This window comes from Staurois parvus, unplaced genomic scaffold, assembly GCF_062004578.1.
Source record: "Staurois parvus isolate SC_StPar_1 unplaced genomic scaffold, SC_StPar_1.0 ptg001733l, whole genome shotgun sequence".
NCBI lineage: Eukaryota > Metazoa > Chordata > Amphibia > Anura > Ranidae > Staurois > Staurois parvus.
The window spans coordinates 551978-624066 of record NW_028319529.1 but is presented as its reverse complement, the minus strand read 5'-3'; the positions used below and the strand labels follow the sequence as shown (position 1 = coordinate 624066).

General features: G+C 42.2%; 1 protein-coding gene across 1 annotated transcript; it reads left to right on the top strand.

Moving 5' to 3' along the window:
• Positions 1-16727: 16727 nt before the first annotated feature.
• On the top strand, positions 16728-69562 carry LOC149434565 (vomeronasal type-2 receptor 26-like). The gene is made up of 5 exons (XM_089663636.1): positions 16728-16861; positions 17226-17514; positions 51290-51511; positions 59361-59484; positions 68655-69562. Exons 1-5 carry the CDS (start codon positions 16728-16730, stop codon positions 69560-69562), a joined length of 1677 nt encoding a protein of 558 aa, XP_089519762.1.
• The last annotated feature ends 2527 nt before the right edge of the window (positions 69563-72089 follow it).

Below are 72089 nucleotides of genomic sequence, written 5' to 3'. Positions count from 1 at the left end.
AGGAATAGTTTTAGAGGTGGAGGCCACTGACATTTTTTCCCTACTCATCTTTTCTGACTGTTTTTCACTAGTTTTGCATTTGGTTAGGGTCAATGTCACTACTGGTAGCATGAGGCCGTACCTGGACCCTACAGAGGTCGCACAGGCAGTCCAACTCCTCCAGGATGGCACATCAATATGTACCATTGCCAAAAAGTTTGCTTTGTCTCCCAATACAGTCTCAAGATCATGGAGGAGATTCCAGGAGACAGGCAGTTAGGAGAGCTGGACAGGGCCGTAGAAGGTCCTTAACCCATCAACAGGATCAGTATCTGCTCCTTTGTGCAAGAAGGAACAGGATGAGCACTGCCAGAGCCCTACAAAATGACCTCCAGCAGGCCATTGCTGTGAATGTATCTAACCAAACAATCAGAAACAGACTTCATGAGGGTGGCCTGAGGGCCCGACATCCTCTAGTGGGCCCTGTGCTCACTGCCCGACACCATAGTGCTCAATTGGCATTTGCTAATGAACACCAGAATTGGCAGGTCCACCACTGCCGCCCTGTGCTTTTCACAGATGAGAGCAGGTTCACCATGAGCACATGTGACAGATGTGAAAGGGTCTGGAGAAGCCGTGGGTCAGTGATGATCTTGGGAGGCATATCCATGGAGGGACACACAGACCTCTACAGGCTAGACAATGGCACCCTGACTGCCATTAGGTATCGGGATGAAATCTTTGGACCCATTGTCAGACCCTACGCTGGTGCAGTGGGTCTTGGGTTACTCCTGGTGCACGACAATACCTGGCCTCATGTGGTGAGAATAGGCAGGCAGTTCCTGGAGGATGAATGAATTGATACCACTGAATGGCCCCCAAGCTCGCCTGACCTAAATCCAGTAGAACACCTCTGGGATATCATGTTTCAGTCCATCTGCTGCTGCTAGGCTGCGCCTCAGACTGTCCAGGAGCTCAGTGATGCCCTGGTCCAGTTAATGGAGGAAATACCCCAGGACACCATCCATTGTCTCAAGAGCATGCCCCAACATTGTCAGGCATGCATACAAGCACGTGGGGGACATACAAACTACTGAGGACCATTCTGAGTTGCTGCAATGAAATTTCAGCAAAATGGACTCGCCTGCTGCATCACTTTGATTTTCAGGGTGTCCTTGAATTCAGTACTCTGTAGGCTGACAATTTTCATTTCCATCAAACGATGGGCATCCTTACATTCCTAACACATTACCCCATCCATGTCAGTATAGATATCCAGCAGAAGATATTTCTCCATTGAAATCTGAAGTGTTCCTTTAATTTTTTGAGCAGTGTATATTTATATATATATATATGTATATATGATTTTGTTTTTGAACAAATGACATTTTGAGATGTAGAGCCAATGAGGTCAGCTCCTCTATGCCTCTAATTACAGATTTGCCTTAAGTCTTATTGACCAATGTTGTGTCGCCGTACCTTCCAGATACAAATGCTGAAGAAAATATTCAATTCATTGATTTTCATCCCTCTATTCATAACTAGTAAAGACAATTATGTAAAGAAGCCAGCATGTAGCCTGGAAATGGTCCAGAAGAAGCCTGAATACTATTCCAGAGATGGAGATGCCATCATAGGAGGAATCTTACAAGTATCTCTATCTCCAACTCCCCTTTATCCCGTGACATTCCACTCTCATGAAGTCCCAGAGGACAAATGTTTGACGTAAGTAAATTATGTTGATGGAAAGTAACAACTTTTCCCACCTGACACATACCTTCCTCAGACATAAAAAGTAGCAAAAGAACATTTCCAATACGTTAACAGATCATTCCTTTCATATTGAGGGAATGAAAACCTCTGTGACCAGACTAAATGCTTCAGTTTCAGAGACCAGTGACAACTTTTAAACTGTGTGGCCAAAGGATTGCGAGATTGATTTTCAGGGTAGTTGAGGTTTTAATTTGTCTGGTTGTTTTTTCTAAATCTAGTTACACAGTTAATAAAGTTTTAAAAAAAGACCAATAGGGATAACAACAATTGTGTGGTTCTAAGTGTAGACTTTTATTAAAAATTAAAGTATAATTACCAACATGAACTCACTTGAATTAAGTAAGAAGTTGGCACATCAATCCTGTAGGCATCTGCAGAGCTTGTCAGGGAAGCTGCAGGTATAGCAGAGTAGTGCCTGGAAGCTGCTTTGTGGTATACGTAGAGTTCACCAGGAAAGCATTGCCAGGCAATGCAGAGTTTGTTGCAGAAAGTGGTTGGGTATGTGGACGCCAGTGGAACCAGCATAGAACTTACCCCAGACCAGAAACCAGAAGCTCGATGATGTCAGGTGCATAAGCGAAGTAGAAGGAATGACGTCAATCATTGAAGGTGTTGTTATGCATTTCAGGGCTTTAGAAGCCTCTTTCTCAAACCTGGAGGAACGGGTGAACCACAAAAATGTATAAGAGAGGGGCATGGATGGATATCTTCATAAATATTCATAGGGACATGGCATATTGGCTATAGAAATAAACTTGGCAAAAAGGTACACAGCAATACATACTGATGAAAAGGAACAAGGCTGAATTAACCACTTGCCCTCCAGAGGATTTACCCCCCTTTCCAGCCAGGTCATTTTTTGTGATATAGCGCTGTTACTTTAACTGACAATTGCACGGTCATGCAATGCTGCACCCAAATGAAATTTACATACTTTTTTTCCCCACAAAAAGACCGCCAATTATGGAAAAAAAACTATATTTTTGACATTTTGCTATGAAACATATTCAGTAAAAAATAAAAAAAATTAAATGTCGGCATAACTTTAGTCCAAAATGTATTCTGCTCCATGTCTTTGCTAAAAAAATCCCAATACATGTAATTTAATTGGTTTACATGAAAGTTATAGCGTTTACAAATGGTGGTATATATACTGGATTTTTTTTTCTTTTACTAGTAATGGCGGCGATCAGCGACTTATTGTGGGACTTAGGGTTAACTGTGTGCTGTTTTACTATGCTTTCTGTGTGCGTTTCACTGTAAGCACACTGCTTTGTATGGCTCTGCTATGCAGAGCCATACAAAGCTGTGTGCAGGAGCTGACAGAGGAGAAATTTGTATTGTTTACATACAGGTCTCTCCCCCCATTGGTAATACTCAGAGATTGTTGAGTGCCGGCTGGGAATCACTGGCCAGGACTGGGTGATTGACAGCCAAGGTCAAGAATGGCCGCGTGTGCACCCCCTACCCGGAACTGCAAAATCGTTTATATATATGTGAATTTGCGCACCGGTGCCACCCTGTAGCAATATTTCTGCTATAGGGTGGTGCTGAAGAGGTTAATGAACCAGATAAATTAATGAAGATACACATAAAAATAAAATTGAAAGTAACATTACGGAATAAGAATAATTATTTTCACCTTGACATAGGGTGGAATAAATAGGTTTTGACATAACAAAAGAAATAAGTGCTGATGAAGGATAAATAAATTGGCCTAACTACTACAAAAATGATGTGTTGGGATCTGTTAAAGGAGAAATAAATGTAAAATAAATGAGTTGGAGAATTGTGTAAACATTGAAGAAAATAAATATAATAAAGTAATAAAGATTACTGGGTCCAAATCACAGTGTTCATCCCAATTTTATCATAAAGCTCAGTTGGAGACAGAGTATGCAGAGTAAAAATCCCAAAAGTCTCTTGTTCTCAGAGCTAATTGAACCTTTCAGCTTTGGAACAGGTATTGAGGATGTTATCTATAATCCACACCTGCAGCCCTCTCGTAGATCGTTCACATACTTTTTAACTGCTTCCGCAGAAATACTGCTACAGGGCGGCACGGGTGTGCAACACCATATATATTTACGTGATTTTGCAGTTCCGGGTAGGAGGCCTCAGCTGTCAATCACCAGGTCCCGGCCGGTGTTTTCTCGCTGGCACCTGGTGATCGCCGTGTATCTCCGACGGGGGAGAGGCCTGTGTATGAACAATACAGATCTCTCCTCTGTCAGCTCCTGCACACTGCTTTGTATGGCTCTGCAAAGCAGAGCCATACAAAGCAGTGTGGTTAAAGTGTAAAGCACTCACACAACGCACAGTTAACCCTTTGATCGCCCACATGTTAACCCCTTCCTGGCCAGTGCCATTAGTACAGTGTCAGTTCTTTTTATTAGCACTGATCACTCTATTGGTGTCACTGGGGATGTCAGTGACATCAAATCAGTTCCAAAAACCAGTGTCAGAATGCCCCCTGCAGTCCTGCTATAAGTCACTGATCGCCGCCATTACTAGTAAAAAAAATAAATTCCAGTATCTATATCGCCATTTGTAAACGCTATTATTTTAACGTAAACCAATTAATTTACAAGTATTGGGAATTTTTTTTAGCAAAGACATGAAGCAGAATACATTTTGGCCTAAAATTTGATATATTTTTTATTTTTTTACTAGACATTTTTTACTGGACATAACCCATTACTGCTCAGTGTCATTAGTACAGTGTCAGTGCCTGTTATTAGCACTGATCACTGTATTAGTGTCACTGGGGATGTCAGTGGCAGTTAGTCAGTTCCCCCCAGTGTCAGAATGCCTGCCGCAGTCCCGCTATAAGTCACCGATTGCCGCCATTACTAGTATAAAAAAAATCCAGTTTATATACCGCCATTTGTAAACCAATTATTGTACACTTATTGGGATTTTTTTAAGCAAAGACATGGAGCAGAATACATTTTGGCCTAAAATTATGACAAAATTAGATTTTTTAAATTTTTTTACTGGACTTATTTAATAGCAAAAAGTCTAAAATATTGTTTTTTTTTCTCAAAATTGTCATTTTTTTGTTTATAGCGCAAAAAATAAAAAATGCACAGGCGATCAAATGCCACTGAAAGAAAGCTCTATTTGTGGGAAAAAGAGGACGAAAATTTAATTTGGGTGCAGCATTGCATGACCGCGGAATTGTCAGTCAAACACAAAAAATGGCCTGGTCAGGAAGGGGGGGGGTGAATGTTCTGGAGGGCAATTGGTTAAAACACCTTGGTACACTGTACATCTATGTTCCCCTAATCTCACTCTCAATGTACTAATGGTCCTTCCAATGTACAATAAGGGGCATGGGCATAATAAAGAATAGATTACCCATTTGGTAGAACTGTATAAAAAGTGGAGATGGGGTAAGTTTTGTCATTTTTTTTAAAGGACTTTAGACCATCTGGAAGAAACTTGCAGTAGAAAACCATCTGATGGGCAAAGGGGTTGTGGTTATAGATGTAGTTAGTCTCCCACATCAGGGGCGGACTGACAACTCATGGGGCCCCCGGGCAGTAGGGGATCATGGGGCGCCTGTGTCCTTGCCCAAACTCAAAAAAGCCTATGAAAAAGGTACCAGGGGCATCTCATGGGGCCCCCTACTGACTCCGGGCCCTCGGGCACTGCCTGAGTTTCCAAATGGTCAGTCCACCCCTGCTCCCACAAATCTCCGCATGGCGCAGTTGATGTAGCTCGGGGCAAACTTGCTCCTCATAGCTGTGCTTATGACCATGAAGTAGAACTGATTATCAAACAGAATATAGCTATGTTCCAGGCAGTATATCATAGCTTCCAGGATGAACTGGGCTTGTTTATAATTCAGGGCTGATTGAGTGAACAGAACATGTTCAACTGCCTGGAGGCCTATAGTGTGGGGAATAAAGGAATATAAGGAACTTACAACTAACGACAACCAACACTAGGATGATTCCCAATAGTTTTTGGAGTATTAATGAGATGGGTGGAGTCACGGATGTAAGAGGGCAATTCCTTAACCACTTCAAGTCTGGATGCTTTCACCCCCTTCCAGTCCAGGCCAATTTTCTGCTTTCAGTGCTATCACACTTTTAATGACAATTGCGCGGTCATGCAACACTGTATACATATGACATATTTAGCATTTTTTGAGACAGATAAAACTTTATTTTGGTGGTATTTATTCACCACTGGGATTTTTATTTTTTTGCTATATAAATGAAAAAGTCCAAAAAATTTTTAAAGAAAGTGTTTTCTTATAAAATTTTGCAAATAAATAATCTTTCTTCATAAATCTTGGCCAAAATGTATATATCTTTTCAGTAAAAAAAAAACCCAAATTAGTTTATAACCAAAAATTATAATTTTCAACACTTTTTAATTTTTTTTTTATATATATTAATATTTATGTTTTTTAACATACTGTCACCCTAGCAGTACAGTGTTACCACAGTGACACTATACTACTTGTGTGGCGTGATGAAGATTTTTTTTTCTCTTTTTTACACTGATTGATTTTACACCCATAAGGGCTGTAAAAGCAATCATCCTACTCTCTGGCTGCATTCCTGCAGCCATTGAGAAATACTGTGAGAGCTGTGATTGGTCACAGCTTGTCACATGGTACAAGACTGTTGTGAATGGCCTTGTAACATGTGATCTCTGTGATCAGTCACAGATTTCACAAGTAGTAAGCAGGGGCGGACTGACCATTTGGAAACTTGGCACTGCCCGAGGGCCCAGGGTCAGTAGGGGGCCCCATGAGATGCCCCTGGTACCTTTTTCATAGGCTTTTTTGAGTTTAGGCAAGGACACAGGGGCCCCATGATCCCCTATTGACCGAGGACCCCATGAGTTTTCAGTCCGCCCCTGGTAGTAAGCAATGATGTCAAGATCCTGTACAGTGATCCTCCGGACACAGTGGGCACTGATGCCTCAAGGAAAAAGGCAGCTTGTTTCTTATTGAGTACCCTATCAATTAGTGCCTCATTGATGAGGGACCTTAATTAATCCACTTCTATGGCCCTGTACACATGCGCTGAATATCGGTTGGAGTTGGCTGATTCAACAGAAATCAGCCGACATTCGGCCCATGTGTACACCATTTTATAAATATGAATCGGTGTCCAAAAAATATTCTATAATAACCTGTGAAAAAAATCACTAAGGAAAGTCTCACTTTCACTCTTGAAAGTATAAATCAATAATACTAATAAACCTTCTTAGTGTCCATACAATTGTTGCGTGAAAAACCCCAAAATTAAAGTACATAAATCTGTCTTCCAATATAAAACTCGCCGTATAAATCCAGTGGGTGCTGTGTACCTCAGTTCAACCATAGAAAAAAAAGTTATAATCCTACACCCATAGTTAATCCAGAGGAAGTAAAAAATAAAAAAACAGCAAAGCATGATCCAATTTGCTCCTGCGGGGAAAAAAATTCCTTCCCGATCCCCCAAGAGTCAATCTGGATTAACTTTACCTATAAATCCCCCCTTATGTATTATACATGGAGATCATATCCCCCTTATGTATTATACATGGTGATCATACCCCCCTTATGTATTATACATGGTGATCATATCCCCCTTATGTATTATACATGGAGATCATATCCCCCCTTATGTATTATACATGGTGATCATACCCCCCTTATGTATTATACATGGTGATCATATCCCCCTTATGTATTATACATGGAGATCATATCCCCCCTTATGTATTATACATGGAGATCATATCCCCCCCTTATGTATTATACATGGAGATCATATCCCCCCTTATGTATTATACATGGAGATCATATCCCCCCTTATGTATTATACATGGTGATCATATCCCCCCTTATGTATTATACATGGAGATCATATCTCCCCTATGTATTATACATGGAGATCATATCCCCCCTTATGTATTATACATGGAGATCATATCCCCCCTATGTATTATACATGGAGATCATATCCCCCCTTATGTATTATACATGGAGATCATATCCTCCCTTATGTATTATACATGGAGATCATATCCCCCCTATGTATTATACATGGAGATCATATCCCCCCTTATGTATTATACATGGTGATCATATCCCCCCTTATGTATTATACATGGAGATCATATCCCCCCTTATGTATTATACATGGAGATCATATCCCCCTTATGTATTATACATGGTGATCATATCCCCCTTATGTATTATACATGGAGATCATATCCCCCCTTATGTATTATACATGGAGATCATATCCCCCCTTATGTATTATACATGGAGATCATATCCCCCTTATGTATTATACATGGAGATCATATCCCCCTTATGTATTATACATGGAGATCATATCCCCCCCTATGTATTATACATGGAGATCATATCCCCCCTTATGTATTATACATGGAGATCATATCCCCCTTATGTATTATACATGGAGATCATATCCCCCTTATGTATTATACATGGAGATCATATCCCCCCTTATGTATTATATATGGAGATCATATCCCCCCTTATGTATTATACATGGAGATCATATCCCCCCTTATGTATTATACATGGTGATCATATCCCCCCTTATGTATTATACATGGAGATCATATCCCCCTTATGTATTATACATGGAGATCATATCCCCCCTTATGTATTATACATGGAGATCATATCCCCCCTTATGTATTATACATGGAGATCATATCCCCCCTTATGTATTATACATGGAGATCATATCCCCCCTATGTATTATACATGGAGATCATATCCCCCTTATGTATTATACATGGAGATCATATCCCCCCTTATGTATTATACATGGAGATCATATCCCCCCTTATGTATTATACATGGAGATCATATCCCCCCTTATGTATTATACATGGAGATCATATCCCCCCTTATGTATTATACATGGAGATCATATCCCCCCTTATGTATTAAACATGGAGATCATATCCTCCCTTATGTATTATACATGGAGATCATATCCCCCCTTATGTATAATACATGGAGATCATATCCCCCCTTATGTATTATACATGGAGATCATATCCCCCCTTATGTATTATACATGGAGATCATATCCCCCCTTATGTATTATACATGGAGATCATATCCCCCCTTATGTATTATACATGGAGATCATATCCCCCTTATGTATTATACATGGAGATCATATCCCCCCTTATGTATTATACATGGAGATCATATCCCCCCTTATGTATTATACATGGAGATCATATCCCCCTTATATATTATACATGGTGATCATATCCCCCCTTATGTATTATACATGGAGATCATATCCCCCCTTATGTATTATACATGGAGATCATATCCCCCCTTATGTATTATACATGGAGATCATATCCCCCCTTATGTATTATACATGGAGATCATATCCCCCCTTATGTATTATACATGGAGATCATATCCCCCTTATGTATTATACATGGAGATCATATCCCCCCCTTATGTATTATACATGGAGATCATATCCCCCCTTATGTATTATACATGGAGATCATATCCCCCTTATATATTATACATGGTGATCATATCCCCCCTTATGTATTATACATGGAGATCATATCCCCCCTTATGTATTATACATGGAGATCATATCCCCCCTTATGTATTATACATGGAGATCATGTCCCCCCTTATGTATTATACATGGTGATCATATCCTCCCTTATGTATTATACATGGAGATCATATCCCCCCTTATGTATTATACATGGAGATCATATCCCCCCTTATGTATTATACATGGAGATCATATCCCCCCTTATGTATTATACATGGAGATCATATCCCCCCTTATGTATTATACATGGAGATCATATCCCCCCTTATGTATTATACATGGAGATCATGTCCCCCCTTATGTATTATACATGGAGATCATATCCCCCCTTATGTATTATACATGGAGATCATATCCCCCCTTATGTATTATACATAGTGATCATATCCATCTTCCCAACTATAGAAGTTAAACTAACAGGTCTATAATTACTTGGTAAAGATTTTTACCCCTTTTTAAATATTGGCACCACATTGGCCTTACGCCAATCCAGTGGTACAATATCAGTCATTAAGGAGTCCCTAAAAATTAGAAACAATGGCTTTGAAATGACAGAGCTCAATTCTTTAAGGACCCGTGGGTGTATGCCATCTGGTCCATTTGCTTTATTCACCTTTATTCTGTCTAAATATTTGGATCATATCAATTGTGAGCCAATGTGAATCATCTGGAGCTGTGTCAATACCATGCCCATTATGGACAAGAGCTTCCCCATGCTCCTTTGTATACACAGAGCTGAAGAAGGGATTTAATAAATACGCCTTCTCTTTGTCCCCAGTTACCCACTCTAGATTATTTTGTAAAGGGCCTACATGCTCGGACCGGACCTTTTTAATATTAATATAGTTGAAGGATTTTTTTAATTTGGTCCTGCTATCTTTTGCAATCTGTCGTTCATTTTCAGTTTTTGCAGCCTTTATTTCATTTTTGCATATTCTGTTATATTCTTTGTAATGTTTAAAAGATGATAGCGTTCCTTTATTTTTATATTTAATAAAAGCTCTTTTCTTATTATCTATAGCTTTTTTAACTTTGGCTGTAAGCCACAAAGATTTGATTTTTAGCCTTTTAAACTTGTTGCCCGTGGGAATTTATTTTGCAATGTGTTCACACACAGTCTTTTTGAAGAACTCCCATTTCTGTGTTGTGTTTATCGATGCCAATATTCCCTCTCAGTCTAAGTCTTGGAGAGCAGCTCTCAGCTTTGGAAAATTAGCTCTCTTAAAATTTAGCGTTTTTATTTTTCCCGTATGTGCTCGCTGTTTACAGCTAACAATAAATGAAATCATGTTATGGTCACTGCTACCCAGATGTTCTTTTATATGGACATTCGTAATAACCTCATCCCTTTAAAACCAGACGCATATTAATTACACAGGTTCTGAGGCTAATTTAATGCAGCATTAAGTGAGTTTAATTACCACCTTACCAGCCACAGAACCTGTGTAATTAATATGTGTTTGGTTTTAAATGGTTGAAGTGGCAACACTAGTATAGGAAGAACATGGTCTCTGAAGACTTCAAGATCAGTACATTAATTTTCTCATGCTTGTTCTTCAAGTATCTCCAGGGTACAAATGTCTTCTGGATCAAAAAGGACAACAGCTTCAGACGTGTAAATTGTATTGTTATTACCCTTGTTTTGGCTGGCTTAAAACTTTTTACCTGTTAGAATTCTAACATGAACATGTTTAGCCCTGTTGTCAGGGCAAAATGAAGGCCTTTATGTAATTGAGTGGTCACTTCAGGAGAAAGAGTATGTGTAGACAAGTTAAATATTTTTACTGTGCTGACTTTTTTTTTTTTTTTTTAGAAAAAAGGACCAATGTCCATCAAGGCTGGTGGTGAACTGAACATACCTGGGTTTGGTTTGAGAAGGGTTTGGTGAATATTACTAATGCTAAAACCCTACCTCATTGAAGTCTGTAAGAGCTGAATGTAATAAGACAGTTCTGGACATTTTCTGGTCTAATGGGCAAGGGATTTTCAAAAACAACATGGATTTCTGGGCAGTACCTGTCACGTACCTGATGGGAGACTGAATTGACGAGGTCGGCCTCACTTGTGTCACTAGCCCTGACCCGCTGAGGTTGGAACAGAGGGAGTCTAGGGACCAGGGGGACAAGAGCGCCAGTGGTTGTTGTTTGCAGCTCTTGCAGATGATGACCTTGGAAGGCAGATGATCCTCTGATTTAGGCACCGTAATAACAGACAGAGCAGGTTCTGTGGATTGCCAGACGTGCAGCAGAACAAGGTAGGTATCAAGGAAAAGAGACTGGAGCAGGGTCATTGAATAGTCAGGGTCATCAACAGTCGGGCAGCGCGGTACAGAATCAGAAGGAAAAGCCAAAGTCAGGAGCAGAGCCGAAGTCAGGAACCAGTAGCAGGAGAGTAATCGAAGTCAGGTCAGGAACAAGCTGGGTTGGTAACGGAGGAATCGTACAGGAACAAGCAGGACACGGGAGAGCTGAATACCAGTCAGCACTGAACCTGAGCAGATGCACTCCTTAAATGGGCCGTCTGGTGCCAATCTTCGCCGTGCGTGTGTGCGATTGTGCGTTCCTGTGTGCATGTGCACATCCGGAAATTCTTCTGCGGAAATTCCTATACGCATGCACGTTCCCGATCACAATTCTTCTTGCCGGAAATCCCTTACAGTACCCTGGTGAACATAGTCTAAAACTAAAACATTTTTTTTTTTAAATTCAATTTGGCAGGTAGCAGAAATTTTAGTAATGTTTAAAAATTAAGGCATGTTTTTTCATTTTGCATAGAGTAAGGGAGGGTTTAGTTTTTTTCTTTTTCCATCTGTCCTATAGAAGAGATTTCCCTTCACTTTGTGTCCCATAGTCAAAACAGAAAGTGAGAGCATATCCTTCCAAAGTGAGGGAATCCCAGGGTGTCACCAGGGTAACCAAAACGAGTGCCCTCATTTGAAGATTTTCCCTCTATTAGTATCCTGATGTCAACACAAAATTTGTGATTTTCTTTAACTTTTAATGATAACAGTAAACAGGACAAAAAGAAATAGTGATTCTCCCCCCATCAGGGGCACAGACAGCTTTAAAAATCCCTCTAATCCCTCTCCATCTATCCAAAACTAAAAAAAAAAAAGTTTGCCTTTAGTTATACTTTAAAATAAAACATTATAAATAAAAACCTCTGTGAAATAACTTGCCTAGGGATGTCCTGACCTTGCCTGTGAAGCTCTTTTTTTTAGTTTCTGTGTTTTGTTGGTTACTGGTGGAACACTTTCATGAGTGCCTTCCGTGATATCTGCAGTTAATCACCTCCCTCTGCTAATACAAACCAATATACTCAAAGTGTTTACCTTCGCTGTACTATTGATGAGCTGCCCATCTCACACTGCTAGTCCCATCTTGATCCATCGATACCTTTCATAAACTTCCCAGTGAATAAAGATTGCTCCATTGTACCTACAATTTGTATATTATTTTCACGCTTACCATTAGGGGCTGCATCCCCATTACTTCTGAATGTCTTACAAGCACCCTTTAAAACAACACTGTTATTATCACCTGTTATAGTTTCCTACCAGTCATCTTTTTATTTGTAACTGTTACTCTACATTTGTTACCTCTTAATAAAATATTTAAGCAAAGAAAATATACAGTGCAAACATTGAACCTTTGAGGTAGCCATTCAGAGTATAACTTGTTTATCACCAATCTCCAATAATGGGGGATCTGTGTCAAACAATTTAATCCAATTATATCCATAGTCACTCCTTTGTCCAAGGTTTTACTTACGTCTCTAAGTGATGTGTTCTTGGTGGCAAAGGTTGATATTTTCACTAAGGCCCTGAAATCTTTTTTTTTCCAAAAAAATTTCTTTTTGTAAAGGAAGGTAGAACAAATACCATACATGACCAAAAGTCACACAATGGGGAACGGATTGTCGGTTATGTGTTAGAGAAGACACTAGTAACTTGTGATGAGGCAGAACTTGGTTTACTTGTGCGGCTTAAGTTGCAAACATACATTTCAGCAAAATGTAACAGCAGACATCTTGGTTAATGAAGAGAGAGAAGCGAACCAACAAGTTTTCAGATATGCACAACTGGTAACCTTAGTGTACAGTGCTATTTACTGGTCAAGTGATATTAACACACAATACTGTATATAGTACATGCTGTTGTATTCCCAACACGGATATCTCAGTAACATAACATAGATAAGCAGTAGGAACATATAAATGTACTTTAAAGGTTGTAAGCGAAGGCTCACCTCTGCGGAGGAGAATTCTGAATGTGGGTTAGAGGTATAGGTGTCTCAAGATGTAGAGGTGAAAAAAAGAGGGGGGGCAGTTTAATCGTCTAATGATAGGTGGGGGGGATTTTCCAAGGGTGCATGGGTGGGAGTTTCATCTTACAGATCTATTGGGGCAAAGAGACCGTGGGGGTGAGCCATGGTAAGTCCCTAAAAGAAAGCCAATTCCATGATTAAAGCAGTCATAATAGACCATAAAGACATAGTCTGGGAAGCGTACACTTTTAGAGAAACAGAATGGAAAAAAGAAAGAGAAAAAAAAAAGAGGGGGGGGGGAGGGCCTTGAAATCTTATACCTCTGGAGAATGGAGATCTAATGAGGACAAAACACGTAGCTAGGAAATTAAGGTTAAAGAATAATTCTAGGTATGGCTAATTTTACATAGTTACATTGGTCCATCTTGGACCAATATAAATATTCATATGCATGGCTGGGACAATGTGTGGGCAGGAGGGGTGGCTGCCCTGGGCACTGTGGTACCATGTGAGGTGGGGGAGGCACCACAAGTAGATAGGTGGAGGGTATTTGTGTTTGAAGAGGGAATTATTGGTATTATTGTTCTAAGAGTGGTGATTTGGGGGTTTTGTGTTGGGAAGGGGGATTTGCAGCATGGGGGAAAAATGTGTACTGAGAGGGGGAATTTTAGGGGTAGAGGATTTGTGCTAGAGAGGTGTTTTATTTTTTGGGGGGGTGCATTCCAGCCGGGGGGATTAGGGCAATAGGGGGCAAAGATTTGTGCTGGGAGTAAGAGGAATTTTTGCTTACAGGGTACACATGTAGAATAGTGCTCAATTATTTATTTTTTGGGTGGGGGGGTATTTTTGCTGACACATAATGCTCATAATGCACAGTTTGGCATGATCACCCTGGGTTCACCAGCACTGTTCATATACCATAGCTGTGGGATCCCTCTAGAGGATGGAATCATTAAAGTTGACAAGGCTGCTCCAGTGATTTCCACTAGCTTACAAGTCCCATGCCAAATGGCTGCTATGATGCATTCTGAACACAGGTGGTAGGTTGCTTGACATGGGTGCCATTCAGAGTTTGCTTTGCATTTTCTCAAAGAATGCAAAGAGTTCTTTGTTCGGAAGAGGTATAGAGTTGGGGCAGTGACATCAACTGTAATCAGAGTATGTTTTGCATTTATTAAGAAATTGTAAAGCATTCCCTGAATGGCACCCATGCCAAGTGGCTGACGTCCTTTGTTCACAGTTCAACAAGACAGCCACTCAGAGCAGGACCCAGAAGCTAGTGGAGATCACTAGAATAGGGGTGCCTACTACAGGGATTTCCAGGATCTGGCAGGATCCCACAAGTATGAAGTATGGTATATACTGTACATATTTGTAACTATGTAAAAATATCCATACCTTTAATTCTTCTATAAAAGTAAATTTTCTGTCCTAATTACTTCTCTTCCCTGGAAAATTCTATAGCACTTGTACCTAGCATGTACTATGCTGACAGCTTCCACTACCTGCCTAGTTTAAATACTAGGTACTTAAACTGGTTTGGGTGTGTTTTATGATGCAATCACGTAAGCAGGTGCCTACAGGGGTATTGTATGCCTTTTCTAGTTAGCTGGTCTGCCCTGGCTGGGAAAAGGGTTAACTTTTGGAACCTCAGTTCCTGGGATTTTTCTAGGGCAGGCCTTTCATCTTATGATATACATAAATCGGGGAAGGTCCAGTTCAAAGGAGGCAGATGCTCTAGGAAAGGTTGGAGAGAGATCACTTGCTAGTTTGGAGCTTTGCTGAGAGAGCCAGCATGTAGCCCCACAAGACGACGGGAAGTCTGGAGGATACTACAAGTTTTGGATATTGCCCTTTATGGACTCACACCTGTCAAAAGTATGATTGAGCAGTCACCTCCGCTAGTTAGCTTAGGGTATTGGACTGTGTTGTTCCTGGTATTTATTGTACCATGAAGACATTCAGTGAAGTTTTTTAAATCGTTCTAAAGCCTAGTCCTAAGATACTCTAAAGGCGTGCATGATGGTTCTTGGCGTATGAAGGAACAGAACCAGTAAAAGCACATACAGGGATGGAATAAGTCCATTATAAAGGCTAACTTAGCAGGAGGAGTGTAACAGCAGTTGCAATGGGTAACTAAGGACTAGTGTAATGTGTTTCGCAGTCTGTCATGAAGCATGATACAAGTAGCAAGGGGTTCAGTGTTCTGACGTCCCCCAAGTTCCCAAACATTCAGGATCGAACCAACGTTATGGAGATCCACAGCCCGGCTGCATGGTATGGGAGTTAACAGGGTTCACGCACGAGTTCCATGCTAGTGCATGGCGGAACCCCATTCTCTCACTGGGAGTGAGGTGACAAAAGCATGTTGGCTGGGTAGAGATGGAATAGGCTCAGCAGTGTCCCTCTTAAATGCAACAACTCATAGACAAGCTGTCTAGTGCCATGGGATGGCAGGATTCACAGATGGACACTGTACTCTTAACTATTTCACATGGTGTACAGCTCATCTCTAATACCCACCTGGTCCTGGGCATCGACGAACATGCACACAGGCCAAAGGTACCCCCATATGCATTGGCAAGGTGACCCCACCCACAATCAGTCGCATGTACAGTTGATACTGCTAGATGCCACAACAAGAGGTTGTTGGGAGGCCTCATCAAAATGTTGCCACAGAGCCCTATGATCTGTAGTTATGTCCTGGAGAAAAGTAAAAAAAGTTTCCCTTCTGTAGAGGCAAGCTGGAAGGAGGAGAGCAGACAGGGAGTTGGAAACAGGAAATGCACTTCTGTTTTTATATTGTACACAAAAAAAGATGTAAGATACTTAACATTTTTGTATTGTGCTTATATTTTTGTATACATTTCACCAAGTTATTTTCCCATTAAAGCAAACCTTAACTTCCAGAAGAGATTTCCATTCTAACACCCCCTCCCTATCCATAAATCTGGGATTTTATAATTTTTTTAAACATATTTTTTGTCCTGCCCCCACCAGTATTCTCGTCTAGGCCAGAATGATGTGTCACTGGTCTTGCAACCTTCTGGGATACTTACATCACATCTTCAAAGAAGCTAAAGGATTGTCAAACAGAGTGGCTGGGGGCAGGCCAGAGGGCAAGATGGGGGGCAGCCCCACACATCATTGGAGCTGGCTGCCTACCCCTAGAGGAGGAAGCCCGCTGAAGAGGACCAAGATAGTGGCATTGAACCTCCTGAATAGCACCCGAACAGTGGACAATGCTGGATTCGTTATGTGGGTGAGTATGTGTATTGCAGAGAACTCTAGAATACAGGTAAGATGTGGTGGGGAGGGGGGTTGCAGTTTGGCACCACTTTAAACAATTTATTGTTTTTTCTTTGGCTTATCTATTTTCTTTCCTCAAATTTGGACTATTGTATTTTTTGTTTGGAATCTATGATTAGGTACAAAGAATAAAAAGATTATCTTCGAAGGCCATGACATTTTTTAAAACCTTTTTGTTTTTGTCAACATATTTTTCTGTTTGGAGACATTGAACAGCTTGCATAAAAAAATAACATTGTTTGTGCAATATTTAATGTGTATTGTCAGGTGCATTTATTTTTCATGCAAAATAATATTAACTGTCTCTCTTCAGTGAGCTCATCTATCTGAAACATCTTTTAGTCTTCATCTTTGCCATAGAGGAAATAAATAACAGAACAGACTTGTTGCCCAACATCACGTTTGGTTTCCAGATTTTTGATGCATGCAATAGAGAATATAAAGCTATACAAAGTGTGCTGAATGTAATATCCAGGTTGGAGGACCCAGTTCCAAACTATGATTGTCATAAGAAGAGCAAAGTGGTTGGGTTCATAGGTCACAAGATGACTTCTCCATCTTTGGCATCAGCAGCACTGACTGGGGTCTATGGATATCCTCAGGTAATATGAATGTTTACTTAGTTTAAACAGACCCTATCACCAACTTCACAATTTTATGTAAAAGCACAAATTAAGTATTTTTCAACAAAAGTGGTTGAAAGGTCTGAGGTATAAAACATATCAGGAGAGACTTCAGAAACTTAATATGTATAGGGAAAGGGAAGATATGACTGAAACCTTTAAATACATTACCAATGTGAATAACGTTCAGGAGGGCAGCGACCAGGGATGATGGTGGATGTGTAGCTCCTGAGCTCTGCTCATCCCCGACCTTCCTGGCTCTCCCGTCACACTCCACAGCTTCCACTACGCTTCGGGTGAGTCACATCAGCTCACATCAGCTCCGCACCCGGCCCGCACCCGCTCCTGCGGTTTCTTTCCAGGCCGCAATACCCGGCCTTGAGTGCCACTAAGAGTCTGAGGAGCGATCCCAGACCTCCGGCGGCCACGGAGGGTACTGCAGCTCACTTCCCATCAGAGCAGCCAACAGCTCTAGCTTTTAACCATCCCCAGATGGAAGAATCTGAGCACCAGGTCATGACAGGAGGGACAATAGTCCACCCTTTACCAGGGAATCATCCACACTCTACCTCGGCGTCCCAGCAGGCTTCATCTTCTCTCACAATCTCTGTGCTGGACGATAAATTGCAAGTATTTTTATGCAACATTACCGCTTCTATATCCACTATAGTTGGAATATTGGCTTTGGACCTCAAAGAGGAAATAGCCCAGATCGGAGACTGCATGGATCAATTAGAGAATAAGTTTGCAATACGTTCATGTTTTGGAGGAAGACCCCATATCTGAAGCACTCCATGTCCCAAATGCAGCTCCAACAAGAAGACTTGGAAAACAGGGAACGTCGCCAAAATATCTGTATTTGCAGTATGTCCGAATCAATTGCTGACTCAACTACACCGCTTCCATGGTTCCAGAAGCGGATTGGTGAATAGATATGGCTCACGGCTCTCTGGGCCCGAAACCTGCTGAAGGCACCAGACCACGCAACGTCATAGTCAGCTTCCATTTTTTTCAAAGCAAAATAGCCTTATTATCTTCAGTCCGCCACAAATCTTCTTTGGAATTTAAAGGGGACAGACTCCAGCTCTTCTGTGACCTTTCTCCAATTACCCTGGCCAAATGGTGGGCACTGAAGCCGATCACCACACACCTTCAGCAACACCATGTCCCCTATCACTGGGTGTTTCCCTTCAAGCTGGTCATTTCCAAAGACAACACCCAAGTTGTTTTTTGTGATCTTCATGAGGCAGACTCTTTCCTAAAGCAGCTGGGACCATCGTTGTCAGATCATGCGTCTTCATTGCCGCCTACCCCATCTCACCCTTCCACAACCACCAACAAGATCTGGACACCAGTTTGTGGGGGTCGGAAGCGACTTTCTCATACCCCACAATGCCCACGTCCTCCTCGATCAAGCGATCCGCCTACCTGATTTTCTTCAGGGGTGATTTCCTGTGGTAATTCCAGTACTGATCCTTCCCCCTTGATCTCTACATTGTTTCTACATTGTTTCTTTGGCCGGCCAAGTCCTTGTTGGGTGCACTTTTTTCTTTTGTTTTTTGGCTGGGTTTGACGACTTTCCTGATGTGTCGGATGTCGTGTTGCCCCCAATTTCATCTAGCCATTGGCCTAGACGACTTGGGTCTAATTATTGTTCCCAAGTATATATCTCTAAGGATATCTATGTCTCCCACTGCAATTTCTATTTTTTGTGTTATCTTAATGTTATCTGTTTTGTTTCATCGATGGTATTTCATTTATTTTCCCTGCTGGTACACATGCTATATCCATTATTATTTTATGATGGCCTTAAGGTTTTTGTCATATAATGTCAAGGGCCTTAATGCCATCCAAAAATGGTGGATGGCTTTGAGGGAATTTCGATCCTCAGGAGCAGACATTATTTTTGTCCAGGAGATCCATTTCAAATCAAATGGCTCTTTTTGTTTTGCCTCAAGATTTTTTACCCAAGCCTACTCGGCTTTTGATCCCTCCGGATGGCTGGAGTGGCAATTCTGATTCTGGTTAGGACACACTGCTCCCTTCGGGTCGTTTCCTCCAAGGTCGACCAACGAGGTTGTTTCATTATTTTGGAATGTATGCTTGGTGACACTCCCCTTGTTCTGTTGAATTTATACGCCCCGAATACGGGTCAATTGCAATTTATTTCCGAAACACTTAAACACTTGCCAACTTAGGTTCCTCTTCCACTCCACATGTGATTATTGGGGGTGATTTTAATTTAATTCTTTCCCCTCATAAAGACAGAAAAGTTCTCTTCGAGTCCACACCCTCGAAGCGGCAATGCTCCTCTTCAAAATATTTCACAGATTGATAAGGGAGCATTGTCTCTTTGATGCCTGCCGGATTAGACACCCTCTCCATAAAGTTTACTTTCTACTCCACTCCCCATCGTAGTTTCTCCTGCCTGGATCATTTCTTCATCTCTGCCCCATTGCTTCCTCTCCTGGTTGCCTCTGAAATCAACCCTATTACATGGTCCGATCACGCCTCTTTAGCTTTGAACCTTTTCTTCCCTACCGTTATGCCGAAAACATGTCACTGGCACCTTTCATGCACGAATCATCTTCGGGACGAACTTTCTCGAGGACTTGATATGTATTTCAGTCACAATGTTGGCTCTGTAGACCGTGTGGGAAGCCATAAAGTGGTATTTCGGGACTCTGTATTTCTATGGGCTCCCATTTAAAAAAAATCCTCAGCGAGTGCCAAGGCTTCTCTTATTCGCCAACTGTCCTTGGCTGAATGACGTCTATTGGCAAAACCGTCCATTTCTGAGCTCCATTCGCGACCGAATCAAGGTCCTCGATTCCTGTAAGTCTGCACAATCCCTCCTTTGGGTCAAACAGAAATTCTACGAATTTTCTAATAAACCTCACTGTATGCTAGTTAATCGTCTTAAAGCACAATCCCCCTCAATGATGCCAGATCATCTAATCCAACCGAATGGGAACCCTACCTATGACCCCCATGTCATGGTCTTTCTTTTTGGCTCATATTATGAGAATCTCTATAACTGTTTGACCCCAGACCTTCATCTGCCCCTTACAAAATTATCTTTTGACAGTTTTGTTGATCCCCTATCGCCTCCCGAGGCTATCGCCCTCGGACATTGCAGCCCTTAATGCGGACATCTCATCTGAGGAATTATTCGACACAGTTAAACATCTCCCCTCCTGCAAAACTCCAGGACCAGACGGATTGCCCTATTCTTACTATACGTTCTTCACTGGTATCCTGGCCCCTTATCGCCTCTCTCTTTATTGAGATCTTTTCAAAGGTGTCACACCTCAGGCTGAGTTCTCCCGCGTGTATATTTCGGTTATCCCCAAACCTGACAAAGACCACTCTATTGTAGATAACTATCGCCCCACTGCTCTATTGATCTCCGATTACAAGATCTTCACTAAGATCTTGGCCAACAGGCTGTCCAGATTCATCTTCAAGCTCATACACAGGGTTCAGGTAGGTTTTGTGCCTGCCAGACATGCTGCAGACAATACCAGGAGGTCTATTGATCTGGTTGTCCTGGTTAACCGATCTTCCATCCCTGCTATATTATTGAGTTTAGATGCTCAAAAAGCTTTCGACCGCTTAAGTTGGCCCTACATGTTTATGGTCTTGGAGAAGTTTGGCTTCCAGGGCCCATTTGTGGCAGCATTGAAGGTTCTTTATTCTTCTCCCTCCTCGCAGGTCAGATTAGCCTCCTTTCTTTCGTCCCCCTTCCAGATGTCAAATGGTACGCGTCAGGGCTGTCCACTTTCTCCTTTATTGTTCATTCTCTGTTTGGAACCACTAACTATTGCCATCAGGTCTAACCCAGATATACGTGGGATAGCCCCATAGCCCTGAGTACAAACTATCCCTGTTTGCAGATGACATCCTCCTCATACTCTCGAACCTTCACACCTCCCTATCCGTTTTATATAAGACCTTGAGACAATTCGGGGCCCTGTCAGGTTACAAAGTTAATACATCCAAAACTGAGGCACCCCCACTACACATTCCACCCGTTGTTCTATCTTCTCTTCAAGAGTCCTTTTCTTACCGCTGGTGCACCCACTCTTTAAAATATTTTTTTCTACCATGTTACCCTCATTGATCCTGGGGAAGCCTACTCCCTTTGAACGTCTATGTATACAGGGTCCACACCAAAGGGGTATTATTTCTAACACATATAGACTCCTTATGGACGCTTCCCCCCTATCTAATGATACTCATCTTTACATGTGCAAGTGGTCCAAGTTTTTACAATGTGATATTGATCTGATAATGTGGAAGAAAATTTGGGAAAACGCACCTAGATCTTCTGTTTGTGTGGTCTTTAACCACTTCCAGTCTGGACACTTTTACCCCCTTCCTGTCCAGGCCAATTTTCAGCTTTCAGTGCTATCGCACTTTGAATCACAATTGCGCGGTCATGCAACACTGTACCCATATGAATTTTTTAGCATTTTTTTGAGACAGATAAAGCTTTATTTTGGTGGTATTTATTCACCACTGAGATTTTTATTTTTTTTGCTATGTAAATTTAAATGTCAAAAAGTTTTGAAAAAAAGTGTTTTTCTTATAAAATTGTGCAAATAAATAGTATTTCATCATAAATCTATTCAGTTATATTTTTAGTAAAAAAAAAATAACCCAAATTAATTTATAAACAAAAATTATAATTTTTAAACTTTTTTTTTACATTTTTTGTATATTTTTTTTATATTATTTATTAATTAATTTATTTTTACATACTGTCACCCTAGCAGTACAGTGTCACCATGGTGACACTGTACTACTTGTGGGGGGTGATGAAGATTTTTTTTTTTTACACTGATCGCTTTTACACCCATAAAGGATGTAAAAGCAATCGTTTCTCCTTCTCTCTAGCTGCATTCTTGCAGCCATTGAGAACTACTGAGTGAGCTGTGATTGGTCCCAGCTTGTCACATGGTACAAGGCTGTTGTGAATAGCCTTGTACCATGTGACCTCTGTGATCATTCAAAGATTTCATATGTAGCAAGCAAGGATGTTACAAGTGACATCTTGCTTACTACTCTGAATGTGATCACTGATTGGCCAATCAGTGAGCACATGATCGGGACTTCGTACAGAGGTCCCGTCCGACGATCGGTGTTCCACTGTGCACGGAGGACACAGCGGGCACCGGATCGCGGTGCAGCGCGCTCCCAGGGAGTGCGCACAAGCAGGGTACGGGTAGGTCGTTTATAAACGGCCACTCGACCCTGCACTGCCACCATCCGGCCGTTTATATACAAGGCCGGACGGGAGATGGTTAAAGAAAATATATACAAGATTATGAAGTTGTGGTACAAAACGCCTGAAGTTGTCCACGCCTATAACCCGAATGCTTCTTCTGCCAGCTGGCGCTGTGGTAAGGACTTTGGCTCTCTCTACCATATTTTTTGGACATGCAGATCCATTACTCCTTTCTGGGAAGAGGTTCTGTCCTTGTTACAATTGCTATTGTATACCTCTCTCCCCTTTGAACCTTTATATTTTTTACTAAGCCTACCATTCCCGGACCTACCCAAATCGTCCAGGAAACTTTCCGTGCATGTTCTGACCGTGGCCAGGAGGAGCATGCGTATGTGTTGGCTATCCTCTATACCCCCTTCAATGCCAATTTTGTATAAAATTATTGCTGATATAAGATAGATGGAATATTTATATATCACCCTACATACTTGTTCGATTGCTGTGTTTGAGGCAGTATGGAACTCATGGGATACTTTTATTTCTTCTTTACCTGCCCAAAATGTACGGTCTTAATAACCTCTACACTGTTATTTTGTGACATTATATGTCCTGTACCTATGCAGTTCTCTACCATCGATGTACCTTTTTTCTTCAAATGTGATGTTTGTATATTTACGTGAAAACCAATAAAAATTGTTAATAACAAAAAAAGGTTCAAAGGGCAGTATTTTCAATATGAATCTAAGATCAAGAACACGGGAACATGACCTCAAACTAACAGAAGAAAGTTCAAAACCAATCTTAGAAAGTGAGAATCATAGGTATGCTTCTGGTGCCGCTGGAGGCTGACAGCAGACAATAATCACCCCGCCGGCAGAGAAAGGAAGATGGGAGCAGCATCCCAAGTAACTCTAGGAACTTGACAGTATAGATGAGGACGAACACCGCTGAAACCGATCCACAGGAGTCAGAGAGAAACAGGATGTAGTGGGATGGCTTCAGCCGTCACTCTGGCCATGCCCATAGGGGGCTTGGTCACAGACTTGCTGATTGGCTTCCGCAGTGCACAATCACATGGTCAGGGGCGGACTGACAACTCATGGGGCCCCCGGGCAATAGGGGATCATGGGGCCCCTGTGTCCTAGCCCATACCCAAAAAAGCCTATGAAAAAGCCAATGAAAGGTACCGAGGGCATTTAATGGGGCCCCATACTGACCCCGGGCCCTCAGGCAGTGCCCGAGTGCTCAAATGGTCAGTCCGCCCCTGGCCATGCCCGAAATCTGGAAGTGGGCAGCGACGTAAGGGTACATCACTTTGCCTACAGCGACCATCCGTCCTTAGTAAACTGCAGGCAGGTACCGCATAGTGGTTAAATTGTCAGTTTAATGGTATCTTTCTGCCCCTTTGTTTTGTGTGTAAACAAACAGCCCAGATTCCACTCATCTATACCAAACCCTCAAGGGAGGCTCCAGACAGTTTTTGAGGGGTGTTGTGAGGGTGCTGAAAGTATAAGTGGAGGTACTAATGTCTCTTTTGGGCATGGCCAAAAAAGTGGGTGTGACCAAGGGGGGACATGCCCAAAAAGTGAGGCTTTTTTCATGGTCTTTCCCATTGTATAGACAAAATGGGGCCTTGGTGCACACTAAAAGAGTGTTAGAGTAAAATAAACCCAGATGAGACTAGCAGTGATATCCCTATCCTTCCACAGCAAGTGTCAAGGTCAGCAATAATCCCAGCAAGTGTAAAGGCTAGAACAGCATAAATAACCACTAACAGGGAACAAAAATCAACACCCAGCCTGGCAAAATAATTAGCCTCAAGAACAGAATAATAATCAACCCCAGCCAGGGGCGGACTGACCATTTGGAAACTCGGGTCAGTAGGGGGCCCCATGAGATGCCCCTGGTGCCTTTTTCATAGGCTTTTTTAAATTTGGGCAAGGACACTGGCCCCATGATCTCCTATTGCCCGGGGGCCCCATGAGTTGTCAGTCTGCTCCTGACCCCAGCACAGCACAATACTTAACTATCAGCATGGCAAAATAATATTGCACTGCACAACAGTTAGCCTCCAATAATGCACAATAATTAACCCCTTAGCATGGCACAACAATTAACTCAAAGCAATGCACGATAATAAATCCCAGCATGGCACAATTCCTAGCACTGAAATAAACCCCAGGGTTGTATATTATTAACCCCCAGAGCTATACAATAACTAACCCTCAACATTGAATAATACCAGGGGTATACCAGTCAGTGTGTCTCCATCAGCATGTAGTGGGGCAGTATACATTGGGGGCAGTGAGTAGTATGCAGTGGGGGCAGTAATGCAGTATGCAGTAAGGGCAGTATGCTGTGGGGGTAGTGAATAGTATGCAGTGGGGACAGTAAAGCAGTATGCAGCAGGGTCAGTGAGTAGTAGGCAGGGGGGGGCAGTAATGCAGTATGCAGTAAGGGCAGTGATGCAGTATGCTGTGAGGGCAGTATGCAGTGGGGGTAGTGAGTAGTATGCAGTTGGGGCAGCAAAGCAGTATGCAGTGGGGGCAGTGATGCAGTATGCAGTGAGGGCAGTGAAAAGTATGTAGTGGGGGAAGCGAGCAGTATTTAGAGGGGCAGTATGCAGTGGGGCAGTGAGAAGTATGCAGTGGAGGCAGTGAGAGAGTGGGGCAGTATGCAGTGAGGGAAATGCACAGTATGAAGTGGGGCAGTATGTAGTGGAGGCAATGAGTAATATGCAGTGGCGGCAGTGATGCAGTGAGGACAGTATGCAGTGAGGACAGAGGAAGCAGTGGAGCTGTGTGCATTGGTGGCAGTATGCAGATAGGGCATTATGCAGTAAAGGCAGTGGGGCATTATGCATTGAGGACAGCATGCAGTGGAGGCAGTCGGGTAGAAAGCTGTGCGGGCAATATGAAGTGGAGGCAGTGGGGGCAGTATGCAGTAAGGGGAGTATGCCGTGGAGGCAGTGGGGCTGTGTGCATTGGTGGCAGTATGCAGCAAACACAGTGGGGCATTATGCATTGAGGACAGCATGCAGTGGAGGCAGTGGGGTAGAAAGCTGTGCGGGCAATATGAAGTGGAGGCAGTGGGGGCAGTATGCAGTAAGGGGAGTATGCCGTGGAGGCAGTGGGGCTGTGTGCATTGGTGGCAGTATGCAGTAAACACAGTGGGGCATTATGCATTGAGGACAGCATGCAGTGGAGGCAGTGGGGTAGAAAGCTGTGCGGACAATATGAAGTGGAGGCAGTGGGGGCAGTATGCAGTGCACTGCAGTGTCTGCCTTGTGTGGTGGTCGGTGGAGAAAGACAAAGCGTCCTCCTGGGGCTGTGACAGGAAACCCCTGGTATTTAAGTACAAAAATATTGAAGAAAATTTTGTGACATACTGCAAATATGGTGTGTAAATTTTGGGGTGCTATGAGGATGCTTAAGGATTTTTAGGGGGTTGGTTCAGCATCCCACAAGCATCCACCTGGCGCCGCCCCTGCAAACCCTTATTGTCAGGAATCAGCAGGAGGGATGTCCGGATGTACATGGCTACACTCAGGATACTGGGACCAGACTGTATATGCTTTAAGTGAGATTTATTTCCAGTGAAGCAATCTCAATCCAAATACCAACACACAACAAACATAAATATATAAGTGAACCAAAATCCAGAGACAGAATACCTGACTAATAATTAACAATTACAAACCCTAACTAACAACTATTTATATACTATATATACAGAATGGGGAACAAGGGCATCTGGGAAAACTGGAGGTGCAGATAGGAAGCATGATCCAAAACTGAGAACAGGAACATGAGATAGCAGGTACAAAGAACTGGCATATAGGGTACAGTGGACAGAGAAGGAGAAGGAACAGGATAATAGCTAGCAGTATTTGGCAGCAAGCAAAACACTGGATTTAGAAGGACTAATAGACAAGGACCTAAATACCCTCCCAACAGCCAGAATCAGGATAGGACACAGAAGAACCAAACTAGTCAACATCAAAAAAAGGAAAGAATTGCAAACAGATAACATTTTGATTTACTGTAGGTCATCATAAACCTCATTAACTAGTTGCCGACCGCAGATAGCCGAATGACGGCTGCACTGCGGCCGGCCAGTTCTGAGTGGACGTCATATGACGTCCTCCCAGAACGCGCTCTCCTGCGCGCCCCAGGGGGCGCGCACCCGGCGATCTCCGTGATCGCTGTGTCCTACGGACACAGCTGATCACGTGATGTGGTAAAAGGCCAATCACAGCGGCCTTTTACCACGTGATCAGCGGTGTCCAATGACACGCTGATCAGAGGGAAATGCAAGTGCCGGTTCTCGACTGCACTTTCCTCACGCTGTCAGAGGAAAGTTCTGCCCGAGAACCGGCAGTTGTCAGAGCGGGGATCGGCACCGATCATCAGGGCACTGATGATCAGTGCCCTAATGATCGGTGCCCAGCAGTGCCACCCGCAAGTTCCGCCCACCTGTGCCCAGCAGATCACCCAACTGTGCCCAGCAGTGCACCCACCTGTGCCACTCTGCAGTGTCACACACCTGTGCCCAGAAGTGCCACCTACCTGTGCCCAGCAGTGCCACCCACCTGTGCCCACCCACCTGTGCCCACCAGTGCCACCCACCTGTGCCCACCTACCAGTGCTGCCCACCAGTGCCACCCACCAGTGCAGCCCAGCAGTGCTGCCAGTCAGTGCCACCAGTCAGTGCCCAGGGGCTGTGCCAGTCAGTGCCTCCAGTCAGTGCCCAGCAGTGATGCCAGTCAGTGCCGTCTATCAGTACCCATCATCAGTGTCACCTATCAGTGCCGCCTATCAGTGCTGCATATTAGTGCCGCCTATCCGTGACACCTCATTAGTACTGCCTATCAGTGCCCTTTAGTGCTGCCTATCAGTGCCCATCAGTGCCGCCTATCAGTGCCCATCAGTGCTGCCTCATCAACGCACATCAGTGAAGGAGAAAAAATACCTGTTTGAAAAATTTTATAATAGAAACAAAGAAACATTTTTTTTTTCAAATTTTTTGCAATTTTTTTATTTATAGCGCAAAAAGTAAAGCGCCCAGTGGCGATTAAATACCACCAAAAGAAAGCTCTATTTGTGAGAAAAAAATGATCAAAATTTCATATGGGTACAATGTTGCATGACCGCGCAATTGTCAATCAAAGTGCGGCAGCGCTGAAAGCTGAAAATTGGCCTGGTAAAGAAGGGGGTATAAGTGCCCGGTAGGCAAGTGGTTAACAGGTCAATACACACCCCAGTCTGGTACTCTGGTGTTAACAACAATCATAAAACATCCAGTTTCTAGACCTAATGCCTGGTACACACCATCAGTTTTTTTTTTTGTTCAACCTGGCGGGCTGAACAAACAACAATTTTGAAGAGCTCGGAAGGATGTGGCTGTACTAAGGATCCGATGTTAGCACAGCGATCTCCCCGTTGAACTATTGTGTTCTGACAGGGGCCCTAAAACGCCAGGATAGTACAAACACCCCCCAAAAATGACCCCTATTTGGAAAGTTGATTCTCCAAGGTATTTGACAAGAGACATGGCAAGTATTTTTTGCTCCATAAGATGCACCTGACCATAAGACGCACCTAGATTTTAGAGGAGGAAAACAAGAAAAAAAAATTTGGAACCAATGGACTGCAGACATAGTACAGGAGATGACCAGAGACTGCAGACATAGTACAGGAGATGACCAGAGACTGCGGACATAGTACAGGAGATGACCAGAGACTGCGGACATAGTACAGGAGATGACCGGAGACTGCGGACACAGTACAGGAGATGACCAGAGACTGCAGACATAGTACAGGAGATGACCAGAGACTGCAGACATAGTACAGGAGATGACCAGAGACTGCGGACATAGTACAGGAGATGACCAGAGACTGCGGACATAGCACAGGAGATGACCGGAGACTGCGGACACAGTACAGGAGATGACCAGAGACTGCGGACACAGTACAGGAGATGACCAGAGACTGCAGACATAGTACAGGAGATGACCAGAGACTGCAGACATAGTACAGGGGATGACCAGAGACTGTGGACATAGTACAGGAGATGACCAGAGACTGCAGACACAGTACAGGAGATGACCAGAGACTGCGAACACAGTACAGGAGAGGACCAGAGACTGCGAACACAGTACAGGAGATGACCAGAGACTGCGGACATAGTACAGGAGATGACCAGAGACTGCTGACATAGTACAGGAGATGAACAGAGACTGTGGACATAGTACAGATGACCAGAGACTGCGGACACAGTACAGGGGATGACCAGAGACTGCAGACATAGTACAGGAAATGACCAGAGACTGCTGACATAGTACAGGAGATGACCAGAGACTGTGGACATAGTACAGGAGATGACCAGAGACTGCAGACACAGTACAGGAGATGACCAGAGACTGCAGACAGTACAGGAGATGACCAGAGACTCTGGACATAGTACAGCAGATGATCAGAGACTGCGGACATAGTACAGGAGATGACCAGAGACTGCGGACACAGTACAGGAGATGACCAGAGACTGCAGACACAGTACAGGAAATGACCAGAGACTGCGGACACAGTACAGGAGATGACCAGAGACTGCAGACATAGTACAGGGGATGACCTGAGATTGCAGACGCAGTACAGGAGATGACCAGAGACTGCGGACATAGTACAGGTGATGACCAGAGATTGCGGACACAGTACAGGAGATGACCAGAGACTGCGGACATAGTACAGGAGATGACCAGAGACTGCGAACATAGTACAGGAGATGATCAGAGACTGCGGACATAGTACAGGAGATGACCAGAGACTGCAGACACAGTACAGGGGATGACCAGAGACTGCGGACAGTACAGGTGATGACCAGAGACTGTGGACACAGTACAGGAGATGACCAGAGACTGCGGACATAGTACAGGAGATGATCAGAGACTGCAGACATAGTACAGGAGATGATCAGAGACTGCGGACACAGTACAGGGGATGACCAGAGACTGTGGACACAGTACAGGTGCTGACCAGAGACTGTGGACACAGTACAGGTGCTGACCAGAGACTGCGGACATAGCACAGGAGATGACCAGAGACTGTGGACATAGTACAGGAGATGACCAGAGACTGTAGACACAGTACAGGACATGACCAGAGACTGCGGACATAGCACAGGAGATGACCAGAGACTGTGGACATAGTACAGGGGATGACCAGAGACTGCGGACACAGTACAGGTGCTGACCAGAGACTGCGGACATAGCACAGGAGATGACCAGAGACTGCGGACATAGTACAGGGGATGACCAGAGACTGCGGACATAGTACAGGAGATGACCAGAGACTGCGGACATAGCACAGGAGATGACCAGAGACTGCGGACATAGCACAGGAGATGACCAGAGACTGCGGACATAGCACAGGAGATGACCAGAGACTGCGGATATAATACAGGAGATGACCAGAGACTGCAGATATAGTACAGGAGAGGATCAGAGACTGTGGTCAGGACACCGCTGGACCGAGGAACAGGTAGGATGGAGGAACGGGTTCTTCTGCACAGTAGAGCTGAGTGGACAGCCCCTTATTCTAACGAAGTGGCGGGAATACCGGGCCGGCCGCTCCATATTTGCTCCATAAGACGCACAGTCATTTCCCCCCATATTTTTTTGGGGGAAAGTGAGTCTTATGGAGCGCAAAATACGGTATGTCGTAGATCTAATTTGCTACCATAAGTTTTTGGAAAAACAAAGAAAGAAGGTGAAAATGTATTTTTAATTTAATTTTTTCATTTTTCAGAACCTTATGACAAAAAAATTAGATCTGCAAAATACTTACCATGGCTCTCATCAAATACCTTGGAGTGTCTACTAAAAGGGTAATTTGTGGGGTGTTTATTCTGTCCTGGCATTTTATGACCTTCAAAACTGTGATTAGCTTTTTCAAAACATCGTGACAAAATAATAAGATCTGCAAAATACTCGCCATGCCTCTTGTCAAACACCTTGAGGTGTCTACTTTCCAAAAAGGGGTCATTTTGGGGGTGTTTGTACTGTCCTGGCATTTTAGGGCCTCAGAAAATGTGATAGGTAGTCAGGAAATCATATGAGTAATTAGTGCCCCTTGAAACCCTGAAGGTGCTCATTATATTTTGGGCCCTTGTCTGTGCCTAGTATGGTAAAAAGTCTTGCACATGTGGTTTCCCCACACTCAGGAAAAGTAGCAGAATGTGTTTTGGGTGTAATTCCACATATACCCATGGCATGTGTGAGAAATATATCATTTCAACTGTTACTAAACCCAGGATTTTGCATTCATTCTATCTGAACTCCCACAGTACACATAACATGGAATTGCAATTATTTTAGTAAATACAAACTGCTATATACCTTTTCTCATCAGCAGTATAGAGCAGTCTTGTGACTTCTATCTGTGTCCAGCCCACCACTAGCTAAAGCTTGTACGAGGAGTTTTCTTTCTGCTCTAGGAGGATGGAAATCCCATGACCTCTGTCTGGAGAGTGCTGATTGACCCTGTGCTGATCACATGCACTCTCCTAAGGAAAAAACCTCTCTAGCAATACACACCAAATTGAGCATGTGCATGTGACCACAGGTTCAGTCTGTATCAGGTGGTCATTTCAACAAGAGGAGGGGCAGAGAAGACAGGATCAAACAGCCTTTTTACACAATGCAGAGGATTAACCTCTTAGGTTCCACAGTGAGTATAACAAGCATGCTTTTCTGCATATACAGACTGATTTTACTGTTGTGGGCTTTGTAACACTTTAAATGACAGCTTTGGGTAAAAAAAAAAAAAACATTTCTTTATTTACGTTTGCAATCATCCAAAAACTTTTGGCAAAAAATAAAATTTTTCATGGACTCAACATGTCTCTCAGCCAGGGGTGGACTGACCATTTGGAAATTCAGGCACTGTCCGAGGGCCCGGGGTCAGTAGGGGGCCCCATGAGATACCCCGGTACCTTTTTCATAGGCTTTTTTGAGTTTGGGCAAGGACACAAGGGTCCCATGATCCCCTATTGCCCGGGGGCCCCATGAGTTGTCAGTCCGCCCCTGCTCTCAGAAAATACATTGGAGTGTCAACAGTTCAAAAAGGGGTAATTTCAGGGAGTATTTGAACTGTCCTGGCATTAAGGTCTCTAAAAACATTACATGTATGGCTAGCATTAGACATTTCTGCCATACTCCTAATGTTGGGTATTCAGGTAATGTTTATCTTTTTGTTTAGCCTGTGGGCTTAAAAAAAAAGAATCTAACAGATCCTCCATTCACACTGATCAAAGTGGATGAAGAAAAAAGTAAAAAAAAGTATTGTATATGCTGAGCATAGGAGCTACCAGCCTCAGACCACCCCATGTTTCTAATGCTGGGCATAAACTTTGTTTGGATTAACTGCGTATGGAGAACTCTCCCCCTGCAGCGCTGCAGTCACTAATGTACAGTATGTATTCTGTATGTATTCTGAGAGCAGTGCCTCGCTGCTGTGGAAATACATAGATCAGTGCTGCAGCTGATTGGCGTTCATGCAAAGCAAACAACATCAGTTAACAATAACACACAGTAACAATATAACATTAGCTCAAAAATTAAAGTTTTTAACCTCCCCAGCGGACTGATTATGTCAGTATTTCTGTGCTCAAAGCGGTACATTTTTTTGCATGGAAATATGTTGTTTTTTTATTGTAGGCTGTAATTTTTAGGAATAACTCACTGAAATCTGTCCGAACAAGAGTCTAGTAAACATCCCGGGTATGATAAAATTTGAAACACGAAATCATAAATTATAATATAATAAATAATCATAAAAAATAATAATATAATAATAAATTTAATTCAATAATGTAATCAAACCAAAAACACTGAAATTTGAAAGATAGCGCCAAGTTCGAACATCGCTGAGCAAAGTCGCAAAATCGTTTTCAGTGTCTGATGACGAATTTCCCCCACGAATCATTATCACTCAATTCTGCAAGTGGTTCTGATTTACTATCGCTGTTCTCTAGCCGATCTAAAACCGCTTTTGACCTAAAGGGACGCTTTTTGAACGCCATGGACATTTCTCAGTTTCCAGGTAGAAAGAACAGTAAAAATGCAGGCAGGGCGCTGGACAAAGCACTCGGGACAAAATGTATGTGAAATGGTTTGATACAGTAATGTTTTACTATGTGATTTTAGTTTATTTAGTGAATGTCACTTTTTAAATTTTTGAATTTCCCGCCAGTTCTGTCCCCCATACATCTCGTATGTACTGATGTTGCATGGAATGGAACACGGAAAACAGATGCCGGCATCGGCCGGAGGAGATAGTCGGGGACGCTGCAGGGGGGACATCACGGGAGCGCAGGACAAGGTAAGTGCTGGATAGAATCCCTGAGCAACGCTGCAGGGTAATCCCAAGTGTAGCTCGGTGTTACCGCTTTTGGTACTGAAAGTTAACCCTGAGCTACACTCGGGAATACCGCCTGGGGGGTTAAACATTTTAATTTTTTTGTAATTTTTATGAACAATAACCTTTGCAGCGTTTGATTTTAAGGTGTCTTAAAATATGAGTACCTAACATCTTTAGAGACCCTTCTTGTGCGGAATTGTGTGGACCCCTATACTATGCCATGCTGTTCCCTAGACTAATAATCCACTATGGTACGGTAGCGACTAAACCAGTCCTTGATGCAGAGGCCAAGTTGGTCAGGACAAGAGGGACAAAAAAAAAACAGGTGGCACACCTTATTCCTCATTTACCACAGAGACAACATCTTTTTTGTTGTGACCTTTGTGTTGGGGTAGGTTGGAAGACATCTGGAAAATGCCCATCAAGCAGCCAACAAACTGCATCTGGATTTGAGCTTTGTGCCACATAGCCTTCTGGATACAAAAGGGCTGAGGCAATTGCTTCCTGAAATTTTAGGAAGTATCTAGTTCCTCCAGTAGCTTTGTAAATAGCAAGCACATTGCTTAGAGCCTATTGAAAAAAATCTATAGACATTTTTTTGTACCAGTGTCTAGCTAAATATGGAGGATTAATATGGCTTCATCATTTGGTCATTGAAGTCTACACCTCCCATATTTAGAATATAGCTGTGGACGCAGAAAGGCTTTTCAATGACACCAGACTCCGTGAATAAACTATAAAGCAGTGTGTATAACCCATGTGGTCCTTTCACAGAACCAGGGGTGGACTGACCATTTGGAAACTCGGGCACTGCCCGAGGGCCCGGGGTCAACAGGGGGCCCCATGAGATGCCCTTGGTACCTTTGTCATAAGCTTTTTTGAGTTTGGGCAAGGACACAGGGGCCCCATGATCCCCTATTGCCCGGGGGCCCCATGAGTTGTAAGTCCGCCCCTGCACAGAACCTATACATTTTGACATATTACTTGATTGCAAGCATGCCAGTAAAGTGTACAAGGGACTGGCCTATGCAGATGTTTCACTGTGGCATATACACATCTGCAAATTTCTGGGACCTGTAATTTATGAGGGCTGAATTTCGTGGAGCCAATCATAAATTCATAAAACACATTATTATCTCATATCTTTTGTTGGCCATTGCAGCATAGAACACGGCCCTATGATGAATCAGGTCTATGGACCAATATGACCGCAATTCAGTCTTTTTTGTAATGCCCATGTTAAATTTGGAAACCGTAATAGGTTTTGACTGGCCTGGTATGAATTTGGTTGGCGGCAATATACTGTTGGGCATAAAATGTTACTGGTCCACAATCAAGGTCTTCAGTGAAAAACAGCTTAATAAAGTCAAGGGGTGTTGTAGGATGTTTCCACCTGAACCCTGGGCTGTGAATAGGGGGATAATGGGTGCTGCTGAATCTGGACGAAGCCAATAAGAGTTTGCAAGCACCTCTGGAAGGCTACTATGGCCTCTATAGCACTGTGGTCAAATTTTTGGTGGCTGCAGTTGCATTACGCTACTGGAGCTAGCCACCTAACCAGCTTGTAGTGCACTGGTGGTGCTTGCCACTTCACCATGAGATACTGCAGTGCTGGTGTTTAAAAGTACCGGATGTACTACACTGCTGGTACTTGCCAGATCACCAAAAAGTAGTGCAGCGCTAGTACTTGTGTCCTGCAATACACAGACATGATTATGTATTTCTAGCACTTCAACAACATGGGGTCGGGTACTCCTGATTTTAGCAGGGACCTCTTCACCATCATCTGAGTTAGCTGTCTGGGTGCTGCTGCTTTCTTACAGTTCATATTCTGAGCCTGATTCTGGCAGTGAGGCCTGCCCTTCACTCTCATATATCATGCTCAGATGTCATGCAATGCCTCCTCACTAGTATACCTTTTTTTGGACCTTTTGGGCACTAACTTTACAGGTGTCTTGTGGCCACTATGGGAACAAGAACTCCTGGCTAGCAATCAGGAACAACTTGTGCACTAGAAATAAGGTTAACTGCTAGTGCTAGAAGAGATCAGGCCTGATCTTGCTAACACTGCAGTTTTGCGGACAATGTATCAAAGGTGGCAGTGATCAGAAAAATTATACTGACACTGCACTTGTTGGGGGGTGGGGGCTTAACAGAAGTGCTGGCAGTCATCAAGGCTGATCCTGCATTTTTGGGGACACTATACTATTGGGGACACTAGTATAGTTCTGAATGTGACCAGAATACAGACCTGGACAGACACTACACTAGTAATGGTAGTGATCAGCAACCTATAGTGTGATTGTAATAGTGTGGTGGGGGATCAGAAACTGGCACTAGCTGACTTTGATGCTATCCAACATCATTAGTAACACTAACATAGTGATCAGTGTATTAACCTCCCTGGCGGTATTCCCGAGTGTAGCTCAGGGTAAAGATTCAGTACCACAAGCGGTAACCCCAAGCTTACCATGCGGCGTTGCTCGGGGATTCACTGCAGCTCTTACCTTGTCCTTCGCTCCCACAATGCGTCCCCTGAAGCGCCCCCGGCCATCTCCTCCGGCCGATGCCGGCATCCGATTTCCGTGTTCCGGGATCCCTCGATCACTTACCTTGTCCTGCGTTCCCGCGATGTCCCTCCTGCAGTGTCCCCGGCACTGTCCTCCAGCGGATGCCAGAATCTGTCATCTGGGTTCTGTCCCCTGTGAGTGTCGGGACGTACGGGAGATGGAACGGCGGAAATTTGAAAATGACAAAAAGTGACATTCACTAAATACACTAAAATCACATAGTAAAACATTACTGTACCAAACCATTTCACATACATTTTGTCCCGAGTGCTTTGTCCTGCGCCCTGCCTGCATTTTTACTGTTCTTTCTGCCTGGAAACAGAGAAACGTCCATGGCGTTCAAAAAGCGTCCCTTTAGGTCAAAAGCGGTTTTAGACCGGCTAGAGAACAGCGATAGTAAATCAGAACCACTTGCAGAATTGAGTGATAATGATTTGTGGGGAAATTTGTCATCAGACACTGAAAACGATTCTGCGACTTTGCTCAGCAATGTGCGAACTTGGCGCTATATTTCAAATTTCAGTGTTTTTGGTTTGATTATATTATTGAATTAAATGTAATATTATTATATTATTATTTTTTATGATTATTTATTAAATTATAATTTATGATTTCGTGTTTCAAATTTTAACATACCCGGGATGTTTACTAGACTCTTGTTCGGACAGATTTCAGTGAGTTATTCCTAAAAATTACAGGCCTACAATAAAAAAATACATATTTCCATGCAAAAAAATGTACCGCTTTGAGCACAGAAATATGGACTTAATCAGACCGCTAGGGAGGTTAATGACACTGGCTGGGTGACAGGTGTGACCAGGAGGGCAATCATGTGTGCTAATTTTACTCACAGACCTTGCTGTATTTTCTTCCTGACCTCAGTTCTGAACACTATGTGAGATCAGGGAGAAAAAAAGCCAGATCGGTGTGCTGTGTTTACAAACACAGATCTCTGTGCTGTGGTTGGCCCGCAGCCATCAGCAGGTTCACAGCCAAAATCATTGGCTGTGAGCCTGCTGACGAACCTGTGCTGTGTCCAACCATAACATGAGCAGCAGGGGGAGCACGCACCTGTAAACATAAAAGTTCCATTACTTGTAGCTGGTTGGCAAGTGGTGAAATACATTTTATTATTGTTTTATTCTATTTTTTTACCTTTTTATTTTATTTTTTTTAATTTTACTTTATTACTATCACATGGGGTTAACAAGCTTTTGGACAAGTGGCATTTACCCATTGTGGACACAGTAGGTACAGTTGTGTTCAAAATAGTAGCAGTCAGACATCACTAACCTGATCAATCACTGTTTTTGGTATAAATTATATTTCTACATGGCAAATAATTTACTAGCGGGTGTAGTAGAGTAATAGAAATCCAACAGACCCAACAGTCATGACATGCATGCTGCTGATTCTGTGTAATTGAATCACTAATTGAAAGGGGCATGTTCAAAATAATAGCAGTGTGGAGTTCTATTAGTGAGGTCATTCATTCTTTGAAAAACAGGTGGCAATTATTGCCCTTATTTAAGGAAGGAAGGCAGCAAATGTTGTCCATGCTGGTTACAGTGCATTTCTCTCTGAAATTCTGAGGAAAATGGGTCGTTCCAGACATTGTTCAGAAGAACAGCATACCTTGATTAAAAAGTTGATTGGAGAGGGGAAAACATATAAAGAAGTGCAGAAAATGATAGGCTGCTCAGCTAAAATGATTGCAAATTCTTTAAAATAGCAACCAAAACCTGAAAGACGTGGAAGAAAGCGAAAAACTACCATTCGAATGGATAGAAGAATAGCTAAAATGGCAAGGACTCAGCCAACAATCAGCTCCAGGAACATGAAAGAAGGTGTAAAGTTCCCTGTGAGGACTGTTACAATTAGAAGATGCCTATGTGAAGCCAAGCTATCTGCAAGAAGCCCCCGCAAAGTCCCACTGTTGAAAAAAAGACATGTGCTGAAGAGGTTACAATTTGCCAAAGAGCACATTGACTGGCCTAAAGAGAAATGGTGAACATTTTGAGGACTGATGAAAGTAAGATTGTTCTTTTTGGGTCTAGTGGCCAGAGACAGTTTGTCAGACGACCCCCAAACACTGAATTCAAGCCACAGTACACTGTGAAGACAGTGAAGCATGGTGGTGCAAGCATCATGATATGGGGATGTTTCTCATACTACGGTGTTGGGCCTATTTATCGCATACCAGGGATCATGGATCAGTTTGAATACATCAGAATACTTGAAGAGGTCATGCTGCCTTATGCTGAAGAGGAAATGCCCTTGAAATGGGTGTTCCAACAAGACAACGACCCCAAACACACCAGTAAACCTGCAACATCTTGGTTCCAGACCAACAAGATTGACGTTATGGAGTGGCCAGCCCAATCCCCGGATCTTAATCCAATAGAAAACTTGTGGGGTGACATCAAAAATGCCGTTTCTGAGGCAAAACCAAGAAGTAGAGAAGAACTGTGGAATGTAGTCCAATCATCCTGGGCTGGAATACCTGATCACAGGGGCCAGAAGTTGGGTGACTCCATGCAACACAGATGTACAGCAGTTCTCAGAAACAGTGCGACTACAACCAAATATTCATTAAGTGATTCAAAGGAAAGCAAAATCTTCAAACATTTTTCAGTTTATATAGTGAATGTTTGAGTTTGTAAAGAAGAATACAAACACTGCTATTTTTTTGAACCGTCTAATATTCACTTTTCTTCAATTTTTTTAGAGGAACAACACAAATTTGATATATTTTTCTTCATGTTTTGATTTGGAATAGAATGTGTAGTGTTCCCAATACATTTGTGTGGATGGAAATAAAAGCTATTAGAAGGATTTTGAGCTTTATTCACTTTTTTCAACACACTGCTATTATTTTGAACACAACTGTATCTATTAGACCTCAATATATCTCCTTCCCTTCAAAGTATCCAACTGAGCTGAGATCTACTTGGTTAGATGTTCCTCTGGATGTACCAGTCATCAAATAGAAGCTCTGAAACCAAAATTGACTAAATCCTCATTGCTGCTGGTTTCATACAATGCAGAGGAAATTGAAGAAAGGATGTACCTCAGTTTCCTCCCTTTCTCCATCCTGGAGTGTCTGGTGGAAGTCGCAGATTCCTGGTAAGAGCGGGAGAGCACAGGAACCATGCTGGGGGTGGAGGCTCAAGTTGAAGGGACACCATGCCACCCACACAGTGAAAGTGACTATAGTGCTACGGGATGCTCTTTACTTTCAAGAGAGGAGCTTGCTGAAGACACACAGGACAAGCTGATAGCTGCGAATGCAGTCCTCAGCTTGTGCTTAATCCTTAGATCTTTAACCCGCTGTCAGCTAAAAACAAGTCACAGAAGTGTACAACATTCTGCACTCCTGTGATTCAAGGCTTTGGCTATACTCCTTCTTTAATTCTATATTGTAGCAAGTTTGCTAATGTAATTATGTTTAGCACTTTAAAACATTGAGTGATACAATAAGTTCCTTGACTACTCATATATCCATCATTCTGATGTGTGACTGTATTACAGATCAGCTACGGAGCTATGGATCCAGTCTTTAATAACAAGTTCCAGTTTCCTTCATTTTACCGCACGGTCCCTGATGAGAGAGATCACTTTAAAGCCATCATCGTTTTACTGAAACATTTTGGCTGGAATTGGGTGGGCATAGTGTCTTCAGAAGATCATGAAAGTGAAAGAGTCAATGCAGAGCTGAAAAGTCTACTGATACAAAATGAGATTTGTGTTGAGTTTGCTGTCACTGTAAATGAGAATGTTACTTCTAATCATTACTTAAAAACATTTCGTAGCATTTTCAAAGCTACCAGCAGTGTTATAATAGTGTATTGTAATGCAGAAAGCTCATTTCTTTTCCAAGTCATTCATTATAGTTCAGAGGAAAGGAAAATTTTCATACTGTTTGGAACTTTTCAGATATATAATGACTTAAATACTGCTTTTATTTTTAATGGTTCTTTGATCATCCATTTACACAACGGGAACATTCCAGGATTGAAGGATTTCCTACTTGATGTGAACCCTGAGAATTATCCTGACAACTCATTGTTACTGAAAGTTTGGAGACAAAACTTTTTCTGTGTGCCTGAATCTCTTCTGAATTTCTCAGAATTTTCAATATTTCCTTGTATAGAGACTCATAGTTTTCAATCAGTGGATCCGTCTTATTATGATGTGGAAAGTTTCCGCTTCTCTTTCAGTGTGTACTCTGCGGTTTATGCTCTGGCACATGGCCTGCATGATATGTATTTACACATGGAAAAGGAGACCTTTCAGTCAAAAACTCTAAACTGGCAGCTCTGGCAGGTACAGAAGATATGTTTTGACACCATAAGGTTGGATATCACACTACAATCACCTTGCTAAGTTTCATTTTTTTCCATCCATCATTTGCCATGTCTATGTATATTTCATATACCCTCAAGATCTTATTTTCTACGACACCAGAAGACAGTTATCAAGTTAAATCCTAAGAATAAAATGTTTCATATTTAAAAAAATAAATATTGTTTTAGGGGGAAAAAGTAGATGTTTACACAAGGTTCTTCACTATGGAAGCTTGGCAGCTGTCAGTTTGGAAAATTCTCCTTTAATGAAGCTGGACCACTGCCACCCTATAACTGTCTTTTCTAAATGAGGAGTCTTACAGATGTTGTTAGGAATTACCTAACTAGTGGGCATGGTGGACTGACATCCCCCCCAACAGTGTCTGCATTTTTTGGGATCAATGTCACAGCACATCTTTATATAAAACTTGTCTCCAGTTGCATCTGGGAAGTTCCAGGAGGGTAGTACCACCACATGTCATGGGTGTACATCTATGGAAAACTCAAGGGTAGAAAAACAGTAGATAGCACAAACTATCAAGACTGAAGCCTTTGTAAACTAAACTCATCATAGCCGGGGAAATGGTTGAGAGTTTAACTTCCCTAGCGTTCTGATTATGTCCATATTTCTGTGCTCAAAGCGGTACATTTTTTTGCATGGAAATATGTATTTTTTTTATTACAGGCCTGTAATTTTTTAGGAATAACTCACTGAAATCTGTCCGAACAAGAGTCTAGTAAACATCATGAGTATGATAAAATTTGAAACACAAAATCCTAAATTATAATTTAATAAATAATCATAATAAATAATAATAATAAATTGAATTCAATAATATAATCAAACCAACAACACTGAAATTTTAAATATAGCGCCAAAGTCTGAGCAAAGTCGCAGAATTGTTTTCAGTGTCTGATGATGAATTTCCCCCACGAATCATTATCACTCAATTCTGCAAGTGGTTCTGATTTACTATCGCTGTTCTCTAGCTGGTCTAAAACCGCTTTTGACCTAAAGGGACGCTTTTTGGACACCATGGACATTTCTCAGTTTCCAGGCAGAAAGAACAGCAAAAATGCAGGCAGGGCGCCGGACAAAGAACTCGGGACAAAATGTATGTGAAATGGTTTGATACAGGAATGTTTTACTATGTGATTTTAGTGTATTTAGTGAATGTCACTTTTTGTCATTTTCAAATTTCCCGCCGTTCCGTCCTCGTACATCCCGACGCTCGCAGGGGACGGAACCCAGATGACAGATGCCGCATCCGCCGGATTACATTGCCGGGGACACTGCAGGAGGGACATCGCGGGAGCGCAGGACAAGGTAAGTGAAGAACAGATCCCGGAGCAGCGCCGCATGGTAAGCCTGAGTGTAGCTCGGGGTTACCGCCTGTGGTACTGAAACTTTACCCCGATCTACACTTGGGAATACCGCCAGGGGGGTTACAGGATAAGTTCACCTTTCCGTAACATATTACGTGTTACACCCATATTCAGGGTGTAAAATGCTATGATCAAACCGGCCCTCGCTCCCCACAGCTTCCCACTTTGACAGCTAACGGTGGATCATCTCCTCCCTTGCTAGGTGTCAAATTTTTAAGTGTCAGGCAGGGCTCTGCCCACACAGCGGCGTCACTCATTCACAGTTCTCTGTAAATTAGAGACTACAAGTCCCGACAGCCTTAGCAGCTGTTGACTTGTAATTCTCAACGAACTACCATGGCACTATGAAGTACTGTAGTAGACCATTCATTCTTCCTGTCAGTTTATCTGCGGCTTGCTCATATGTCCTGTAAGGGCAAGCAAATATACTGACAAATCTGCAGGAGACCTGCATGGCATCAGCGATCTACTGATCGCTAATGCAATGTTTTACAGGCTCCTGCAGACAGCAATAATAAATGCACATTGTTTACTTATAAAAAAAATGTGCATTTCTTTTTTTTTGCTAAAATGTGAACTTATCCTTTAATAAAAGACCACATGGAGGAGTTGTTGCTATAAAATAATGTTTTACACAATAGTCAGCATGGAATCATAAATGTTGTCAAACATTTGATTTCTTTTAATGAGGAGGTAAGCCAAAACATAGACAAAGGAGTGGCTGTGGACATGGTATACTTGGACAGAGGGGTGACTGTGGACGTGGTGTACTTGGACAAAGGGGTGGCTGTGGACGTGGTATACTTGGACAGAGGAGTGACTGTGGACGTGGTATACTTGGACAGAGGGGTGGCTGTGGACGTGGTATACTTGGACAGAGGAGTGACTGTGGACGTGGTATACTTGGACAGAGGGGTGGCTGTGGATGTGGTATACTTGGACAGAGGGGTGGCTGTGGACGTGGTATACTTGGTCAGAGGGGTGGCTGTGGACATGGTATACTTGGACAGAGGGGTGGTGGTGGACGTGGTATACTTGGACAGAGGGGTGGCTGTGGACGTGGTATACTTGGACAGAGGGGTGGCGGTGGATGTGGTATACTTGGACAGAGGGGTCGCTGTGGACGTGGTATACTTGGACAGAGGGGTGGCGGTGGACGTGGTATACGTGGACAGAGGGGTGGCGGTGGACGTGGTATACTTGGACAGAGGGGTTGCTGTGGACATGGTATACTTGGACAGAGGGGTGGCGGTGGACGTGGTATACGTGGACAGAGGGGTGGCGGTGGATATGGTATACTTGGACAGAGTGGTTGCTGTGGATGTGGTATACTTGGACAGAGGGGTGGTGGTGGACGTGGTATACTTGGACAGAGGGGTGGCGGTGGACGTGGTATACTTGGACAAAGGGGTGGCTGTGGACGTGGTATACTTGGACAGGGGGGTGGCTGTGGACATGGTATACTTGGACAGAGGGGTGGCGGTGGACATGGTATACTTGGACAGAGGGGTGGCGGTGGACGTGGTATACTTGGACAGAGGGGTGGCTGTGGACATGGTATACTTGGACAGAGGGGTGGCAGTGGATGTGGTATACTTGGACAGAGGGGTTGCAGTGGATGTGGTATACTTGGACAGAGGGGTGGCGGTGGACGTGGTATACTTACATTTTGCCAAAACTTTTAACATATTTATAAATGATATAGGGTCTGGGAATAAAAGAACCATTTCAATGTTTGCAGATGGCGCCAAGTTGTGCAGTGGAAGAATGTCCTTGAACCTGCATTGTGGGACACCCCATGTAATTCACACAGGAATCGCACCACATTCCTATGCGAATTACATGCAAATGTCTGTGTGGTGCAATCTGAGCCAATTTGATACCTCCCCCTGCTCTAGAGATCTTGGAGAAGATTCTAGAAGTAGTGGGCAGGGTGGGGAGGGACTGGCCTGCACACTTAGGGGACCCTGGCCAATCTCCAAGCAGAAGGCTTTGCAGCCCTTAAATGTAAGAGAGTTCAGGTGGAAGATGAAGTGAGAGGCTGGAGAGCAGGAGCCTGGGAGGAGGCCCAGATGGGAAGGGGTTCACCTATAGGCGAGGTCCATCTGTGTAGCAGAGGACTGGCCCTTCGGAAGGCCTGAGAGCAGCCACCGACTCATCAGTTCACAGCCAGAAAGGGGAAGGAGCACTCTAATATGAAACTGGATTAGCTTGCTACCAGGTACTGTCTTATATTTAAAGTGACAGCAGAGAGCTGGATAGAGGAGTATCTGTGGTCTGGGGTGGTACACCAGGAAACGCTGGCTAGCTTTCCAAGAAGATAATTTTTGCTGTTAAACAGTCTTGTACATATTTCCAGGAAGATTGTCCTCATTTGCCATTCCCTTGGGCGTCCCATACACCCCTTACCAAATCCAAGTTCAAATTCCCCTAATAAAACTAAAAAAAACAAGCTCAAGGATTGGTTACTGTTTCCTGGATGCAAGTCTGTGTGGAAAATGCACGTTGCCTGGCTGTGCAGGACTACAGGGGAACCCAAATCTCTAGGGACTCCTCCCAATACCCTCTCCGCAGCTATAGCATCCTTCACTCTTTCACAATTCCAAATTGCGTTTAGGTGCCATTTATCTTGAATGATTGTAATTTTGCTGTGATTGTCGTGCAAGAATCATGGCACAACACAAGTGTAAAATTATGGCTCAGGGCCAAAATTTAGTCCCCAAGCTTCTTTGGAATGACAATCACACATTGTCAAGTGCCCTATGTGCAACACGCATTTTAGTGTGGGAATCACGCAAAATTGCGAGCAGGAACACAAATTCCCACTACACATAGTGTGAATGGGACTGTCACATACCTGGTTGGGGAGCCTAACATGGAGAGGAGGCGTCCTCTGACAGAGGGCGCAGAGCCAGAAGTGGCACGAGTGCCGGGTAGGTCTGGAGCTGGTAGCAGGCAGGTGAGACCCAGGAGATGCAGGCCAGGTGTGGATGCAGGAACGTAGGTGCAGCAGCAGGCAGGTATGGTGGCAATCAGGATGCAGACTGGGACTGGACACAGGAGCGTTGATGCGGCAGCAGGCAGCTATGGCAGTGACCAGGATGCAGACTAGGTGCAGGACCATGGGTGCAACAGCAGGTAAGTATGGTGTTGACCAGGATGCAGCCCAGGTGCAGGATCGTGGGTGCAGCAGCAGGTAAGTATGGCGGTGACCAGGATGCAGGCCAGGTGCAGCATCGTGGGTGCAGCAGCAGGTAAGTATGGTGGTGACCAAGATGCAGACCAGGTGCAGTACCGTGGGTGCAGCAGCACGTAAGTATGGCAGTGACCAGGATTCAGGCCAGGTGCAGGAGCATGGGTGCAGCAGCACGTAAGTATGGCGGTGACCAGGATTCAGGCCAGGTGCAGGACCATGGGTGCAGCAGCACGTAAGTATGGCGGTGACCAGGATTCAGGCCAGGTGCAGGACCGTGGGTGCAGCAGCACGTAAGTATGGCGGTGATCAGGATGCAGGCCAGGTGCAGGACCGTGGGTGCAGCAGCAGGTAAGTATGGCAGCCGTCAGGATGCAAGCCAGGTGCAGATACAGGTGAGTAGGTGCACCAGAGTCAGACAAGCCGGGTCAGGATCAAACGAGCAAATCAAGTACAAGGGAGCAGGCAAGCGGATAGTCAGGGATAGCCATGGTCGGTGCAGGCGGAGTTCTTTCTTATAAAAGATGTGGTGAGCGCTTCTTGGGTATCTTTAATTTGAGTGACATACACCTAACTGACAACGAACTAGGTCTCCTTGAGAAAGGACTCAAATATGCGCCTGCAAAGAGGTTAAATAAATTTGACACATACATTGATGTGCACAAATTTGCAAGACAATTGTCTTTAAAACGATACTTTCTAAATAATCCAATTATAAGTAATACTGGTTCTAATGGTTTTGTGCATTCAAACCTACGGAATGCATCTACCTATAATCCACCACCTCAAGCACAGTCCTGTGTTAATCTTTTCAGGGATAAGGTCCTAAAAGATCTTAGAAAACTCCCTGTTAAGAACTCATATAAAGGGGCAAGTGATAATATGGCGATTAAGTCTTTGCTTGAAAGAAAGGACCTAGTTATCAGACCCGCTGATAAGGGAGGTGGTGTGGTTGTCCTTAACAAGACACAATACATCACTGAGGTTAACAATATTCTTAGTGATAGTGCCACATATAAGCCTTTATTACGTGATCCAATGCCTGGCTATAAGAAAGAGCTTAAGAAGATTATCACTAAAGGCTACGATTTAAGTATCCTAAATAAAAAAGAGAAAGCATTTTTGTGTCCTTTGGCACCCAAATTGCCTATATTATACATCTTACCCAAGATACAGAAGGACCCAGTCCACCCACCGGGTCGTCCGATTATTAGTGGGATCGGATCCCTTAGCTCCAAGATAGGGGAGTATATAGACTACTATCTACAACCATTGGTGGTGCAGACTCCATCCTATCTTCGCGATACGAAACAGGTGTTAAATTTAATCAGTACTTTAAACATACCATCTAATACTTAACTGGTTACCGCCGATGTAGCCTCTCTCTACACCAACATCAACCATCTAGATGGCATGGAGGCTGTAGATTTCTATCTCTCTAACCATAGCACTTTACCCGTGGCACAAAAACACTTTATATTGGAGTTACTCGGATTTGCAATGGACCACAACTATTTTTGGTTTAACCAGTCATATTACTTGCAAACTAAAGGAGTTGCAATGGGGGCCAAGTTTGCCCCCAGTCTAGCGAATCTCTTCATGTCTCGATGGGAAGAGGACCTCATTTACGCTAGAGACTGGCCCAAACTAGTTATGTATAAGAGGTACATTGATGATATTATTCTCCTTTGGAATGGTGAGAAAGAATCTTTGGTCAATTTCTTTACTAGCCTGAATAACAATAAGCTCAATATCAGTCTTACGTTCACATATAGCCAATCCGAAATCAATTTCTTAGACCTGACACTTATTAATTTTAATGGTAAAATAGTCACAAAATCGTTTTTTAAAAGTACAGATAGGAATAGCTACATCCCAACCAATAGTTGCCATCACCCTAACTGGTTGAGTAATATTCCAAAAGGTCAGTTGATGCGTATCCGACGCAACTGTACAGATATAAAGACCTATCTTGATCAGGCTATGATACTGAAGAAAAGGTTTCTAGAAAAGGGTTACAAGGAAGACACTCTTGACAACACTATACAGATGATTGCTCAATGTGACAGAAATAACATGCTATCTGACAGACCAAGACTTACAGAATCAAAGGTCTGCCCCTTTGTCACAACCTTTTCTACCCAAGTTAGACAGATCGGGGGTATTATAAAGAAAAATTGGAATTTACTGAAACTGGATTCCACACTGTCTAAAATTTTGCCAGAAAAAACGGAGATCATTCTCCGGAAAGCGACAGCAATTCGGCATCAAATAGCACCGAATGTAGTGAATCCCCCGACTGGTACTACATTCTTTGACGAGCTAAAAGGGTTTTACCCGTGCAACAAGTGTGTCATTTGTAAATATAATGGCACTAGGAAATGTAGGACTAACACCTTTGAATCGTTTACAACTGGGAAATCATACACAATTAATCGGTTCATTTCATGTAATAGTAAATTCGTGGTGTATCTCCTTCAATGCCCATGCCATAAACAGTATGTGGGGCGCACGACTAGACGACTTCGTGATCGCCTAAGAGAGCATGTGGCCAACATCAAGAAGGGCTACAGGGAACATTCACTTTCAAATCATTATAGAATGTTCCATAACAATGACCCCTCCTCTCTTAAGTTTGTGGGCATCGATGTGATATCACCACATTGGAGGGGCATGAATAAAACCAGAGCCGTATCGCAATCAGAAACTAAATGGGTCTACGAATTGGATACTCTGTATCCTAGGGGACACAATATCGAGATCGATATTAATTGCTTTATAGCAAACAATTGATATCTGGTACATCCATTGTCCCCCTTTTTAAGATATGTTTTGTGACTTTTTGACTGAATACTTAGGATTGACTACTATGGGTCTTCTTTCACAATTTTTATTGCTATCCTATCCATTTTATGCTATTCTATTCATTGTTTTATGCTATCCTATTCATGAATTTATGAATGCTTTTTTAGCATATTAATATGTGTGTTTTTATAGGAATTCATTTCCTCTTTTACTTTATTTTATACATTTGTGCATTTTTATGTATATTATTGTCTGCTGCTTTTGAGCACCTTTATATGCCATGGATAAATCAGCGTATTTTCTCCCGATATCTCACCTAATGGTGAATAGTCACTTAGTAGGGGGATTTGTTACTTTTAATTATCTCCCTGGGACTATACCACTTAACAGTGGCATATAAGTGTTTCTAATTTGTTTAAGATCGCTGTGCATAATTATATCTCAGCCATCATTTAAATTTTCCTTGGCAGAAAAGTGTTGTCTCAAAATGCCGTTTTATTGGTGTTTTTTGACAGGGACAATTATTGCACATTAAAACTGTCCCCGCTTTTTAATGTTATAATATAATATTTTCCGCTTTACTTTAATTAACCAATATATTTGAGGATCCGGAGCACCTTTTTATGCCGTGGGTATAGTAGTTCATTCCCCCTGTTTGTCACCAACTTTGGTGCTGCATTTTTTAAGAAGTGGCTTGCGGCTATCCTATTTCTATGTTAACCAGGATTTCTAGATCAATCACCTCCCCCGGGACTGAGAGCCACTGTTTCTGGCTCAGATGCACCGTTCTGTGTGCTCTGCCAGCGGTATGTAATACATTCCAGCTGACAGTTCAATATATCCACGGCAAAATGGCGGTTAGCCGCGCGCGCATGCGCAGTTGCCCGGTCTCTCCGAAAATGGCGGCGAGTCAGTGCGCATGCGCGACTCCCGTTTTTTACTATTTGAAGATTCGGCGTCTGTCACAGAGCTGTCAGTCTCCCCTCTGATGATGTGCCTTAGCACGAAAGGCCTCAGGAGGAACTGACAGCCTGTGACGCCTTTTTGCCGCCCAGACCACGAGGAGGTCCGGCGGCCATCTCATTCAGGGTCAGTAGTGTGTGGTTTTTTTACTATGTGGATTTATGTTTAGGCACTTGCCAGCACTATTACTGATTTACCCTGCACTAAGTCTGTTACCAATAAAGTTCTTTAAGAAATACTACACTATGGGTACTCTCCTACTCTTTGCCCCTTACTGAGGGGTCAGCAGACACAGCTTCCAACTTTATCCAGAAGAGGGAAGCATTTATCTGGAGCCTTTTATCCGGCCGACCCATTCCGATCCTGAGGAGGTTCTGTGAGCCCAGCTGACCATCGCTTGGTAACATTCCTTCCTGAGGGAGATCGACATTCTGTGGAATTTAATACACATATGCGCATTTCCTATGCGCGGTCGGTGAGTGCGCATTTCTGCCATTTGTTCCGGATTCTTCATAGCTGTGTCCAATTTATTACATTGATGATTTAATGAACATTTGATTACCTATTTCAGATCGAACTTTTCAGATCAAATTTTTTAGATCGGAGTTCTTTCTTAGTCAGGGTCAGATCAGGATACAGTCAACAGAATCAGGTAATAGAGTGCAGGGACGTTATAGACCAGAAGGCATTGATTACACTGTATCACAGGTTTAAATAGCCCCCCTTGCGGTGACATGTATGCTACTGCGCATGCGCACTTGCACCGCCACGGCCCGAGGGGATCCACGGCTGCACGGTGACAGGATCCCTGACCGGGACCTTATAAAAAGAATTTCCACTTGATTTTAGATCTGTCTGAGTCCATTTGTATCCATTAAGCCAAAAGAATATTTGTGAGTTCAGGTATTAATGATTGCGGTTAGGGACACTTGAGTTCCTCCACACCAAACACATCAAACGATGTCTTTATGGCTGTCTTTGTACACAGGGGTACAGTCAATCTGGCACTCAAAATTGTCTTCCTGAGTGGCAAAAGGTTGGAAGCACCAACTGTCTAAAATGTGGATTCTGTAGCATTAATAGGACTGGAAATACCTGAAATAAATTATTTATTCCACATACTTTGGGATTAATCATGCTTGTTAAATATTTTTTAAAAGTAATACTGATTTCTGACCACACAAATCTAACTTATAGATAGCTGGTGTTACTCTGAAAATTCACTTAAATCAATTTCTCTCACTGCCTGTAACATTACCACTGTGGCCTGGAGTGAGACACGTGTCAGTGGATTGAACAGCAATGCGCAGTAGGGGACTAGGCATCCCACATACTGTACCTGGAAGTGTGTCGGGTGTTGAGGAGTTTCAGGTGGCCTTCAGAAAAGACACACACCCCAATTATGTGCATTGGCACGGAACGCGTCAGAGAGGAGCTGTAACGTCATGACGTCACACCGCTGGAGCTTCGAGCAGGTCCGGCAGCCATCTTGAAATCACATATGGTCAGTTTCTTTCTCTGTACTATTTTCACTTTATGGAAGGAATCAATACTTTTTGAAGCAGTATCAAACTATTGGCATCCTGGCTGTGAATATCCTTAAAGGGACCACTAAGAGTACATATCTTTAATGCGTGATTTGATTGTGATTCTGGTGAGTGTATAATTTCCTGGCACATCACCATATCATGGATGTAGACTGTTGATCACCAACTTCTGAGATCAAAATATTGGATCTCCAACTCTATCACTAATCTTTTTGGACATTATATTTATCACCATTGTCACTTTATTTAGCACTATTAGTCACCTTTCACATGACATACTAATGTCATGAGTATGCGGTCACTTTATGTACACCGACAAGTCACTTTGATTATTATCTGAAACAGTGAAATATTTATTTATACTTAGTTTTTTTGGTTTTTATTCATATTTCCACAATTGCATTAGCACTTTTTTGACGCATTTGTACTTTACTGATTTATGATATTCATGGTTTAGTGCTGCACCTACTATTCATACTAGGAACCTAGAAACTGTTGAACCAGCGATCAGAGAGCAGATTTCTGGTGCCATGCAGGTCTCCTGCAGAACATTCACCTGTATGGGTAAGCAGATATACTGACAGGAAGAATCAATGAGCTACCACGGGGCTCCCAGTGCTGTGGTAGTTAATTGAGAACTACAAGCCAACCACCACTAAGGCTGTCGAGACTTGTAGTTTCTCATTCACAGAACAGAGTGAATGAGTGACAGGGCCAGGCGGGCAGAGCCCTGCATGCCCACTTTTTTAAAAATTTGACAGCTAGAGAAGAGAGATCTCCTGCTAGCTGTCAAAGTGGGGGAGCGGAAACTATTCTGTTCGTAACATGTTTCCTTTTACACCCTGAATATGAGTGTAACATGCAAGGCCATCTTTACCGTGGGGCAAAAGGTTAAGCAGCCCTGGGCCCAGTCACTGTTGTGGGGCCCAAAGCAACTGCCCCTTGAGCCCCTTGTCTTGGAGGGGGGGGTCACGGTCCTAGTGGCGGCAGGAGCAGGGGGAAGGAGAGCATTGAGGGCAGATAGCATTGAGAGCCTGGGAGGGAGAAGACCTCCACTGCCTCCCTGATCTCCAGAGAAGACCCCCCTTCTCCCTCCCTCTCCCTCTCTCTCTCTCTCTCACCCCGCTCTCACCCCCCTCTTTCTCACCCTCTCTCCCCCCTCTCTCTCTGACCCCCTTCTTTCTCTCTCACCACCCCTCTTGAGAATGCACACTCTTTTTAAAGAACAAATGGTGATTGGTCTGTTTGATAAACTGTTTATCTACATTTAAAAATTAGTGTGTTTGAATATATCTTTAGATGAACAGGTATCTAAGGAGAGTGCATATTACAACCAAAGGAGGAGAAGAGATACACTTCAATGGAGGAAAAGTTTCAGCCAGGTTTGATCTATTAAATATTATCTTCACACCCAATAAATCCTTGTCAATGGTTAAAGTTGGATATTTTTACCATGATGGAGAGGAAATGAAATTTAAAATGAATAAGAATATGATCCAGTGGAATCCTAAATTCTTCCAGGTATCTAGAACATAAACAACTTGTAAAATAACTATTATAATAAAGTGAAAAAAGCAACAACATAAAATGCATAAAGAAATATATATATATATATATGTATGTATATACACCATATTGCCAAAGGGACACCTGCTTTTACACATACATGAACTTTAATGGCATCCCAGTCTTAGTCTGTAGGGTTCAATATGGAGTTGGCCCCGCCCTTTGCAGCTATAACAGCTTCAATTCTTCTGGGAAGCCTGTCCACAAGTTTATGAGTGTGTCTATGGGAATGTTTACCATTCTTTTAGAAGCACATTTGTGAGGCACTGATGTCGGACAAGAAGGCCTGGCTCACAATCTCCGCTCTAATTCATCCCAAAGGTGTTCTATCGGGTTGAGGTAAGGACTCTGTGAAGGCCAGTCAAGTTCCTCCACCCCAAACTCACTCATCCATGGCTTTATGGACCTTGCTTTGTGCAGTGGTTCATAGGTAGTTGGAAGAGGAAGGGGCCATCTTCAACTGGTCCCTCAAATTGTCCAAAATGTTTTGATATGCTGACGCTGAGTTCCCTTCACTGGAACTAAGGGGCCAAGCCCAACCCCTGAAATACAACCCCACACCAAAATCCCCTATCCACCAAACTTTACACTTGGCACAATGCAGTCAGGCAAGTACTGTTCTCCTGTCAACCACCAAACCCAGACACGTGCTTCAGATTGCCAAACAGAGAAGCATGATTTTTCACTCCAGAGAACACATCATCTATTCTAGTCCAGTGGCGGTGTGCTTTACACCAGTCTATCCAACGCTTTGCATTGCACTTGATGCTTTAAGGATTGGATGCAGCTGCTCGGCCATGGAAATCCATTCCATGAAGCTCTCTATGCATTGTTGTTGTGCTAATCTGAAGGCCACATGAAGTTTGGAGGTCTTTAGCTATTGACTCTGCAGACAGTTGACGACTTCTGTGCACTTCACCATGTGCTGACCACACTCTGTCACTTTACATGACCTACCACTTGGTGGCTGAGCTGCTGTTGTTCTCAGTTGCTTCCACTTTGTTATAAAACCACTAACAGTTGACCGTGGAATATTTAGTAGTAAGGAAATTTAATGGATGGACTTATTGCACAGGTGACAACTAGAGATGAGCGAATTATTCAAAAATTTGATTCGGCTGATTCGCCGAATTTGCGGGAGAAATTCGATTCGATGCGAATTTATTCGCTGCGAATTTAACTAATTAAAAGGGTGTTTCTAGGCTTCAGAGAGCCTTTATATTAGTGCAGAACACTGTACCTTTAATTTAAATGCCCTTGGAGTCTGCTGGGGAAGAGAAATAATACTGTCAGTCAGTATGACATGCAGATGAGTGCCGTCGATCTTAGAATCACCGCACACTTCACTCATTTGGGCAGTCACGGGGCACGACGAAGAAGAAGAAGAAGAAGAATGAAAAGAAGAAGAAGAAGAATGAAAAGAAGAAGAAGAATAATGAAAAGAAGAATGAAAAGAAGAAGAAGAAGAATGAAAAGAAGAATGAGAAGAATGAAAAGAAGAATGAGAAGAATGAAAAGAAGAATGAAAAGAAGAATGAGAAGAATGAAAAGAAGAATGAAAAGAAGAATGATAAGAATGAAAAGAAGAAGAAGAATGAAAAGAAGAATGAAAAGAAGAAGAAGAATGAAAAGGAGAAGAAGAATGAAAAGAAGAATGAAAAGAAGAATGAGAAGAATGAAAAGAAGAATGAAAAGAAGAAGAGAATGAAAAGAAGAATGAGAAGAAGAATGAAAAGAAGGATGAGAAGAAGAATGAGAAGAATGAAAAGAAGAATGAGAAGAATGAAAAGAAGAATGAAAAGAAGAAGAAGAAGAATGAAAAGAAGAAGAAGAATGAAAAGAAGAATGAAAAGAAGAGGAAGAATGAAAAGAAGAAGAATGAAAAGAAGAATGAAAAGAAGAAGAAGAATGAAAAGAAGAATGAAAAGAAGAAGAAGAATGAAAAGAAGAAGAAGAAGAATGAAAAGAAGAATGAAAAGAAGAATGAACTATATTACTATATCAGTCTCTAATGGATGCTGGAGAGTTAAACCCCCTAACACCTGCTGTGCCCATTATGAGGGGTTCCCACCATCCCTGTGCTGAGGTTTTGGGTATGCACACCTGCTGTGCCCATTATGAGGGGTTCCCACCATCCCTGTGCTGAGGTTCCAGGTCTGCACACCTGCTGCGCCCATTATGAGAAGTTCCCACCATCCCTGTGCTGAGTTCTTGGGTCTGTACACCTGCTCTGCCCATTAGGAGGAGTTCCCACCATCCCTGTGCTAAATTCCTGGGTCTGTACACCTGCTGTTCCCATTATGAGGGGTTTCTACCATCCCTGTGCTGAGGTCCCAGGTCTGCACACCTGCTGCGCCCATTACTAGGGGTTCCCACCATCCCTGTGCTGAGGTTCTGGGTATGCACACCTGCTGTGCCCATTATGAGGGGTTCCTACCATCCATGTGCTGAGATTCCGGGTCTGCCCACCTGCTTTACCCATTATTAGGGGTTCCCACTGTCCCTGTGTTGAATTCCTGGGTCTGTATGTACACCTGCTGTGTCTATTGTGAGGGATTCCCACCATTCCTGCACTGAGTACCTGAGTCTGTACACCTGCCAAAAGAAAGTTTCAGGATTTTGAAGGAGAAAAATACAGTAATACTGGAACAAAAATGAGCTGCGTGGTGGAGTTGCCAGAAGAAGAAGAAGAAGAAGAAGAAAAGAAGAAGAAGAAGAATGAAAAGAAGAATGAAAAGAAGAAGAAGAAGAATGAAAAGAAGAAGAAGAATGAAAAGAAGAATGAGAAGAATGAAAAGAAGAAGAAGAATGAAAAGAAGAATGAAAAGAAGAAGAAGAATGAAAAGAAGAAGAATGAAAAGAAGAATGAAAATAAGAATGAGAAGAATGAAAAGAAGAATGAAACGAAGAACAAGAATGAAAAGAAGAATGAGAAGAAGAATGAAAAGAAGAACGAGAAGAAGAATGAGAAGAATGAAAAAAAGAATGAGAAGAATGAAAAGAAGAATGAAAAGAAGAAGAAGAAGAATGAAAAGAAGAAGAAGAATGAAAAGAAGTATGAAAAGAAGAAGAAGAATGAAAAGAAGAAGAAGAAGAATGAAAAGAAGAAGAATGAAAAGAAGAATGAAAAGAAGAATGAGAAGAATGAATAGAAGAAGAATGAAAAGAAGAATGAAAAGAAGAATGAAAAGAAGAAGAAGAAGAATGAAAAGAAGAAGAAGAAGAATGAAAAGAAGAATGAGAAGAATGAAAAGAAGAAGAAGAAGAAGAAGAATGTAAAGAAGAATGAAAATAATAAGAAGAATGAAAAGAAGAAGAAGAAGAATGAAAAGAAGAATGAGAAGAATGAAAAGAATGAGAAGAATGAAAAGAAGAATGAAAAGAAGAAGAAGAAGAATGAAAAGAAGAAGAAGAATGAAAAGAAGAAGAAGAAGAATGAAAAGAAGAAGAAGAAGAATGAAAAGAAGAATGAAAAGAAGAATGAGAAGAATGAAAAGAAGAAGAAGAAGAATGAAAAGAAGAATGAAAAGAAGAAGAAGAAGAATGAAAAGAAGAAGAAGAAGAAGAAGAATGAAAAGAAGAATGAAAAGAAGAAGAAGAATGAAAAGAAGAATGAGAAGAATGAAAAGAAGAATGAAAAGAAGAAGAAGAATGAAAAGAAGAATGAGAAGAAGAATGAGAAGAATGAAAAGAAGAATGAGAAGAATGAAAAGAAGAATGAAAAGAAGAAGAAGAAGAATGAAAAGAAGAAGAAGAATGAAAAGAAGAAGAATGAAAAGAAGAAGAAGAAGAATGAAAAGAAGAATGAAAAGAAGAATGAGAAGAATGAAAAGAAGAAGAAGAAGAATGAAAAGAAGAATGAAAAGAAGAAGAAGAAGAATGAAAAGAAGAAGAACAAGAATGAAAAGAAGAATGAAAAGAAGAAGAATGAAAAGAAGAAGAAGAAGAATGAAAAGAAGAATGAGAAGAATGAAAAGAAGAAGAAGAAGAATGAAAAGAAGAATGAAAAGAAGAAGAAGAATGAAAAGAAGAAGAATGAAAAGAAGAATGAAAAGAAGAAGAAGGAGAATGAAAAGAAGAAGAAGAAGAATGAAAAGAAGAATGAAAAGAAGAATGAGAAGAATGAAAAGAAGAATGAAAAGAAGAAGAAGAAGAATGAAAAGAAGAATGAGAAGAAGAATGAAAAGAAGAATGAAAAGAAGAATGAGAAGAATGAAAAGAAGAAGTATTCCAGTACAGCAAAAAGTGTATCTGCAGAGAGCTCCGCTATTTCTGACAGTTCTCTGACAGTTCCTTCACATTTACAGCGGTTGAAACATTGTATCTGTTTCCGAATAAAAACATCTGTATCCTAAATGGAAACAAATAGATACAATGTTTCAACCGCTGTAAATGTGAAGGAACTGTCAGAGAACTGTCAGAAATAGCGGAGCTCTCTGCAGGGACACTTTTTGCCGGCTGATCGGGAAAAATCCGATTCGCGCACCCGAAGTTGGCTAATATTCGGATTCGGCACGAATCGAATTTTTCCTGAAATTCGAAACGAATTCCACTTCGCCTGGTTCGATTCGCTCATCTCTAGTGACAACCAATCACGGTACCACACTTGAATTCATGGTGGTTGTGACAGCAACCCATGCTTTCACAATCATTTATAGATGCAGTCCGCATGCTTAGGTACTTGATTTTATACACCTGTGGCCATGGAGGTGATCGGAACACCTGAATCCAATCATTTGGAGGGGTGTCCCAATACTTTTGGCAATATACTGTATATGTATAGGGCTTTTTCAGCTGGAATTGGTGGAACTCAGTTCCACCACCTCTGGCTCAGGACCCCTGCTCATCACTATTGCTTGTAAACACAGAAGTTCAGTTTCTGTGTTTACAAGTGACAGCTTGTCTCCCAAGGGCTTCCAAAGATCTGATCTCTTGAGTGGCTCTCATTGAGTACAGGATGGGGATAAGAGAGAAGCAGGTGCCCTTGGTGCAGTATGGATGCTGACAACCCACTGGATGATTTCCCTGCAAGAGAGAGGTGGAGCCACCTACAGCATGCAGGGAATTACTAGAGCTGGCTGGAGACTTCAGCTTAATAAGCAATAAAAGGAAGACGTGGAAGATGGTGGAGCTCTAAAGTGGAAGTAAACCCACTTTGGCAACTTTTACCTACAGGTAGGCATTTAATAAGGCTTACCTGTAGGAACTGTAAATATTTCATAAATGTTTAAGAGATACAGTACTTACTGTAGAAGTACAGGTGATGTCACCGACGTATGTGCACTGGGATCTCAATGGACCTTCAGGGATCGCATAAATTGCAGGTAGTGGTATAAGCTCCATGCCTACTGAGGAAGTCCTGCCCAGGACGTAAAGCATGTAAAGGGGGGGCCACGCAAATAACATTATCCCGTGGCCATCTTGCTGACATGTGAGGAGTCTGTATACTGTATGCCTGTTATCCCTATCTATTGAGTGCCTCAGCCTGTAAGTTTTATTCATTTTAGCAATAAAAGCGTTTTTAAATGGTATACACTATGGGCTGTTTTTTGTCTCTGTATGCGTGATTTTTCCTATATCGGAGGAAAGGAAGGAAGAAAAACAGCAACAAGATTGATAATATTTGTCCTTAAAGGGACTTACTGTTGATTCAGTGGTCAATATCTTGAGGTGAGCGGTCAATTTGTATGGTGGGGGTTTTGCACGTTGGTGATAATTTGAGATGTTTTGAAGATCATTACTGTGTGATTTTTGGATATGGAGAATTATATTATTCATGTGGAAGATTTATGAACACTGTATTTCATTGAATATTTATTTATATAGTTTCGCTACACAAGGGGTATCAAACTGGCAGCGCTCCAGCTGTTGCAAAACTACAAGTTCCACCATGCCTCTGCCTTTTGGAGTCATGCTTGTAACTGTCAATCTTGCAATGCTTCATGGGACTTGTAGTTTGGCAACAGCTGGAGGGCTGCCAGTTTGACACCCATGCGCTACACGTTTTTACTTGTTTATGGTCTGGCAACAAGGCACCTGGATGCAGAAGGGCTCCAGGAAACTTTCCCTGCACCACCATGCTTTCCATGGCTAGCAGGTTCCTGTCCCTGACTTAGCCACTATGCGTGCTATTTAATTGAACTGCTCACACTAAAGATGGCCGTTGAGGTCATCCAGGGCAGCAGTGTCTAGTTAGTCAGCTGCTTTCTTGATGACACCTATGGAGGCCTCAGAAGAACATGAGGTCCCACCTTTTATTCTGCTTTCTTTGCATGGGGGCTGCTGAACAGTGCCACCTGTGCAAGGAGGCTGAACTACACCTGCCTGCATGCAGAGCTGCAAAAATGTGAACCTAGAGTAAGTACAGTGAGAAAAAAGAGGGGGGAAGGGTTACACAGTTAAACAAACAACCTAGGTATTCAGAAATTAGCAATAAATAAGAAATATTGCTACTTGGCTGTATAAATATGTACAGCAATTATAAAGAAAAAGACCAGTAAGGATAAACAGGAAGTAATGGGATTGTCTCCATTCTTTTACCTGTGAAATTCTAGGATGGAAACATCCATGGCGTGGAAATTCTTGGGAGTTAAAATTTCAACATATACTGAATATGTTATGAGAAAGTAATACAGCAATTATTGTAGTAGCAATTTTGGCAAACCAGAGAACTCCGGACAGGGACTTGAGGAATACAACTGATTTATTAAAAACAGTGCTAATTTGACTCAACAGATGGCTTATGTTCTCATATGCTAAGTGAGTTATAGAAAACTTCTTACAAGTGTATATACCAATGATTACGTCACAAGGCATACATTTCTTCTTTCACTTTCTATTACTATCAAAAGGCTTTCTAAACTCTACAGAATAACCTTGGCCAGCAGCTGCAGGTAAGAGTCCCAGCTAAGAGCTGGTACATAATAGTCACAGGAAATAAGGGAGGGAGAGTGAGCTGAAAACGTTAGAAATGTTACAGTTTAAAGGGGAACTCTGCAACATCTGGGTACTACCACATTATGTTGAGACCAAGCCTTCCAGCCAGATGAAAATGACTTCTGTTTGCCATGTTTCATTTCAAGCATAAATTCAGATTGGGTTTGTAAGTTTAAATTGTGTAGAAAAGGGTTAAGGTCTGGGGGGGCTTTTTGGATCCATGCCACTGCTACAGTCTTCTTGGTAGAGATTATGCAGTGTACTGTATAATGAAAGGAATATGGATATGTGGCCAGAATTCAGTGTTCAATAAGAAGTTGGATAGGATTTTAATCACAGTTAAATGATACAAAAAAATCTTTAATTTACAAAAAAAAAATCTACACAGAATATATAAAAGATAGTCTATATAAAGGTAGATAAAAAAATGAAAGTTGATTAATTCTACAACCTACGTTACTGACTTAACAAACAACTCCACACTTTGATGGTTTACATCAGAAATACTTTCTAGAAATACATTCTATAAGTATGTGATCATCACTTGTAAGTTGTGTCCTTCTTTCTGAAAAGATTTGTGTATGCTATAAACTGGAAGACTTGCACTGTCACCTTTTCTACAAGATAGATTCACAACAACCAGGGGCGGACTGACTATTCAAGCACTCGGGCAGTGCCCGAGGGCCCGGGGTCAGTAGGGGGCCACATGAAGTGCCCCTGGTACCTTTTTTATAGGCTTTTTGAGTGTGGGCAAGGACACAGAGGCCCCATGATCCCCTATTGCCAGGGGGCCCCATGAGTTGTCAGTCCACCCCTGGCAACAACCCTACAAAGTAATATTAATTCGAAAAGTTCATCTTTCCTTTAGACTCCACGTTCTGTGTGCTCTGAGAGCTGCCCTCCTGGTTACCAAAAACTTCAGCAGTTAGGAAGACAACCCTGCTGCCACTACTGTGCTCCCTGCCCGGAGAATGAGATCACCGATAAGTATGGTTGGTGCTCCTAACTCTACATTTACATTTCTTTACCTTAGGAAATAGTATGAACATTTCTGTAATGAAATAATGCTTATTAGTACAACAATTATTTAAAAAAAAAAAAAAAAAGTATTGTAAGAAGGCAATCCAGTTGCCATCTAAGACCCCTTTCACATGGGTGGACCGACTGAGCCCGCTTGTCCATTTTTCAAGTGGACCCAATCAGACCATCGATTGCCCTCTATGGAGCGGCGAATGTAAATGAACATGTTTACACTTGCCTGCATCTGATCTGATCTACTACTGGATCGGATGGCAGTTGGATGTAAACAGACAGATGGTCCGTTTACATCTGACTTCTCATAGAGGAAAGTGGGCTGTGTCTGTGAGTAAGCAGAGCATACATGGACCTGTCATCCACCAGCTCGGAGGGGATCAGACGACAAATTTTCTGGTGGAGTCGGCCCATGTGAAAGGGGCCTAAAGCTGCTTTCTGGACTTCTTCTTTTAAGAGATATTCATGTTGGAAGGAGAACTCTTTTTCAAAAGAAAAGTGTAGATAAATAGAGATAACTACAGTTATAGGCTATGTGGCTGAGCCTAAAGCTGGACATACACTGTCACATTATGTAACTATCTTCAACTTACAAGCCAATCTCAATGCTCTGTGCAATTGGGCAATTATGTGGCAAATGAGGTTTAATGTTGATAAATGTAAGCTTCTGCACTTGGGGGCTAAAATATGCATGCATCATACAAACTAGGGGGGGTACAACTGGAGGAATCAATGGTGGAGAAGGATCTGGGGGTTCTGGTAGATCACACGCTTAATAATGGCATGCAATGCCAAGCTGCGGGTTCTAAAGCGAGCAAAATCCTCTCTTGAATTAAAAGAGGTATAGACTCCAGAGAGAGAGATGTAATTTCCCCCGGTACAAATCATTATTAAGACTTCATGTGGAATATGCAGTTCAGTTTTGGGTACCAATTCACAAAAGGAACATTGGGGAACTGGAGAAAGTACAGAGAAGGGCAACCAAACTGATAAGAGGCATGGAGGAGCTCAGCTATGAGGAAAGATTAGAGGAACTGAATTTATTCTCTCTTGAGAAGAGGAGATTAAGGGGGGATATGATCACCATGTATAATACATAAGGGGGGATATGATCTCCATGTATAATACATAAGGGGGATATGATCACCATGTATAATACATAAGGGGGAATATGATCTCCATGTATAATACATAAGGGGGGATATGATCTCCATGTATAATACATAAGGGGGGATATGATCTCCATGTATAATACATAAGGGGGATATGATCTCCATGTATAATACATAAGGGGGATATGATCTCCATGTATAATACATAAGGGGGGATATGATCACCATGTATAATACATAAGGGGGGATATGATCTCCATGTATAATACATAAGGGGGGATATGATCTCCATGTATAATACATAAGGAGGATATGATCACCATTTATAATACATAAGGGGGATATGATCTCCATGTATAATACATAAGGGAGATATGATCTCCATATATAATACATATGGGGGGATATGATCACCATTTATAATACATAAGGGGGATATGATCTCCATGTATAATACATAAGGGGGATATGATCTCCATGTATAATACATAAGGGGGATATGATCTCCATATATAATACATATGGGGGGATATGATCACCATGTATAATACATAAGGGGGGATATGATCTCCATGTATAATACATCAGGGGGATATGATCTCCATGTATAATACATAAGGGGGATATGATCACCATGTATAATACATAAGGGGGATATGATCACCATGTATAATACATAAGGGGGGATATGATCTCCATGTATAATACATAAGGGGGGATATGATCACAATGTATAATACATAAGGGGGGATATGATCACCATGTATAATACATAAGGGGGGATATGATCTCCATGTATAAAAACATGAGGGGGATATGATCTCCATGTATAATACATAAGGGGGGATATGATCTCCATGTATAATACATAAGGGGGATATGATCACCATGTATAATACATAAGGGGGGTATGATCTCCATGTATAATACATAGGGGGGGATATGATCTCCATGTATAATACATAAGGGAGATATGATCTCCATGTATAATACACAAGGGGGGATATGACCTCCATGTATAATACATAAGGGGGATATGATCACCATGTATAATACATAAGGGGGGTATGATCTCCATGTATAATACATAGGGGGGGATATGATCTCCATGTATAATACATAAGGGGGATATGATCTCCATGTATAATACACAAGGGGGGATATGACCTCCATGTATAATACATAAGGGGGGATATGATCTCCATGTATAATACATAAGGAGGGATATGATCTCCATGTATAATACATAAGGGGGGATATGATCTCCATGTATAATACATAAGGGGAGATATGATCACCATGTATAATACATAAGGGGGGATATGATCACCATGTATAATACATAAGGGGGATATGAATCAAGACGGTATCTCAAATAAACATATAAACCTATCCCCTGAAAGCATATAAGTCTTACTTTCACCCTTGAAAGTGTAATAAATGATAATACCTCAATATGCTCACCCTATAGCCAAAGCAAACAAGTACTAAACTAAATAAACTATGTATAAATCAATTGAATCAAGTACATATAATAATATAAATATATTCAGGAGATTAAGAGGAGATTAAGGGGGGATATGATCTCCGTGTATAATACATAAGGGGGGATATGATCTCCATGTATAATACATAAGGGGGGGATATGATCTCCATGTATAATACATAAGGGGGGATATGATCACCATGTATAATACATAAGGGGGGATATGATCTCCATGTATAATACATAAGGGGGGATATGATCTCCATGTATAATACATAAGAGGGGATATGATCTCCATGTATAATACATAAGGGGGGATATGATCACCATGTATAATACATAAGGGGGATATGATCTCCATGTATAATACATAAGGGGGGATATGATCTCCATGTATAATACATAAGGGGGGATATGACCTCCATGTATAATACATAAGGGGAATATGATCTCCATGTATAATACATAAGGGGGGATATGATCTCCATGTATAATACATAAGGGGGATATGATCACCATGTATAATACATAAGGGGGGATATGACCTCCATGTATAATGCATAAGGGGGGATATGATCACCATGTATAATACATAAGGGGGATATGATCTCCATGTATAATACATAAGGGGGGATATGATCTCCATGTATAATACATAAGGGGGGATATGATCACCATGTATAATACATAAGGGGGGATATGATCTCCATGTATAATACATAAGGGGGATATGATCACCATGTATAATACATAAGGGGGATATGATCACCATGTATAATACATAAGGGGGGATATGATCTCCATGTATAATACATAAGGGGGATATGATCTCCATGTATAATACATAAGGGGGGATATGATCTCCATGTATAATACATAAGGGGGATATGATCTCCATGTATAATACATAAGAGGGGATATGATCTCCATGTATAATACATAAGGGAGATATGATCTCCATGTATAATACATAAGGGGGGATATGATCTCCATGTATAATACATAAGGGGGGATATGATCACCATGTATAATACATAAGGGGGGATATGATCTCCATGTATAATACATAAGGGGGGATATGATCTCCATGTATAATACATAAGGGGGGATATGATCTCCATGTATAATACATAAGGGGGATATGATCACCATGTATAATACATAAGGGGGGATATGACCTCCATGTATAATACATAAGGGGAATATGATCTCCATGTATAATACATAAGGGGGGATATGATCTCCATGTATAATACATAAGGGGGATATGATCACCATGTATAATACATAAGGGGGGATATGACCTCCATGTATAATGCATAAGGGGGGATATGATCACCATGTATAATACATAAGGGGGATATGATCTCCATGTATAATACATAAGGGGGGATATGATCTCCATGTATAATACATAAGGGGGATATGATCTCCATGTATAATACATAAGGGGGGATATGATCTCCATGTATAATACATAAGGGGGATATGATCTCCATGTATAATACATAAGGGGGGATATGATCTCCATGTATAATACATAAGGGGGGATATGATCACCATGTATAATACATAAGGGGGGATATGATCTCCATGTATAATACATAAGGGGGGATATGATCTCCATGTATAATACATAAGGGGGATATGATCACCATGTATAATACATAAGGGGGATATGATCACCATGTATAATACATAAGGGGGGGATATGATCTCCATGTATAATACATAAGGGGGGATATGATCTCCATGTATAATACATAAGGGGGATATGATCTCCATGTATAATACATAAGGGGGGATATGATCTCCATGTATAATACATAAGGGGGATATGATCACCATGTATAATACATAAGGGGGGGATATGATCTCCATGTATAATACATAAGGGGGGATATGATCTCCATATATAGATACTTCAGTGGTTCATCTAGTGAACTCTGTGTAGAGCTATTCACCCTGAGGTCATCCATTGCTTTCCGGGATCCCTGACTACGTTTGGCGACATGCTCATTTCCATTTTACTTCCTGCGAGTTGCTAATTGTCATTTTTACTATTAAATTGTACATTTAATGCTGCACTTAGTCTGGCGTCCCTCTTCCTTCTTCTTTACCAAAAATATTGATCTCACTTTCCAGAGATCAATACACGCTTGTGTGCTCATAATCAGCACTCATCTCACTGATAGAATACTTTCACGGCCTCCTCAGCATAATATGACAGACAACAGAAGGAATCTTCTTGTGCAATAAACAGATATTCCCTCCTTAGGAGAAGATCAAAGGACCGCAATGGTGTTATATCATAAAACATTTTTTTATTTAAAATAAGAAGACATATTCACAAACATAAGAAGTATAGGAGCACATAAGAAACAGACACCTAGGCCTCCAGTGTCATCGTGTATATGACATCACTGGCTAGGCCCCTCCCAACATGTTTCGCCACCAATCAGCATCGTCAAGGGATTGGAGCATCCCATTGCTCTATGTTTGTGAGCTTACGTCTGCATATTTTAAATTAAAAAATTGTTTTACGATATAACACACTTGTGGTCCTTTGATCTTCTACTCCGAAGGGAATGTTTATTTATCACATGTCCTGGGAATGATGTGAAAAAATAGTTGATGGGTGAAAGGTGTGTGTTTTAACCACTTGCCCTCCTGAGGATTTACCCCCCTTAATGACCAGGCCTCTTTTTGCTACTTGGCGCTGCACTAATTCAACTGATAATTGCGCGGTCATGCAATGCTGCACCCAAACGAAATTTACGCCCTTTTTTTCACACAAATAGAGCTTTCTTTCGGTGATATTTGATCATCTGTGCGCTTTTTATTTTTCACGCTATAAACAAAAAAAGGACAAAAATTTTGAAGAAAAACAATATTTTTTATTTTCAGCTATAAAAAATATATAGTAAACTCAAAGTTGGTTATAAATTTAGGCCAAAATGTATTCTGCTCCATGTTTTTGGTAAAAAAAATCCCATTAAGTGTATATTGATTGCTTTGTGTGGAAGTTATAGCGTCTACAAACTATGGTATAGATACTGCAATTTACGCCATTTTTCTGCTATACAGCGCTGCGCTAGTTTAACGGACAATTGCGCGGTCATGCAATACAGTACATAAATGAAATTTACATACTTTTTTCCCCACAAATTGAGCTTTCTTTCGGTGGCATTTGATCGCATGTGCGGGTTTTATTTTTTGCGCTATAAAAAAAAAAGTCTGACAATTTTGAGGACAAAAAAAAAACAATATTTTGGACTTTTTGCTATAAAACATGTCCAGTAAAAAAAAATGCAAAAATCAAATTTAGTCATAAATTTCTGCCAAAATGCATTCTGCGACATGTCTTTGCTAAAAAAAACCCAATACGTGTAAATTAATTGGTTTACGTGAAAGTTCTAGCATGTACAAATGGCGGGAAAGATACTGGGATTTTTAGGGTTTTTTTTATACTGATAATGGCGGCGATCAGAGAATTATGGCGGCGATCAGGGACTTATGGCAGCGACCAGCGACTTATGGCGGGACTGCAGCGGACATTTTGACATTGGGGGGTACTGACTTGGGGTCACTGACATCCCCAAAAACACTAATACAGTGATCAGTGCAAAAAAAAAAACTGACACTGTACTAATGGCAATGGGGAGGAAGGGGTTAACTTTATTTAGCAGGGAAGGGTTATAGGAGTGAGGGGAGTGTTTTACTAGGGGGCGGGGGTGTGTACTGGGCGGGACAAGGCTGATCGAGAAAGAAAAACTGTTCTTTCTCGATCAGCTCATCCTCGAGCTGTCAGGGAAGTGACAGACAGCACAGCTACTGCAGCTGTGCCCTCTGTCACTGTTTGCCGCCGATCGCTGGGACATAGCCGCTAAGTAGCGGCTGTGACCCGGCGACTGACATCTGCAGCAGAGAACCGCGGGACAAATAGGGCGGCGGCGCGCCTCGCGTGCGCCCCCTATTTGTTTACAAAACACACTTCTTAAAACGTGGTTTTGCCTGTGAGTGCCGCCCTGCCGCCGTATATGTACAGTGGCTGGGCGGCATGCGGTTAATGAGGTCAGTGCAGGATGTGTCCAAATTAGGTCAGCTGGTAAGCTGCTTCTTCGGTCTTACTCGCTTCTTTGTCCTAAATCTTTATACTAGCAAGTGATGAAGCTTTCTAAGAAATACAGCAAGGGCTAAGGTAAGGCCTTGTTCTCAAAATCAAAGAAAGTTTTTATTTTTCTGCTACTGATTTTCATTAATGGTATATTGGTACATAGGGAGCTGGATTTTGGGGGAAACAAAAGTGAACTTAGCCTTTAAGATTGGATCCTTGTTGTGTAGTTGATTGAAATAAATAGGCTTAATTCCCTTCAGAAGTTTCTGTAGATATATTGCTGAACACTTAAAAAGAGAGAGTGAGGGAACGGGATATCTGAAAACACACTAGGCTCACAACTTGTCTTCAGAGCAGTATCTGCGGCTCAAACATAAAGAGCAACTTCTTTATCAAAGTCTCATGCCACACAAATAAGCAAGGCAGGACAGAATCCCCAGCCCACTGTTCAAACCTGCTGTACCTCCCGCCCTCTTCACTGTGTAATGGAAGACAGGAGTAGGGAGCAATGAGGGGGCGAGGTGGGGTGGGAGAGCTGAAGTCTTTATTAGAGAGGGACTAATGACATTAATTGGAGGAGGGCTGAGGTCATTCATTGGAGGGGGATGAGGATATTAATTGACAGGGGGGTGAGGTCATTAATGGAGGGGGGACTACGGATTTTCATGGGGAGGGGCGAGAACATTAATGGAGAAGCTGAAGATGTTAATGGAGGGGACTGAGGACATTAATGAGGGAGCTGAGGACATTAATGGAGGTGGGCTGAGGACATTAATGGGTGTATCTGAGGATATTAATGGTGGGGGGCTGAAGATGTTAATGGAGGGGGGGGGGGCTGAGGATATTAATGGGAGGATCTGAGGCCATTAATAGTGGGGGGCTAGGGACATTCATGGTGGGGCTGAAGATGTTAATGGAAGGGAAGCTGAGGACATTAATAGAGGGGGGGCTGAAGACATTAATGGGGGGGGGGGGCTGATGTCATTAATGGAGGTTGGCTTATGAGATTAATGGGGAGGATCTGAGGTCATTAATGGGCTAAGGACTTTCATGGGGGGCTGAGAATGTTAATGAAGGGTGGGAGCTGAGGACATTAATGAGTGGGTGCTGAGGGGACGTGAGGACTTTAATGGAGAGGGGATGAGAACATTAATGGGGGGGAGCTAAGGACATATTTAGCGGAGCTGAGAACATTAATGGAGGGGGGAGCTGAGGACATTATTGGGGTATGGTTGGGGACATTAATGGGGGGTGGCTAAATACATTAATGGGTCACTGAAGACATTAATGGAGGGGGGCTGAGTACGTTAATGGGGGGCTGAAGACAGTAATAGGACCACTGAGAACATTAATGGAAAGGGGATGAGGACATTAATGGGGTGGGGGGAGGGCTGAGGACAGTAATGGGGTCACTGAGGACATTAATGGACAGGGGGGCTGAGGACAGTTTGGGGGGCTTTGGAACAGTAATGGTGGGGCTCAGGACATCATTAATGAGAGGGTACATTAATGGAGGGGACTAAGCAGAGTAATGAGGTCACTGAGGACCGTAATGAGGGGGCTCAGGACAGTAATGGGGGCTGAGGATTGTAATGGGTACAGTACTGTGAAGGGGAGTGACTGTGATGTGAAAGGGGGACTGAGGATGCTGATGTGTGGGGGTGCTATTAAGAGGTTAATGTGTGACAGCTCCAGCTCCAGGTTACACGGAGTCTGTGGGGCAGTCGGCCACTTTGTGGGGGGGTCACTGATGTAAGCAGGGACACTGATTTACCCTTATATCAGTGCCCTCACTTCTCTCTTACCAGGTCCCAGCATTTCTCCTTACATCAGAGTCAGCAGAGTTCATCCTTTCAGTACAAGGGGAAACTTTGCAGACGCTGAGGTAAGGAGGAAATCTGCAAACTCTGATGTAAGGGTGGGCTCTGGTGACCAGAGAGCCTCTTACATCATAGTCCCCCTTTACAGTAGAATATGCAGCATTCCCCCTTAGTTTAGAGTTATCAGAGTTACCCTTCACATGAAAATCAGCATAGTTCCTCCTTGCACTGTAAAGGGGAATTCTGGTGTACTGTAAAGAGAGCTCTGGGAATGCTGGGAACTTGGATGTAATGGGAGACTCTAATGTAAGGGCAGGAAGGGGGCCACTGCAGCATACGTGAAAAGGTCTCGCTGTGGGACCATAATAAAGGGCCCCACAATGGTAGTAAAGAGCCCTGAGTTCAATGAGAAGGGGCTCAGGTCCGGAAACCCTTCATGATTCCTTGCACCGGGGCCCTGAAGGTTCTACTTACGCCTTTGCTTGTGTTAATTCTCTATTGGTCTGATTTGCTTGTCAAAATGCTATAATATTATTAATCAAATGTATTGCTTTCTGGTATTTTCACATTTAAGAACTTTTCTTTACTCTTTCAGACATGGACAGGTGTTATAAATGTGCGGAGGATCAATGGCCCAACGAGAGAAGAGACATCTGTGTACAAAGAACTATTGAATTCCTGTCTTATGATGATACATTGGGATTGCCTCTTATTATTATAACATTTTTTCTCTGTTTTGGCACTATTATCATATTTGGGATATTTGTGAAATACAGAGACACCCCGATTGTAAAAGCCAATAACCAGACCCTCAGCTTCATCCTTCTCCTCTCAATAATCCTGTCCTTTCTATGTCCTCTGCTGTTCATCGGACGCCCCACAAAGATGTCCTGTCTTCTCCGACAAGCTGTTTTTGGAATGACCTTCTCTGTTGCCATTTCTTCAATTTTAGCCAAGACAGTTACAGTGGTTCTGGCTTTTAAAGTTACCAAACCTAACAGCACTAAGACACAATGGCTGGGAAAACATTTCTCAACATCTATTCTGATTTTATGCTCTGTAGGGCAAGCTGTTATCTGTGTCTTTTGGCTGAATTTCTCTCCTCCATTCCCAGACTATAACACCCAAGTAGAGGTAGGAAAGGTGATATTAACATGTAATGAGGGCTCTGCCACTGCTTTCTACATTTTGATTGGATATATGGGAGGTCTGGCTATGCTCAGCTTTATTGTAGCATTTTTAGCCAGGAGACTTCCAGACACATTCAATGAAGCTCAGTACATCACATTCAGCATGCTGGTCTTCTGTAGTGTTTGGATCTCCTTCATCCCAGCCTACCTCAGCACCAAAGGAAAATACATGGTAGCTGTGGAGGTCTTCGCCATCTTGTCCTCCAGTGTTGGACTCCTGGGCTGCATCTTCATTCCCAAATGTTACATCATTCTGATGAGACCAGAACTGAATGTGAAGGCAACTGTAACCCAAAGAAAAGGTTTTAAGTAATCAGTAAAATGGATGCTGAAAATGTTATAAATTTGGATTCTAAATTAAATATAACTATTGTCTTGTGAATTTAGAACATTCTTTGGTAAACGATCTCAGGAAATATTAAAATGAGATGATAACAATTTGAGTGATAATAAAAATAATACAAAATATTTTTAACAACTAGCTACAACTGCAAGCCTGTATACCAGGGGTGTCAAACTGGTGGCCCTCCAGAAGTGTTGAAACTACAAGTCCCATCATGTCTCTGCCTTTGGGAGTCAAGCTTGTAACTGTCAATCTTGCAATGTCTCATGGGACTTGTAGTTTGGCAACAGCTGAAGGGCCGCCAGTTCGACACCCATGCTGTATACCCTTATATAGGGTCATCTTGCCAGTCCGGTGCAACTTGGAGTATGTCCCAATTCAAGTCAATGAGGGTTACCTGCACAGGTGCTGCCAGGGTGAGGATGCTCTCAGCTGGGAAAAATGTTAAAGGGCAATTCCATCTTGGCTGGGTAAAAAATGTTGGATCCCCTAGCAGCTCTTAGAAATAAAAGACAGCTTTGTCTGATATAATAATCTCCTCTACAGAGATATCTACAGGGTTAAATGGTTCCCATTGTTGTTCAGCAAACTTTCTGTGAGCCTAGGCATCAAGGCTTTTCAGGATAGGATAAAAGAATATAGGTAGCATCGGCCAGACCAAAGACACCTGAAAACACTGTGTAAAGATTTTTTGTATGGATGCAGGAGTACTCTACTGTGGTTGGGGAGACATCAAAGAGGTGAAGGGAACCAAGCCCAGAGTTATTCCGGCCATAGACGGGTCGAAAATTGGGCGATTTTTCGGCCGAACAAAAAATAGGCCGATTTTCACACCTTTGGTGGGTTAATAGGTTGGCCGATTTTCAGGGTTTTTGCATATTTTTTTTATCGGGCATGTTGGAAAATTTACGACCAATTTTGACGATCGGCCAATTTTCCCGACAATGATGGGCAAATCGGCCGATCGTTTTACCGATAAAAATTCTGCGCATGAGCCGTGACCAGGGGCGGACTGACCATTTGGAAACTCGGGCACTGCCCGAGGGCCCGGGGTCAGTAGGGGCCCCATGAGATGCCCCTGGTACCTGGCCTTTTTCATAGGCTTTTTTGAGTTTGGGCAAGGACACAGGGGCCCCATGATCCCCTATTGCCCGGGGGCCCCATGAGTTGTCAGTCCGCCCCTGGCCGTGACCTGAAAGAAGAAGAAAAAGAAGAAGGAGAATTCCAGACCGCTATTATATTTTATATGAAAAAGTCTTGCAGTTGCAACAAATGTATCCATTTGTATCCAAATAAAAACATCTGTATCCAAATAAAAACATTGTAATCCAAATAATGTATTACAATGTTTTTATTTGGATACAAATGGATACATTTGGTGCAACCACAGGACTTTTTCATATAAAATATAATAGCGGTCTGGAATTCTTCTTCTTCTTCTTAATCTTATTTTCTTCTTCTTCTTCTTCTTATGTATTGCTGTCACATTGTATGGTGTGCTCCCCTGTCTCTGCAAGGGACAGAAGTTATTGGGTTAATGCCGGCTATAGACGGGACGAAAATCAGCCGATTTTTTAATGCTGGTGGTAACGTCGGCCGATCAAACAACCAATTTTTTTTTTTTTTTTTTAAACAATTGGACGATTTTTGACCCGCCTATGGCCTGCATTAGGCTTTACTGTTAGAGCAGGCTTCAGATGTATTATTCAAGTAAGTAGCTGTGGGAAGAGTTGTATTATTTAGGTTAGATGAGTTGAATAAGCTGGGAAACTGGACTCTTTAGGAATGCACACACATTAATCAACTACAATGAAATCATCTTTATTTCTGTATTAAACAAAATCTGCTACCCCATACAGAAACATAAAACCTAAAGACAGGGAGGATATATGTCATTTTTCTGACTCATTTGGCTGTGTGTTCTAAAAAGAATTGAATAAAATGGATACAATTATACTCTGTTTACAGCATAGCTGTAAAAAACTGTAGATAACTTTTTTCCCACGTGGCATTGCATCCTAGTAAGTAAATTTCCATTTCTTTACAGTCTCCTGCTCATGTTCTACGTTCAATCTGAACCTTTTTCTGGGGCCTAAATCTCCCTTATCCTTGGTGCCTGGAGTAGGGCTTGAATTCTTCCACTTTCTCCACAGAGGTTGTCATCTGCTTTGTTAAAAAAAGAACAGATTGATCTCAGAGGTCTTATAAAAAACAAATATCCTGTATCATACAATAGCTATCAGTTAAAGAATTGTTTAAACTAGATCTCTGTAGCTTTTGGAATAAAGTCAACTCAGAATCAGAAAAAGTAAAGCAAAACCACCATCTTCATCATCTATGGTTAATATTGTTGTTACATGCTGATGTCATTTGGCCTCTTTTGTGCAAATAAATTTTACAAATATATTTACAAATATATTATTTGGATACACTTTTACTGACTTATTTGAATTTCATTGTAATATATTTTTTTATCCATGTCCATGTGCTACAGAAG

What these genes read in the sequence shown, in the direction of transcription:
- LOC149434565 (XM_089663636.1), top strand. Translation starts at nt 16,728, where the DNA reads ATGGGGGGCAGCCCCACACATCATTGGAGCTGGCTGCCTACCCCTAGA. An exon ending in GACAATGCTGGATTCGTTAT is followed by an intron (nt 16,862 to 17,225) that starts GTGGGTGAGTAT and finishes GTCTCTCTTCAG; the next exon opens with TGAGCTCATCTATCTGAAAC. An exon ending in GGAATCCTAAATTCTTCCAG is followed by an intron (nt 51,512 to 59,360) that starts GTATCTAGAACA and finishes TCTTTCCTTTAG; the next exon opens with ACTCCACGTTCTGTGTGCTC.